The sequence below is a fragment of the Poecilia mexicana genome, unplaced genomic scaffold (genome assembly GCF_051168715.1).
Source record: "Poecilia mexicana isolate PSO_F unplaced genomic scaffold, ASM5116871v1 scaffold_12, whole genome shotgun sequence".
In the NCBI taxonomy this organism is placed as follows: domain Eukaryota; kingdom Metazoa; phylum Chordata; class Actinopteri; order Cyprinodontiformes; family Poeciliidae; genus Poecilia; species Poecilia mexicana.
Window position 1 is genome coordinate 20,913,397 of NW_028263381.1, and position 71,307 is coordinate 20,984,703.

At 40.5% G+C, this 71,307-nt stretch overlaps 3 protein-coding genes across 4 annotated transcripts; 1 reads left to right on the plus strand and 2 right to left on the minus strand.

Moving 5' to 3' along the window:
- Positions 1-2,425: 2,425 nt before the first annotated feature.
- Positions 2,426-21,506, plus strand: gsna (gelsolin a). Its single transcript, XM_015010017.2, has 16 exons — positions 2,426-2,581; positions 7,789-7,989; positions 9,433-9,587; positions 9,800-9,961; positions 10,087-10,236; positions 10,314-10,403; positions 11,646-11,778; positions 11,851-12,155; positions 12,953-13,086; positions 13,843-13,933; positions 16,810-16,980; positions 18,671-18,848; positions 19,301-19,422; positions 19,535-19,612; positions 19,698-19,758; positions 20,954-21,506. The coding sequence occupies exons 2-16, from the start codon at positions 7,794-7,796 to the stop codon at positions 21,121-21,123; spliced, it is 2,196 nt and encodes a 731-aa protein (XP_014865503.2). The 5' UTR covers positions 2,426-2,581; positions 7,789-7,793; the 3' UTR covers positions 21,124-21,506.
- A 1,110-nt stretch (positions 21,507-22,616) lies between these two features.
- On the minus strand, positions 22,617-29,746 carry LOC106931725 (stomatin-like). The gene is made up of 7 exons (XM_088011357.1): positions 29,731-29,746; positions 27,502-27,611; positions 26,762-26,834; positions 25,823-25,905; positions 25,404-25,607; positions 24,468-24,602; positions 22,617-23,425 (listed from the first exon to the last, which is right to left on the minus strand). Exons 1-7 carry the CDS (start codon positions 29,744-29,746, stop codon positions 23,237-23,239), a joined length of 810 nt encoding a protein of 269 aa, XP_087867483.1. The 3' UTR covers positions 22,617-23,236.
- An 8,035-nt stretch (positions 29,747-37,781) lies between these two features.
- On the minus strand, positions 37,782-52,168 carry LOC106931727 (stomatin-like). 2 transcript variants are annotated; one of them, XM_015010013.2, is made up of 8 exons: positions 52,024-52,168; positions 48,807-48,839; positions 48,482-48,591; positions 46,539-46,611; positions 45,785-45,867; positions 44,862-45,065; positions 43,296-43,430; positions 37,782-42,606 (listed from the first exon to the last, which is right to left on the minus strand). In XM_015010013.2, exons 1-8 carry the CDS (start codon positions 52,076-52,078, stop codon positions 42,418-42,420), a joined length of 882 nt encoding a protein of 293 aa, XP_014865499.1. In that variant the 5' UTR covers positions 52,079-52,168; the 3' UTR covers positions 37,782-42,417. The 2 variants fall into 2 exon arrangements, with proteins under 2 accessions (XP_014865499.1, XP_014865500.1); XM_015010014.2 differs by lacking the exon at positions 48,807-48,839.
- Between the last annotated feature and the right edge of the window lie 19,139 nt (positions 52,169-71,307).

Consider the following 71,307-nt stretch of genomic DNA (forward strand, 5'->3'; position numbering starts at 1 on the left):
TTCATGTTTTGTTTCTGTGGATTTGGAGAAGACGTCTGGCTGTGTCCCTCTAGGAGTCCAGTGGGTCGTACTTTGGGATTATGGGGTACCAAGCTTCTTTTGGTCCTTCTACAACCGGGGTCAGCATTACTATCATTTCTGGTCAGAGTTGTATTTAGGTTGCCCTTTGTCACTGATTCAGTTCATAACCTTCATTGGCATAGTTTCTAGGTACAGCTAAAGTGTTGAGGGGATCCGTGTTGGAGGTATCAGGATCAGGTTGCTACTTTTTGCAGATGATGTTGTCCTCTTAACTTCAACAGATTGTAATCTTCAGCTTTCATTAGAGCAGCATCTCCAAATCCTAGACAGTTGTCTCTGGAAAAGGGTATAGAGTGTCTTTTCTGGGTCGAGGATGAGATCTTGTCCCAAGAGGAGTTCAAGTATCTTTGGTACTTGAACTCCTCCTTCTTCATGAATGTCACCCTGTCTTTAAGAGTCTCACCCTTAAAGACAGGGTGAGACGCTTGGCCACTGCCCAAAAGTTGTCCAAACAGGGGTACAAATTGCATTTAGAGTCCAATACATGCAATATAAAAGAGTCACAACCAGCTGAAGAGGACAATATTACGTCTACATAACTTACATAACATAGATTAACTATCAACATATTACTGCCTTTGGTGTGACTAAAATCCCTTTTGAATGTTTTCCTTCTTGCAGTATTTTCTGTGAGTCATGTGTGCTTTAAAGGATCCACTTCTCGGCTGGAGGTATCAATGCGCTCCATAAATGTCTTATAGCACAAACACGCAGGCCTTGACTTGGGTGAGCAACAGCTCCGCCGCCCACATGGATACGTCAGACTCCGTTTCTCCTTGAAAGACTGAGCATGCCAAGTAAAGAGGACTAAAATACAGTGTTTGTACACTACTGCAAAAACAGCAATGATGAAAAAGGGAAGAAAGGACACAAATGGCAACTCTAAAAGAAAAGAAACAGAACTGTAATTATCTGATGAAACTCTCTTTTGAAGTCTTATAGCCATGTTTGTAATTATAAAGTCTAAAAATGCCTAAGAAGTTTTCATGGGTATACATTTAAAAGACAATTTAGAAGAAAAAATTGTATTTTATTCATCTTCCAAGCTACTGCCAGTCATATGCAGTTACATATTTTCGCCACCAGAGGGCGACAAAGTTCTAAAGAGCTGTGATTTAAAACCCAGTCAGATTTCTGAAGTAATTTCTAGTCGTTTTCTTCAGGCCTTATAAGGACATATGTTAAATTATCTGTAAATATATTCAAATTAATTAACGATAACATACTAACTAAAACTGCACCATAACTACTGCTATGTAAAGAAAGAAAGGAAGAAAGATAGGAATTAGAAAATAAAGAAAGAAACAAAAAATTTAAGCTAGCTAGTTATCCTCTGCTCTGACACTTTTGCCCATCCTTACTTATAAAATAGCCCAACGTCAGATTAGATGGAAAACATTTTTGAACATCAATTTTCAAGTCTTGTGTCAATGAATTTCCGTCTGGACTTTGACTAGACCATTTTAACACACAAATACACTTTGAAATAAAACATAACATTATAACTTTTGCTACAATGTTATGTAGCAAAAGCTTTATATTTTCTGTCCATCCATCTTCCAATCCCCTCTGACCTTCTCTACCCCTGGAGAATAAAGGTTTTCCCACAGGAAGATGCTGCCACCACCAAATTCCACCATTAGAATAACGTGTTTGGAAAATGTAATTTTCCACTTTCTTTCACATATATTGTAGCACTACTTCAACATACTTTTATTCCAACACATTCTAAAAGTAAAAAGAAGCTGCCAAGAAATTACTCAAAAGTATTTAGCAAAATATCTACTCGAGTACTGAGTAACTGATTAAATTATCAATCATTTATTATCTAAAAATTACATCATCAGTTGGACCAAAACATAATGTTAAATGGAAATTTTGTTATTTTAAAGATGAAAATGACAATAATTCATATAAGTAACAAAAAATAACAAAATCAGGCAAAAGAAAATGTTTCCAAATCAGTTTCTTTCGATAAAAAAACTTCAGAAACTTAAACAGAAACTGCAGGTTTGAGTCTGTTTATGGTGAATTTTTGGTTAAAACATGTTTTCTTTTCATTCAATGGGTAGAAAATCCAGGAATTTTATACTTTGAAAAATCATAAAATTACTAAAGTAAAAGTACAAATACTCAAAAAGTTACAAAGTAAATGTAACTGAGTAAATGTAACGAGTTACTACCCAACTCTGTTTAAAACCTATTTATTTAGGGGTAGCAGGGTAAAAATGAATAAAATAAGTGATTTTCAGTTTGTTTCGTTAATTTGGATGCTCGTTTTGGTGTTGGGACGCCGCAGCAGCGGGCCGGGTCAGGGAGGGGACTGTTCGGGGTGTGTCCCGTCCCGGCAGCATAAACAGCGGCTCAGCGCTCTCTGCCACGCCGACTCGACTCCTCTCCTCCCCGGCTGCAGCTCGGAAGCGCTCCCCATCGGCTCGCTCACACCCAGGCAGCACCCGATCATCCACCCATCCGTCCGTCCATCAACCTCCACATTCAGGTAATCTCCGCGTTTCTAACCATCTCTTCACTGTTTAAATCACAGGAGGGCAGATTACGGAATTATAATCTGGGTTTTACTGCAGCCTATTTATGGCCTCGATTGGAATAACGGCCTGATGTCAGTAGGAAGCGCGGTGAATAAGGATCGCGTTTGTTTAATCGGACTTTTTCTTTTGGAGAGGAGATTTAAAAACAGACTAAAAGTGTTTTTTATTTGCCTTTGTGCAACGCAGCAGGCGCCATATATGGGACTGAAACTGCAGTTCGCATGTCTGCGGTTGCACACTCACTCACTCACACGCAGTCAGTTCTTACAAGATGAGGGAAATATGGCAAGCAATTTTGTATTTATTCTGTATTCACACCTGCATGGGTACAGCTAGATATTTTCAAAGTACAAACAGTTGTTAAATACAAAAAGAAAGAAAGAAAAATCCCAAATAGAAATTTGGCGCCCCCTCTTGGGTGGCGCCCCTATTCAGTACCCACCCACTTTTTGCATCACTGGTCCTACTAATTAAATCTAATTCGATTTTCTGTATGTATAGAGCTGCAGTTGCAAACAGATGTTATTTTAGGTTCAGTTATTCAGAGTTTTCTGTGAAATGTGACTCCAATTTATTACAATTGCCTGTTCACAGATTTTTTTATAGAGCAAATCTAAGATATTCTAAATGCAGCTTTGGCAGCTGAAATAAGTCATAATACTTGTTTACAAAGCTGCCGATCTACAAAATGCATAATTTGCAGTCTAATTTATTTAAAGGTTCGCTAGTTTTTATATTCATAATAAGCTAATAGACCTTACTATAGAGCTCAGTTACACAAGTGAACTCTGCAGTTCACTTGTGCAACTGAGCTTTAGAGCTCAAAATGTTTACTTATTAATTAGTAAACCTATTGTAAAATGTGTTTTTCCTCAAAGATAAGAGTTGACTAATTCAAACTAATTTATATTCATATTGCATCATTGCAAACAATAACATGGTTAGCAAAGATTATTACAATGTTTTTCTGCCTATTGACCTCATTTTCTCAGCTAAAAATAGTTTATAGTTTACCTAAAAGTTATCTAACGTTTGAGGCTCAGATTCTCTTTAGTTTGCTAACAACACAAGGTTTGTCCTTACAAATTGACTAGTAATGTTTATTATGACTTTCCAAGTTAACCAAAGCAACTAAAAATGCAAAATTATTAATAATTAGTGTACTTCTTTTAGCATCCATATTACAATTATGACACAATTGCTTTAAATGCAACTATAAACCCCCAAAACGTTAAACTAATATTAAATATTTTTGTCTTCAGAAGAAACTAATAAAGAATAAAATGCCCAGTTTTTGCATTAATATTTCATTACAGCAACTAAAAGTTAAAAAAAGACGTTAGAATGACTCTTGGTCCTGTCATGAGTCATATTTGGTTTCTATGGAGACAAACTGTTTTGAGGAAGTTTTACCTCCACATCCTCAAAGTGTCTGACAGCAAAACCAAACTACTCAGGAAGAGGAGTTGAAAGTCAGATATGAGATTTTCCTGAACTAATCATCAGTTTTCTGTCACAGTGCATGTTTTCTGTTGGGTTGGACTCTGGGGCGTCTCCTACTGTTGACATGCGGGACATTTCCTTTCAGCTGTTGAGCCCAGATGCCCTAATTTGGCATCCTGTCCTCAAACAGCTGAAGCATGGCTGATAATGCAGGCAATAAACTACAATATAGGTTAATTAAAAACTTCCTGATGAATGATTTCATTCAGTCACACACCATCAGCCTGCAGAAGCGACATATCAATGCTAATTAGCAAACGGTGTAGAGGAGGTTGTATTGGTAGAATTAGCGCCCGTTAGCTCATTGGTTTTGGTTTTTTGTAACTCTTCCATTAAGGATATTTCTCTCATTCTCTCCACAAATATTTGAGATCATCTTTGAGGACACTTTTAACTGCTTATTAAACCGTACAAAACTGTCTTAGCTAAGCTAGCTAGTTAACTAGCTTTAGCATAGTTTCCCCTGAAGCTAACGGCTACGGCAGCTTCAGGGGAAACTCATTTTCACTTAGGGAAAAACGCCACACCCTTCACTACTTCTAGCTGCCTTGTCAGGGGGGGATAAACTCTTCAGTCATTTTTTAATGCCTGGTTAAGTTTATTTTGTGGTGTTGTCAGTTGTTGGTAAAAATAACTGTCATATCCCTTCATAACATGGAGGCCGTCCCTAACCCAGAGGGAAGCAGTGAGGATGTTGGTATGCACAGATCTGTATCTGATGCATCACAACAGAATGAGGAAGAATGGCATTCAAGGAGAAAATGAGTCATGAGAAACCCCCTCCTCTCCGCTGGAGGAAGGCTCTTATTTTTACCAGGGTGGGGGATGGAAACCCCAGACAGGCTGTCAAGGCCTTAAAATCCACTTAACTAAACCTTTGGGTTCTTTTTCAGCAGCAGACGGACCACAAAGCACAATGCAAACGTAGTTTCTCTTCAAATGAATTCCCAGTTTCTTCGCAGTTTGAGTTTCCAGTCAGACAACAGAGAGACAGGCTGGTGGACAGTGGGGGAGGGGACGAAGTATGCGAGGCCGGGTGGCCCGGCTGCCTGTCCGCACAGGAAGGGCTGGTGGGTCGAACCGGGACACGATCCGTCTGCAGAGGCGCTGAGCGACAATCATATGACCCGTTCTGTTTGACAACAGCCTGTTTTTATTCCAAAAACATCTTCATGAGTCACCAGGCGAACGCACTGCAAAAACACAACATGGTACAAATTACTTTAATCTAGTGTCCAGTGCAAATATCTTATTGTCAAATAAAATAAACTAACTGAAAAGTAACTTTTCAGCTAGAAATAGGAGCTTTTTTTAGTTAAAAAGTACTGGCATTCCCATATTATAAGTGGGAATGTTCTACCAGTGGAACTAGTGCTTTTTCATCAATATTAAGAAATTATTTACTTAAACTTGCTTAAAAGTTATTTGTAAGTTAGCTTTGTCTCATTTCAAGTGCACTAATATATTTGCACAGATTTTGCAGAGTTAAATCGACTGTGTGTCGAGTCTATTTGGTTCTTTTCCAAATTGAGTTATTAATTTAACTCTTCCAGAGTTATTTCAACAAGAGCTGGAGTCATTTTAACACTTTAAATAGTTGTAACTATGCCAGCGATTGTTGATTTAACTCTGCAAATGTTGCTGTGAAACATATGAAAACATGTTCCTGGTGCTTTTAGTGGCACTTTTTGTGGAAATTCAAGGCAAATATTGCAGGAAAACAATTAAAAAGTGGCTGAAAAGCAGCATTTGTTATTATATATGTTTTAATAAGAGCCACTGCAGACCTGTGATCTGGTGCGACAAACTGTCGTCTTAATTTAGTTTTATTAGTTTCTGATAATATATACGATAAAATATCAGTTTGTGAATAACAGGATGTGTTTCAGTTTTCAGTGTTTGAGCTTCACTGTTACATAAGAGGAAGAGGAGAAACGAGGCGAACAAAAAGAGAAGCTGGTCTCGGTTCCCTGGACTCAGAATCACTTCCCTCTGATCCCTCTGCCGGGTCGGGATCAGATTCCTGCCGTGTCTGTGGGCTCAAACTGCATTCCTGTGGAAAAACAAACTGTTAGTTCTTAAATACAAAAAAAAAAAAAATGGAGTTTAAAACAGCTGGGAATTAAATTTTAAAGATGTGAAGTTCTGGTTTGCTGCAGATTGTTTTCAGTATCTGTTGCGTTTACTGTCCAAACTGCTTCTTGAAATGTAACTAAAAATAAAATGTTCAACTCGAGGTTGCAACCATAAGGAAGGAGAAAAAAAAATCTAAATTCTGAGAAAAATGTTACAATTCTGAGATTAAAGTTAGAAGTCTGAGAAAATACCTGAATTCTGAAAAGAAAGTTTAAAAAAAATTTCAGAAAAAGTAAATATTTTGAAAAATAAGTTAAAAAAATCTGAGATTAAAGTCCAAATTCTGAAGGAAAAAAGTCCAATTTCGTAGAACAAAGTCTTAATTATGAGGAAAAAAAGTTAAAATTCTGTGAAAAGACAGAAATTTGACTGTTCTGAGAAAACAGTCAAATTTCTGAGAGAAAAATCGCAGATTTAACTGTCAGAATTTTATTTCTCGTAACGTCCCTAATGGTCTTCCATACAACCCGGTTCAGATAAACCTAATCTGTCCCTGTGGCGCCGAGCATCTTCTGGATAAGGATGAAGTGTTTGTTATTTGTGAGCGCAGGTGTTCAGGACGGACATGTTTCTGCTTGTCTGAAAACAAACAGCTGGTGGAGCTGATAGAAGAAAACCTGTTAGCGGATGACATACATCAAAAGAAATCTGTGTTAGAATGGCCTAGTCAAAGTCCAGAACTAAATCTAATTAAGGATATGGGGCGAGACTTGAAGAGTGAGGCTCTCTCCAGTAAGACTTGCATCTGGAACTGCAGTGACAGTCGGTTCAACAAAGTCGAGACTGTAGCTGATTACAAATGCAAGCCACACTTTTCAGATTTCAGAAGTTGTTAAGCAGCCGTATCTGCGACCTTGTTGTGGCTTGTGGTTGTAAAGTGACAAAATGTGACAGTTGGTGTGAAACGTTTTGGCTGAAAGTGGGAATTAATACAAAGAACACTGTAAAAACACAAAACCTTAGCAAGTATTTTAGTTTAATTTTTATGGCAAATATCTTAAAAACACTTTAAATAAGACAAAAACTAGCAAGTATTATTTAGTGAGATGTAGAGGCTTGTTTTAAGCTAGTAATTACTTACTATTGACAAAAAATTCTTAGTCCTACTGCAGATTATTTAACTTAACCTGGAAAAATTGTCATTATACGTAAAATAGTATAAAAATGGCACTAGAACTTTTTCATCAATATTATTAACTTAAAACAAGCTCTGCTGAAAAGTTACTTTAAGTTAGTTTTGTCTTATTATGTGCCATAAAAATTAGACTAAATTACTTGGCAGGGTTTTGTGTTTTTACAGTGTTCAGCAGTAAATTACGTTTTTCTCTTCCTGCTTCGGCTTTCTGCACACGCAGCGTTTCGGTTGCCACCACCAGGATTTCCTCTTGGCGGTGAATCATCCTCACGCTTGTTAATAACCACCCAGAGCCCTGATCTTTATCTGCGTAACCGTGGCGACGGCGCTCAAAGGGCGCGGCGGCCGCAGCCTGAGGCTCATCCGCAGTGTTTCCCTCTGTAGGCAGGATGGCAGCGCAGCACGCCGAGTTCCAGCGGGCCGGTCAGAACCCGGGTCTGCAGGTGTGGAGGGTGGAGAACTTCGACCTGGTGCCGGTTCCGGAGAACCTGTACGGCGGGTTCTACACCGGCGACGCCTACCTCATCCTCAACACCATCAAGCAGCGATCCGGGAACCTGCAGTACGACCTCCACTTCTGGCTGGGTGAGAATTAGAGAAAACATAAATATCTCTGTATTTATATTTAAAAACCGAGATGTTTTCAGTTTTCCCGTTGCGACTCTGTTTGACTTGCAAGGCGTGATGATGATGATGATGATGATGATGATGATGATGATGATGGCTCTGACTTTGTTCCTCTGGATTCTCAGTAAACTGTTTTGCTGCTTTGCATGTTTCCCTGAAATTCCTGTAGACATTTTATTATCCAACAGTTTCTGCACAGAACGGCTCTCCTGCTCGCAAAAACATCAGTAAACACGACGATGGATAAAATGTGAAATCACTGAATGACCAGCTTCGCCTTTTTTTTTACCACACTGTAAAAACTCAAAATCCTACCAAACGTTTTTATCCAGTTTACTGAGCAAATATCTCAAAATAAAACAAAACAAACTTACAATTAACTTTTCAGCAACATACAGGAGATTGTTTACGTAAATAATTCATTAATATTGATCAAATAAGGAGATATTATTTCACTTACAAGAAACTATTCACATTTTATAAGTGAAATAATCTGACAAATTATTTTTTATTTTTAATACTAGAAAAATGTTTTCTATTAATTTTTATAGTAAGAAAAATTTGCACATTTTTAAATATTAAACTAAAAAAATGAATATTAAAAAATAATATGTTTTTTAATCAATATTAAAATATTATTTATGTAAAACAAGCTCTTATAGCTTACTGAAAAGTTACTTTTAATTAGTTTCCTCTTATTTTAATGTATTAAGACATTTGACTAAAAACTGCACAAAAATACTTGGTAAGATTTTGTGTTTTTACAGTGCAGGAATTGGTGACACATTAAAAGCAGAATTATATTATAAAATAGTAAAAACATAAAACTTCCAGTTTCCTTTTTCTACCTACAAACATGCTAGGAGTAAAAATAAATAACATTTTATTGGTGTCTTTATTCCAGAAGCAGAATAGTTGATGAATTTGCATCACAAATGTTGGTTTAAGCCATTTTTTTCTTTTACCATATTATCTTAAGCTTACGGTTTCATTATTTGAAGTAAGCTTATCTTTATTGATTCCTTATTGGAACCGACTGTTGGTAGATGATTAAGAGAGCTGTGTTTGGGTGGCTTACGCTTTATGATTGATTTATGTTTTAAACTCACAATACTGTTTGGTGTTTTTGTTTTTAAAAGCTATAACTGAGCTCTGTACTTGGTTATGTGTCTAAAAAAAAACAGATTTCCCACTATAAGTTGTTATTCTGGTTCCTAAAGGAGTGAAAATCTGGTTCAAACTGGAATCAGATCCAAAATAATTGGAAATATGGAGAAATATAGGAAAATAAATGAAAAATGTTTTGTGTCTTTACAGATTCACCGCTAAATTTAAAGTCTTTGTATCTTTTGGACTAAGAACAAACGATACTGATAAAGTGTATTTATTTTTCCGATGTAGGTGATTTCTGCAGCCAGGATGAGAGCGGCGCGGCGGCCATCTTTACTGTCCAGATGGACGACTTCCTCGGGGGGAAACCCATCCAGTACCGCGAGGTGCAGGGACACGAGTCCAAAACGTTTCTGGGCTACTTCAAATCTGGAATCAAGTACATGGTAGGACGTCTCCAGGTTTCCTTTAGCTAACAGGATTGTTCTGCCTACCGATAAGAGAATCGTCTATTTGCCCTCCAGCGTTGTGTGGATGCACAACATTTCCAGATGAAAACTAACATCCAAAGGTCCCACATGCACATGTTTCTCTGTCTCAGTTACTCTTTTCTTTATGTTTCCTGTTTGAAATAAATAAATATAAATCTACCTTCCAGAAAGGAGGCGTGGCTTCTGGGTTCAAACACGTTGTGACCAATGAGGTGACGGTGCAGCGGGTGCTCCAGGTCAAAGGTCGGCGTGTCGTCCGGGCAACGGAGGTGCCAGTCAGCTGGGACAGCTTCAACCAGGGCGACTGCTTCATCTTGGACCTGGGGGCTGTGAGTCAGACGGAGAAAATCCTCATTAGTTATGGAACAAAATATCATCTGACCAGAAACAAATAAACCAGCTGCTTCTGCTAATTTAATTGGTTTATCTCTGGGCTCTTCCTCTCATCCCGCAGGAGATCTACCAGTGGTGTGGCTCCCAGAGCAACCGCTTCGAGAAGCTCAAGGCTACGCAGGTGGCCAAGGGTATCCGTGACAACGAGCGCAGCGGCAGGGCCCGGGTGTACGTCTGCGACGAGGGAGCGGAGAGGGAGAAGATGACGGAGGTCCGACCGGAAAACCCACTGAAGCAAACGGCCAAACAAACAGAGTCGTTTACTGAAACCGCTGCCTCTGCTCACAGGTTCTGGGGCCCAAACCAGATCTGCCTCCTGGGGCTTCGGATGACGTCAAAGCTGATGCCTCAAACAGGAAGCGGGCGAAACTGTACAAGGTCAGAGCGTGAATGTGTGAGCAGATGACAGAGGATCGAATCACACCTCCACTTCGTCTGATTACATTTAAACGGTTCTCAGGCTTAGCGTTACAAACGACTGAATGTCATCTGCATAGAGAACAATAACCCAAAACCAAACTTCTCCTTTCTGAAGGTTTTACACTTGTTTGACTTCCTCTAGTTTATGTGTGTAAACATAATAAAACAGATTGTCTGGATTGATAGGTGGCCTATTAACTGCTTTACAAACATCCCACACCATTTGCTCAACCATCCAAATCGTTAAGTTCAGGTGTGTCAGTCACTTTTACAGCTTGTAAACATCAGCTCAAAACCAGGCGATTTGAGTCAGGTGACCTGAAAAACGCAGTGAAAGTGGTCATGTCAGGAGAAACGTTTGTTAAACGTGCTTAAGCAAGGCTATAGCCAAAACAGGAAGTTAGCGGAAGTGCTGTAGCAGAACTAGCCGCTACAGGATGTTAGTTTTATTGACATCAACATCAAAATAATGGGTAACACTTTATTTGAAGGGGGGTGAATAAGACTGTCATGACACTGTCATAAACATGACATAACACCTGTCATGAACATGAACAAGCCTTCATGAATATTTATGACTGTTGTCATAAAACGTCATTCAGTAAATTATGACACTTTTAATACAAAGTTGACATTATTCGAAATCTCTTTGTTATGACAACTTGACATTAACCAAGAAATCATTACTGATGTAAATTTGTTATAAAAGTCTTACTGATTGCACTTTAAAAATTAGGTAACTTTATGTTATTAAAGGTAAAGTTTAAACAGTAATGATTTCTTGGTTAATGTCAAGTTGTCATAACAACGACATTTTGAATAATGTCAACTTTGTATTAAAAGTGTCATAATTTACCGAATGACGCTTTATGACAACAGTCATAAATATTCATGAAGGCTTATTGATGTTCATGACATGTGCTATGTCATGTTTATGAAAGTGTCATGACAGTCTTATTCAACCCCCTTCAAATAAAGTGTTACCAAATAATGTTGTCCACTTAAACTTAGCTTTAGCGCTAGAGCTCAGTTTACTGCAACAGGAAGCTGTAATCCCAGCCAGTCCAATCCCAACTCTCCAGATTCTCCTCAGTTCGGGGTGATGTGGACTTCCGGACAGATCCGTCCTCATTCTGGTTGTTTTTTTACGTCGTACTGGTTGGTACTGGGACATGACTCTTCCTGTTTCACATGTTCCAGGTTTCCAATGCCAGCGGCGGCATGACCGTTACTCTGGTGGCGGCGGAGAACCCGTTCGCTCAGAGCGCCCTGGAGTCCGGCGACTGCTTCATCCTGGACCACGGCTCCGACGGCAAGATCTTCGTCTGGAAAGGTCGGCGTAAACTTCGTCACAGGAAGTACTTCTCCCAGCAGCGGAAGCTGAACTCAGTGATTCTTTCTCCAGGCAAAGACGCCAACATGGACGAACGAAAGGCGGCGCTGAAGGCAGCCGACGAGTTCATCAAGAAGATGGGCTACCCCAAACACACGGAGGTCCAGATCCTGCCGGAGTCGGGCGAGACGCCGCTCTTCAAGCAGTTCTTCAAGAACTGGCGCGACAAAGACCAGACGGAGGGTCTGGGCGTCGCCTACATCGCCAACAGCATCGCCAAGATCGAGAAGGTGGCGTTCGACGCCGCCAGCCTGCACGAGTCGTCGGCCATGGCGGCGCAGCACGGCATGGTGGACGACGGCAGCGGAGAGAAGCAGGTGAGACGGGATTGGTCAACGCAGCAGCTCTCAGTTAGCTACGGAGCCCCCTGCTGGACATCGGGGGGATTTCTTTTCTTCTGCGTTGAATCGCAAAAGTACGATGGAGTATTAGAGCCATACTACAAAAAATAAACCAAAAGGATAAAGTCAGAATATTACAACGATATTTATTTTTATGACAATAAACTTGTTTGAGAGCAAAGTCGTACAAGACTAAAGTTAAAATAATATGAAGTCAAGATTACAAGAATGTCATATTATGAGAACAACCATACAAGAGTTGAAATGATGTCAGAATAAAGTCATAATATTACCAGAATATTCTTAACCTGTGAGAGAATAAAGTCGTAAAATTTCGAGAATAAAGTTAAAATACGACAATAAAGATTAAATAATTTGATAATAAAGTAATTAAATTTCAAGAATAAAGTCAAAATAATATGAGAATAAAATCAAAGTAATACAAGAAAAAAGCCTTGATATTATGACTTTATTTTCAGAATTTCATTTATTTTTTTCTTGTTGTACTTTTGCAATTTAACACAAAAGAAAATAAAATCCCCCCATGTCCACTAGGGGGCTCCATAATTCTCTCTGCTAACTTTCTGAGTTAAAAGTAACTCAGAATGAGCAGCAAATGTAAAAGCATTACAGTAACACAACACTTATTAATCTGCAGCATTAAATCATAGTTTCTATTGATCTTATTATTGTGAGTTTAGCAGAATATTTCAGGTGGAAATATTTAAGACAATTAAGACAAATACTGATCTATTTGTTCGTCACCATGTCAGATCTGGCGTATTGAGGGATCCGATAAGGTGGCGGTGGATCCGTCCACATATGGACAGTTCTTCGGAGGAGACAGCTACATCATCCTGTACAACTACCGCCATGGAGGACGGCAGGGACACATCATCTACATGTGGTGAGAAGACGCCGCACTTCAGCACCTTTCCTTCGTCTAACACGTCTGCTTCAGCGAAGTTTATTAAGCCTCACAGCGGTCGCCCAAATTGGCTTTGATTTTAAATCTTAAGGTTGTGTTTATCCCTGTTTGTACCATATGTTTTCCTTCCACTAAACTTTTATTAGTATTATTAGGTACAGCAGTGACCTCAGTTTCTAATACAAATATTTTAGTGCATGTTATATTTCACATCTTGATATAAAGGTAAGCAAGTATTTGGTTTGTTAAAAATGTAAATAAAATCTTTCCACTGTAAAAATCTTAATGTTTTAGTTTCTGGCACTTGAAATTAGACAAAATTAACTTACAAGTAACTTTTTAGCAAAATACAGGAGCTTGTTTTTAGCAAAATATTCCTTAATATTGTTGGAAAAGTTCTAGTTCCACTTGTAGATTATTTAATTTACAACCAAACATTTTCCCATCTTATAAATTAAATAATCTGCCAATGGAACTAGAAGTTTTCATAAATATTAAGGAATTATTTACTTAAAACAAGCTGCTTTATCTTCTTGAAAACATACCTGTAAGTTAATCTAAAAACTAGACCAAAAGTATTTTTTCTTTGCTTTTGCAGTGAATTTTTTAAAATTTTCTACCACAGATTTTCCTTCCACTAAACTTTAAGTTAATACAGCCCCTTTGTGGCTTTTCACCGTCTGAAAACTTCCTCATAACTTTTCTGTTTCCAAAATGTTTGGTTTTGTTTTCCAGGCAGGGATCGGACTCCAGTCAGGATGAAATCGGCGCCTGTGCGATCCTCGGCTCCCAGCTGGACGACGAGCTCGGCGGCGGTCCTGTCCAGGTGCGACTCGTTGTTGTCATGGCGACTTCCTCTTTCCTTACGCTCATGAACTCTCGGCTCCGTTTCCTCCTGACCTTTCCATCCTTTCATTCCCCGTTCTGTTTTTATTTTTCTTCTGCTGCTGCTTTGCTCGTTGGTTTCTGCCCCGAATCCTCAGGTTGTTGGTGCTCCTATAACCACACAGGTATTTCCCTCCCTGCCTGCTTCTCCTCCGCTGATGTTGAACTAACCGTATGACCTTTACCTCTGACCTCACCTCGCAAGGAAAACATTTTGTGTTTATGTTGCTGCAAGAAAACAATCCATTCATGCAGAATCAGACAGCAACGGCGTACTGGGGCCATTGTAGATGAAAGAAATAAAAAGGATGAGTACATTTCTGTCAAAAGTTCAGAAATTTTGTCATAAATTTCAGAAATTTTCTAGGAAGAAAAAGGACATTTCTGAACTCCAAAAGTAAAAAAAATTTGAGGAAAGATTCAGAAATTTCAAAAGTAAAAAAGTTAAACTTTTGAAACAATTAGAAATAGAAAATTTTCTGAGATTAATCTCAAAATTTCTGAGTTTCTAGCAAATTTGTAATTTTTCCAACACTGAAATTTCCATGTATCATCTCAAAATATATAATACTCCCCTTTCTATCTACAATTGCTTTTATATGCCATTGTAGAAATTGTCCTTCTGCCACATCATCTCCAAACTAACCCCTTTCCTCTATTGCAACGCTCAAAATTGTTTTAATTTAAATAAATCCTATTGCAAAATTTAAGTTTGTGCACCTACAGTTATTTTGAAACGAAAGTACACCCTCCTTCTGTTCTATGGAGATCTAAATTTGTTTTAAAACTGAACCTGAAGTGAGCAAGACAAACTAATTTTGCACATTTCCAGTCATTCAATGACTTTAATGTTTATAAAATCACAAGAGAAATCTGTTTAAAACTAAGTACACCCCTGCTGCTTCCTTAATACGGGGAAATAGTAACTAAAGCATTTGCTGTCTTAGCCATGAAAGTGGAGATATTTGTCCGTAACGAACAAACCCTGAATGGAGAAAATTGCTCACACTCATCATGTAGGCACGGTGGTGGCGGTGTGGTGATGTGGGCACGTTGGGGTCACTGAGTCGACCTTGAAGGTGAGGCCACCAGTCTGGAAGTTGAAGTTTATCTAAAAACCGCACAGACTAAACAAGAAAAAAGGCACAGTGTTGCAATGTCCTAGTCAAAGGTTGGACCTCAGTCTGTTTAATCGCTGTGGTGGGAGTTGTACAAAAACAGTGAAGCAACACTGGAAGGAAGAATTAGATGGAAAATGACTGAGTTGTTTCTGCTGAAAGGTGTACTTACTTTCTCACTCAATCAGCTGTTTGTTTTTGTGCAGGGTGTACTTTCTTTTAAAACCACATAAATAATAAACATTCTAGACTTTTACATGAACTAGACCGTTTTCTGCTTTCCTGTTCGCTCCGTTCCCTGCTGACTACGGCGATTCATCCAACAGGAAGTGACATCACCAGCCGTTACAAAGCTTTATGGATATTTGGTCAAACTGCGCTGCAGACGTGATGAACGTGCTGTTTCACACGTTCATCACGTCTGTTGATCTGATCCGGAGCTCGTCTGTAAATATTTATCTCTCCTGGCTCTTCGGGATTAGCATGATCTGGATTGTTGACTGACGGCGCCGCGTCACAGCTAAAAATAAAGATGGCGGACATGACTTCGAGTCTCCTAACTGCCACAGTTTAACTCTCTGCTGCCATCTGGTGTTCATTATAAAAACTACAGCATAGAACAATTTATTACAGAACGTATTTAAAACGTTCAGTTCTTTTAATTTCAATGATTTTCAGCTCAGAGTTAATAAAAAAAATTAAAGGGACCTAAAAAAAATCTAAAAGGGAATTTTAACATAAAAATGTGGCATTGTGGCTTGCAGGTTGATAGAGAAGGTCACAATTAACGATTCCTAAATAAACTGTCTGTTCACACTGTGAAAGCATATTGATTGAAAGTTGAGTGGAAGGAAAAAGTGTGGTAGAAATATGTTTGTAGGCAAGATTCAACTGTGAGTTGTCAATAAAACACTACAAGAAGGTTAAGTCACTAAATAAGCTGGCTGTTCACCAACATGGATACATAGTCATGAAAAGTTTAGTGGAAGGAAAATCATTTTTCAAAAACTTGAAATGAATGCATTCCATTTCCATTGCATGGAAATGGAATGCATGGAGTACTAGAAATTAGGTTTTTGTGGCTTACTCTCCATATGGAAGGTGTCAATGGCCATCCAGTCAGAAGTTGTAGATTTTTAAAAAACAGTTTTCCTTCCACTAAACTTTACATTAATATGCTTGCACTATGGTTACCAGCCAGCTTCTTTAGTGATGATCCTTGAGTCTTAGCCTGTTTGTGGAGCATTTTAATGACAACTCAGAGTGGTTAAGCCACAGTTGTAGCTTGCCTACATATACTTTTTCCTTCCACTAAGCTTTCCATCAATATGTTTGTATATTAGTGAACAGCCAGTTTGTTTAGAGACTGTCTATCATGGCTTACCCTACATGTAGAGAGTGCTAGTAAGCAGTTGCATTAATTTAATCAGTTTATCCTTCCCATAAACTTTCCATCAAAATGTTTGCACATGGATTAACAGTGATTGAGTCTCAACCTGCTTGTAGAGTTTTAATGACAACTCACATTTCCAGTCATATATTTGCACTCAGCAGTGATTGTGTAGACTATAACATGATTGTATTCATTGATCGTTTTGATGACGTTGATCTTAATCAGCATTTGATGATGTGGATAACACACAGCTCTGAGCTCTGAGCGTCCCGTCTGAACCGGCTAACGCTGCTGTCTGTGCGCCAGGTGAGGGTGGTCCAGGGCAAGGAGCCGGCCCACCTCATGAGCCTGTTCGGCGGCCAGCCCATGGTGGTCTACAGGGGCGGGACGTCCAGGGACGGAGGCCAGTCGGCTCCGGCAGAGACCCGGCTCTTCCAGGTGCGCTCCAACTCTGCGGGGCACACCAGAGCCGTGGAGGTGAGTGGTGATCGTCACGTCGTTCTGTCTGCTTCTTGTTTATCTATTTGGAGTCGATTTATCCCGTGAAGAGGCCCGGCGCCAGCCTTAACAAGTGTCGCCTGCTTAGCCGGAGCAGAGCTGATTCCTCTGCGCCTCAGAGCAGATTAAACGCCGTGCAGCGCCGCAGAGAGAGGTCTGCTCGGTTATTAACAGACACACTGTAGTTTATTTTCAGGCGCCGTCCTGCTGGCACCATAAACCTTCTAGATCTGTATTAATCCGCTGCTGAAAATAGTCCCCAAACACCATTTGCTCTTGTTTGACTACGAATTGATGTGCTGTAAAAAAACTGAAAGTATTTTTAGTCCAGTTTCTACTGCAAATATCTAATTGAAATAAGGGAAAACTAACTTACAAGTAACTTTTTAACAACATTAATGTTGTTAAAAAGTTAATTAACATGATTAAAAACTCAGTTTCACTGGCAGATTATTTCACTGTTCATATGGTAAAAATGTCTTGTTATAACTTAAATATTGTTCCAGTCAAACTAAAACTTTTAAATCAACATGAAGAGGGAGGATCTGGGTGTTTTAACTCCCTCACTTTTCATTGCTTTGCTCTAAAACCTGCATTTCTGTGGCGCTGTTTTAATTCTATCTATCTAATTCTGCAGTGAAACTGATGTGACCGCAGATATCTATGGAAGCAAACAATGACAAAACAGTTTGTGGTGTGATTTTATCTCAGATATGCGTCTGACTCATGTTCCACCGATGTACCTTATTTACACTTTAAATAGGACAAAACTAACTTACAAGTAACTTGTCAGCAATAAATACAAACTTGACTTAAGCCAATAGTTTCTTAATATTAATGAAAGGTTCTAATTCCATAGTCGGATTATTTCAATTATACCTAGTACTTATTCATTAATATTAAGGATTTACTGACTTAAAGCGGACCTATTATGTAAAATTCACATTTTGCACGTTTTTAATAAACCCTTTGGGTTTCTACTGCTTCTAAAAACAGTTTAAACGTTTAAAAAAAAATTTCACTCTGGTGGTTATTGTTTCATGTTTTTTGGTGTCTGGAAAATGAGCCGTTTCACAAACTTCCTGATAGTTAAGTCACAACCAAGGGAACTCAGCTGTTACCTAGGAACCCCAGAAGAGTTCCGCCCGTCACCTAGCAACCCACGCTGAGCTTCAGCAAGTTTGGTCAGCTAGTTTTAACCACTGTACAACGGCTGCTGGAAAAGACAAGTGTTTTGGTGTCGACTTGCCATACAGGAACTTGCATTCTTGTTGTAGCGCAGGAGGCTCCACTTCTGCTTTTCAATTACACAATTGTATAATTACACATTTGTTTGCAGTCATTTTTACGTGCGAGTGTAAACGTTTAGAATAGCAGCAGCTTATCTGGATTTAAAGTGACAAGATGTCCGAAAACAGCTCAAAATAAGCAGAACTAATTAGACTAAAATCTGATTATCTAAGAATTATTTGTGCAAAAATTGTAATGAACATTTTTCATTACAATTTTACATCCTAACCTGTTCAAGGAATCATAATGGGTCACCTTTAAAACAAGCACCTATATTTCCCTGAAAAGCTCCCTGTTGGTTTTGCATTAGAAACTAAAGCAAAAGTAGATTTTGTGTTGTTTTAGCCCGTTAGCCTTCAGCCTCTCTGTGTTCCTGCAGCTCGACGCCGTGGCCTCCAACCTGAACTCCAATGATGCTTTCGTTCTTGTGAGCCCCGACGGCGCCTCCCTGTGGGTGGGAGTGGGCGCCAGCGACACGGAGAAGCAGGGAGCTCAGCAGCTGTGCGGCATCCTGGGAGTGTCGGCGTCCGACGAGCTTTCAGAGGGAGGAGAAACTGGTGAGCACACTGCAAAACACAAAACCTTACCAAGAAATCATCATCTAGTGCAAATATTTAGTGAAATAAAACAAAACTACCTTAGAAGTTACTTTTCAGCAAGATATAGGGGCTTGTTTTAGGTAAATAATTCCTTAATATGATTAAATATGGACAGATTATTTCACTTATTCCAGAAATAATTCCAATTTTAAAGGTGACATAATCTACCAGTGGAACTAGAACTTTATCATCAAATTAAGGAATTATTCACTTAAATCAAGCTCCTGTTTCATGCTGAAAAGTTACTTGTAAGTTAGTTCTGTCTTACTTCAAGTGAACTACGATATTTGTATTATAAAGTACTTGGTAAGATTTTGTGTTTTTGCAGCGTAAGGCGGTCATTAGCTACAGTAAACCTGGTTTACTAGAAGACAAAGGGTTCTTAAAGTGACGGCGTGTTATTTTTCCAGATCAGTTCTGGGCCGCTCTGGGTGGGAAGGCAGAGTACCGCACATCCACCAGACTCAAGGACAAGATGGACGCTCACCCGCCGCGACTCTTTGCCTGCTCCAATAAAACCGGGAACTTCATCGTAAGTTTTTCCCAACAAATTTTAAAACTCCTGACAATGTCCAGAGAAAAAAAAGAACTAATTAAGACGGGATTCCAGCTTCGGTTCACCCAACAACCGTTCTCCCTCACAGATCGAGGAGGTTCCCGGGGAGATGACCCAGGATGACCTCGCCACTGATGATGTCATGATCCTCGACACCTGGGAGCAGGTAAACGTCACAACTTCCTGTCTGCTATCAGTTCTGTGCTAATAAGGACGATGATATAACCTGAACCAAACCTTTTTCACTTCAGGTGTTTGTTTGGATCGGGAATGAAGCTCAGGAGGAAGAAAAAACTGAAGCAATGGCGTCTGGTGAGAATAAACAGAAAATATTCACACCTTACAAACAGAAACTAAAGAAACTTTCGTAAAAACACAAAATCTTAACTATTTTCAGTCTAGTTTCTACTCAGTACTCTTGAAATAAGAAAATCTAGCTTTCAAGTAACTTTTCAGCAAGAAACATGAGCTTGTTTTAAATAAATAATTCCTTAATATTGGTTTTAAAAAGTTCTTGTTCCATTGGTAGAATATTCCGCTGTTACCTAGCAACGCCCAGCCCGTCACCTAGCAACCAAGTTCTAGTTGCACTGGCCGATTAATTCACTTATTACAAGACATTTTTCCCATGTTATAAATAAACTAGAACTATTCATCAATATTAAGGAATTATTGATTGAAAACAAGCTCCTATATCCTGCTGAAAAGTTATTTGTAACTCGTAACTAAAGTTTTGTCTAATTTAGTGAACTAAGATGTACTGCTGTTCTAGAATAGTGGTGTCCAAACTTTTTGCCAAAACTGGCTAATTTGAAATACTGGTGGGTCACAAAATTAGTTAAATCAAATTAATTTTTAGTTTTACCTGCTCAAAAATAAGAAATTTTAAAAATCTGTATATCATTAATGATTCAAAGCCATAAAAAGGGATTCAAACTGTTGCCTTATTAAAATAAAAAACATTTTTAAATTTGTTTGATCATTATTGTTTCAGATCAAAAAGGGCTAAATACCGGATTTCCATTTTATGTTGGGAAGTCACAGGTGTCAAACTCGAGGCCCAGGGGCCAAATCTGGCCCACTCTAGCTTTATATGTGGCCCTCTGGACTCCAAATTACATCAATAAGTCCCTCCAGTTTTTCACTAATCTGCAAAATTCACAAAATCAAAATTTTTTCTGATTTTTACTGCACTTTTTTTCTCAAAATTGGCCAAAAAAAGTGACAGCTGCCTGAGCCTCAGGTTATAGTCCATGATCGATATGGCGATTATTAAAAAGCCACATATAACGCAAGTATTGTAAAAAAATCTTTACTAAATTAGCACCACAAAATGTGTCATTTTGATTGAAAGGACGTTTGATTTAATTTTAAGAAACACTTACTGAATGCTGGTATTTTACCAGTTTAATTGGTTTTATCAGTATATTCTGGCTGAACCGGCCCTTTAAGAACATTCAGTTAAGACCCTGATGAAAACAGTAAAGATGGCTTCCTGCTCCCTCAGCGGTGCGCTACATCGAGACGGACCCGGCCAACAGAGACGCCCGGACCCCCATCGTCAAGATCAAGCAGGGCTTCGAGCCGCCCACGTTCACCGGCTGGTTCCTGGGCTGGGACCACGACTACTGGACCAGCGACCCGCTGGAGCGGGCCATGGCAGAACTGGCTCTGTGAGCGATTCACCGCCATCGTCACTCTTCCTCTTCAAGCATCATGCAACGAACGCCAGGAAAGGCTTTGTTTCTTAGCTTCCAGCTCACTTTGTTTTAGTTTTTAGCCATTAGTGCCACATCAGTGCCTTCGTTTGTATTAGAACCAACAGGAGAAATTTTGTTTTGCACTTTTAAACTTTTATCGTAGCCTGTTCTAATTTTATATTGAATCCGCAGCTCAGATGGAAAACAAGCGATGCCTTAATCTCATTTTGTTTTAAAGGTACAGGACCTGTTTGCTGATTTCTTTCATTTCTGTATTTATTTTTTAATTATCGCCAGAAACCAGACTCCTTTAAAAAGAAATGCAGCTGCCTCCGTTTCAAATAAACCAAATTCAACACATTTCTGTCGTCTTTCATTCACAAACCAGCTCACAAATGTGTCTGTGGGTCGAGTCTTTATTTAAAGTCCTCATAAATATTAAATATTGAATTTAAAAATCACAGAAAACAAGCTGGTAAAAAATAAGATGCATAAACTTTGAACATCCTCAGCTCTGGTGTTGTGTATGGAGTTTTTGACAAAAGCTTTAAATTTATGGTTTTTGTTTTTCAAAAGTAAACATGTAAAAATTACAACATATTAGGGCAATTGTAGATAAAAATTCTAAGAAATTTTTGAGAAAAAAAACAGTAGAAATTTCTGAGTTTCAAAACTCAAAAACTTAAAACTTTTGAAACTCAGATCATTTCTGAAAGTCAAAAATCTTCTAGTAAATTTCCTGTAAAAAATTAGTAAAAATAATTTCTGAATCTTTTTTTTATTCAGAAATTTCCTTTTTTTTTGTCTCAAATATTTTCAGGATTTTTGGCAGAAATTTTCTTAAATTAATTTCAAAATTTCAAGTTTTTTTGTTGTAAATTTGCTCCAACCACAGAGTGTAAAGTGTAGTTGGAGGGTTTTCCTTCTTCCTGTGATAAAAATGTGATTCCACTCACTTTCTGCAGAAAACTACTAAACTGCTGCAGCAGCACAAACTGATCAGTCAAAACATTATGACCACTGACTGGTGGGAGTGAAAAAAAAATAAAATGTTGGAATTCAGGGTTTCTTTTTCAGATTTCACACTTTTCCAGAAAAAAATACACATTTTTCAAGCATTTATTCATGACATTTTGGATACTTAACTATAAGATTCACTAAATGTGTTTTTTAATTTAAAATATCAACAGTTAATTTCTAAGACGGCGCAGGAAAGTTGGATCAACCAGGGAGAAAGTTAACATCCTATGAGTCAGGAAGGAATGGATCAGATTAAAGAACATGGATCCAGAACCAGCAGCGGGATGAACAGTGAGTGAAAGGAAAAACATTTTAGTCGGATCTTTCATTGATTCAATGAAGAATCCAGATGATGCGTCGAAGTCGCTACTTTTGATCCCGATCTTTAGTGAAGTGGTCATAACGTAATGCCTGATCACAACATGCTACAAACAGTTCAGCTAACATGTTGTACGTTATATTTAATAGATTAACAGAAAGTATTCGGTTTGCTAAAAATGTTAATAAAATCTCCCTACACTGTAAAAACACAAAATCTTACCAAATTCATTTGGTCTAATTTCTACTGCAAATAACTTCACACATCAGAAATAAGACAAAACTAACAAGTAACTTTCCAGCAAAAAACAAAAACAAAAAAACTTGTAAGTAATTTTTCAAGCAGATTGTTTCAATAATATCAGTGGAACTACAACTTTTTTGATCAATATTAATAAATTATTTACTTAAAACAAGCTCCTATTTCTTGCTGAAATGCTACTTTTGAGTTTTGTCTTACTTCAAGTGTACTACGATCTTTGCAGTAGAAACTAGAATGGAGGTAAATATTTTGTGTTTTTGCAGTGAGTGGCTGAAATGTGGTGAAATGCTGTCAGTGTTATAGCATCAGGACAGGTTAGGTGTGGATGTGTGTTTATCTTTGATTTAACAGCAGGAGATTTGGTTTGAGGTTTCTTGGATCGTTCAGTTAAAACAATTTAAGGAGTTTTAAAATCCAAACGGCTGCTTTCAGAGGCAGAAGGCCGACCTGACCTGTCTCTGAGTGTCTGTGTGTGTGTGGGGGTTCTCCCTCAGTGTCTCTTCAGGCTGTGCAAAATGTCCATTGGCAGCGGGAAGATGATGGTGGAGTTCTTCTCGGCAGCGATGGTGTTGAGGGTCTGCAGGTAGCGCAGCTGCAGAGCCGATGGGGACTCAGAGATCACCAGGGACGCCTCCTTCAGGGCCCGCGACGCGTTCATCTCACCCTCAGCCGCGATCACCTGCAGGAGGAAGAGGAGGAGAGCCTTCATCTCCACATAAAACCTAAGATTCAAACAACTACTACCAGATTTTCCAGAGATAAAACACTAAAGCTAAGTCCACACTGCAGCCTAATGTGGCCTGTATCTAATATTTTCACGTCAGTCTGAACATCGTTGTTTTTTTCCAAATGAGGCCCAGGATATTTGGATACGTGTTCTTAAATCCGATACGTATCTGATCGTTTTAAATGTGACCGAGTCTATTCGGTCGGCTTGCATTCATCCGACCTGAACCTGTCAGGTCTCCCGTTTTGGTCGGGAAACGACCGTATTTTATCCTCTTTCCCGCCGTGCTCCCATTTTAGTATTATCCTGTAAATTGCCCGTATTTGGTCACCAACTCTCTCCTCCCTGCTCCATAGACATAATATAATGCTTATATTATGTCTATGCCCCGCTCTACCGGGTATGCCTGAACGTCATGGATACTCGACAAACGTCACTAATCTGAGTCCGGGACAAAAACAATAAACATGGCGGACGGCTATGAGGATTAAGTTGTTAATATGCTGACTTCGGTCGGACAACAACTTTAAAATCTGAAGATCTGCTCCACCGTTAGCATCCATGTTTACTCACGTAAACACCGAACACGGCTTCTTCTTCTTCTTTTTATTTTATTATGGCAGATTGGAAGCAGCTCCCAGGAGCACACCGCCACCTACTGTACATGAGCGTGTAGCACTAAGCACTTCTTTTTTTCGTTACGTCAGACGTTACTGCGCCCTCTACTGCGCATGCGGGACACTTACAGGTCGTTTATAGTTCACATACAAGTGGGACATATTTGGAAGTGTGAACGACCACAGCAAGAAAAAAAAAGGATTTGGGTCATTTCAGGCTGAAATGTGAACGTAGCCTAAATTAAGCCTTTATGTTGAGCTTCTCAGCACGACATTATTAAATGCCACATGAAGGGATCATGGGCCTTTATCGTATTGTTTAACATTCATGGTGATAAATCAGTCATCCTGGCTGACGGCGCTGCGCTCCGCCTCACCTTGGCTCTGGCCTCGCGGCTCGCCTCCGCCTCGGCCGCCATGGCTCTCTGCAGCTGCAGAGGCAGCTTCACGTCCTTGATCTCCACGCGCTCCACCTTGATCCCCCAGTCGTGTGTGGCTTCGTCCAGAGTGGCCTACAACATTCACAACTAACTTCCTGGCTCGACTCTTCACTGTGTAGCTAATCTTCTTTAAATGCTTTAACTTTTCAAAATGATGTTTGGCACAGTGCTATTAAATTATACTTTCAGATTTTTCTTGGTGCCAATTATGTTGCTCTTTTTGCTCTGTTTCCTAAATGTAATCTTGAAAATGGCCAGTTAAATGTGTAAATGCTGCCTTTCCATGTTTAAAAATTTAGTTAATTCATTCATAGTTCCCACAAGTCTGAACCAGACGTTGTCTGCACCATCTTGGTAGGCAATGGCATCATGAGGCACATAAAGAAAATATGTGGACACTGAACCACCGTACAAGAGAAAGATACATGAACAAAATGGCTGCTGCCGGAATCGATAACTCTTCTTGTGAAAACAAGTTTCTGGTGACTGGCAGGGTAAGTACATGTCCGTGTTAGCTAGCAGATAAAAGCCACATTAGCTAAGCTAATTTTGCTAGCTCGGCCGCAAGTACTACAGTACTCAAGCAGTTGTAATGTACTTATATTGTTTATAAGGTAGATAGGAACAAAGCAAGAACTAGTTCTAATTGTTGTCACAGCAACTCAATAGCAACTGCCTACCAAGATGGCTGTCAGTTACAAAGTTCATGGAAGTGTGACGTCACATTGAAACGAAGCTTCATTTCCATACTGTAGATTATTTTAGAGGACGATACTTTGAGAAGGAGGTTAAGCACAAGGAAAGAGAATCATAGCCGAGCTAAATCAACAAACCTTCATTTTTGATGAATGGTGGAGGGGTTGTGTGTTCTACCTGCATGTTGTGAGCGATCTCCTCGCGGTCGGACAGGATCTCCGCCAGGTTCTTGGTGCCCAGGGCGTTCCTCAGGGTGGTCTGGGCCAGCAGCCGCGTGGCGGCGTCCGCGTTGGTGATGTTGGCCACGGCCAGGGTGGCGTTCTGGACCCGGTAGTACACCACGCCGTCAACGCACACCGTCACCGAGTCTTTGGTCAGAACCTGACAGAACGGGAACGTTTTCATGTTGGAGCTCAACAAATTCATCTGAAGGTTAGATATCACAGCATTTTTACACTAAAATCAGTTTTTATTTGCTTTGTGCTGTTTTAACTTTCTTAGACATTGAATTTAGTTTCTTTATTAACTCTAAGCCATAATCACTAAAATAATAAATGCTTGAAATATACCATAAGTGTACAAAAAGCAAGTCGCACCTCTTGTGGCGGGATGTCGAAGATGATAGTTCGCATGTCCACATTGATAAAGACGTCGGTGCACGGTACGATGAAGAACAACCCTGTTGTGTCACAAGAACGTAAATAAGATTTACCAGTGTAAACACAATAATGAGAAAAGCTGTCAAGTCAGACTCTGCTGATGAAACTGCAGCTGTGCACAGGGATGGATGTTTGCATGCTTCGGTCTCCGTGACTGGCAACACATCAGCAATGGACTTAGAGAAACGACTGTTGCTCTTCATATGTCTGGGTTATGAGGCAATTTCTAAAGAATTTGGAAAATTGCTAAATAAAAAAGTTTCTGAAGAAAATACCAATCAACGAACACAAGTGAATGCTTTCTACATGTTCTTGTTTCTTCACAAGAACTCCAAAGCTCAAAGAATGACCCAGTGTTATAATGTCACTTTTAAGACTTTTTAAGACCTTTTAATGCTAGCTTGAATTAAATTTAAGACCAAAAAACTATAGATATAGGGATCCTACTGGCTCATATGGGTTGGCAACAGAAGTGAGCCAGTGGCAGAAATGATCGTCGTCCACCATGATAGACAAATAAAAAGCTACCTAGCCAGCTAGCAAATTCATATTAGCAGCTAGTTAGCGGTAGCCTCAACCATCTCAAGTTGCAGAACAAATGAAGACATCCGCCTGCGATTCAAAATTTTTCCGCACAGAAAAGTCCGGCAAGCAAAAAAAAATCTAAATACAATAGCTTACTTGAGGATGCCCTGTTATGTACTCCTGTTATGTGCCCTGTTATGTTGTCATCACATCCAATTTATCTTCCAAGCTCTCAACCAAACAGTCCCCTCTGGTATATATAACATAAATATATTTTTATCTTTGTTGCTAAAAATAAGTTAAAGAAAATGAGGCGATGTGAAAACCGGAGCCGTTTAAGCCCAGACGTACCCGGTCCCTTGGCTCCTCCTTTCAGGATGCGCCCAAGGCGAAAGATAATGGCTCGCTCGTACTCCTTCACTATCTGAACAGAGAAAACACAAGGATACGTTCTGTATTTTTAATATGTAAAATAAATAAAAACAAAATAAATATAGTCATGGTAAAAACGAGACACTTATAGAGTTCCACCATGTTCAACGTACAGCTCTGGATAAAAAATGAGAGGTCCATTGTGAAAAGTGAAAAGCAATTGAACTCTGCTGCAGTTCGAAGGCATAAGATGCAAGCAGACCGGAGACCGCTCCATAAGCAGGAAGTGAATAGGAAGTTTAGGGAATTCTGGGTAAAAACAAAACAAATGTGTGAGTCTAGCGCTAGCGGGAGAAATAGAGAAATAACTTGTGGGCTTTTACTAAACACAAAAGAGAAATCCTACATTTCTGTTTCTATTCTGTGAAAAAGGATGCTGCGCTCTGTGTCTACCTCATAGGTTTTTGTGTTGTTTGCTTGGTGCAGCGCCACCACAGGCGATTGGGGGAACAGGTTTCCTAATGGTTTGATTCATTTGACTCAGTGTAGTGTGAAAGCGAACCGCACCAGCTGAAAATGTAACAAAAGTTTCAATTTTGGTTCCCAATCAAACTGAGTCTACCGGACTAGTCAAATATATGCTAACACAAAAAATGTAATTAAATTAGTTTGTGTTTGCTTTTAAACCAGGTCTAACTTAGATTTGATAACCAGCTGACCTTATAGCACATCCAGATGGAGAGAGGGAACGTGACCAGCACCAGCAGGAGAGAAAGTCCAACCAGCAGCCAGCCGAACATGCCAAGGCCAGAGTCTGTGTGGTCCAGAGCTAGGAGAATAAACAACAGTGTTAAGATTATTTCTTACACTTCCACCTAATATTAGACCAAACTGTTCTTCCTTCCTTTCATTTTCTTACATTGTTGTAAATTCAGCCAACAGTGGCAGGAAAACAGTGATCTCTCATTTCCCTATTAACCAGAATATTTACAAGTCTCCTTTCATGCACAGACATAACTTACCAACACTTTTTCAACCAGTTTCCTTTATTTAAATTATCTCTATAATATCTTTAGTTTATCCTTCTCCCTCTTTCATTTTCTTTCACCAAGTCTTCTTTTCTGAGGTGAAGGAGCAGAGAGGCATCTGGCCAAATCAGTGCCATGAGGGAGATGTTAAACAGGCACGTGTTATTGGAAATCTCACATCTTCAACAAATAATTATGGTCTGTATTTTGTTGCTAAGAAACAAAGTAAAGTTGTTCAAGTTACGATGAAAGTGAAGCGGAACGGCGTTTTTATCATAAACCCTACCGGTTACATTATGTGGAAAAAGGAACCATGAATTCACCTTAATTTAGACAAAAACTTGTTTTTAATAACTTTTTCCAAGAAGAAAACTAAACAAAACAGGCATTGTGCAAATTGTACTGCTATTGGTAATAATACTACCTTTAACAGACTGATAACATATGAAGGCTCTGAAGAGGCTAAATAATGCAAAGAGCCAAAATAAAACCTCTCAACATTGCCAAAAAAATTCAAGTATAAAACTTAACATTCAAAGGCAAAAACAGGTTCCATTACAATAAACAATCCAGATTTACTGAATGAAAACTTCCTGTTAGCATGGCGGCTAGCTGATTACTGCTAGTTCTGAGTGGCTGTTTCTGACTGAGCGGAGTAATTATGCAGAACAGGGAGGAGATCGATTATTTTTTTAGAGATTATCTGTCTCATGTTAGGACAGCGAAAGTTTTAATACGTATGTCAAATTTATTTTTTTAGGTTAGATGCTGCAGCTTTAAGCAGGTTCGGTGTGAGAGTCACTACCAGGTGGAGCAGAAGCGGCGCTCCGTCTGTCAAATATTATTACCTGTAGCGTAGCAGCGGTTCAACAGGAGAGCAGAACCAGCGTCTGACATCGCAGCTCGAAGACTTAAATAATTTTCCAGGTTATTTGTTTAGCTTTCTGACCGTCATGCTAATCCGGGTGAGTGTTTGTAGCTGTGCGCTGCTTTACCTGCTGTCTGATCCTCCGTATGTCTTTTTTACTGCAGTGAGCCTCGATGTAGACAAACTCCGTCAAGTATGGCATTGTTTATATGTCGTATTAGCTTCGTTGTGTTGATGCATTTTGACCTGCTTTTATTTTCCGCCGCAACACGCAAACTTCCCCATTCACTCAGTGCGTTATAGTTCCACATCGCTTAGGATTTGTTGCTGCGCGTTTGCGCAGAGTGAAGGAAAGAGGAGACCAGCTGCACAGGCAGGCTGCGAAATGAGATGATCGGTATCGGTAAAAGAGACAATGATCGCCGATCACCGATCATGCACTTTTTCACGGAAATCGGCCCGATTATGATCGGTGACCGATCGATCGGCACACCTCTAGTTTCTGTTCTGTATATGAAGGATTATGTGAAGAATGAACGCGCAGCAGGCAGCTCTGCTTTGAGCCGGAAGACGAAAAGGAGTCTGCGGGTTTCATTTTTCACTTTTCGGGCTCATTCAGTGAATGTTTTGTGACCAGGAAATGCTTGAATGCAATATGACGTCCATTTTTTTCGATTTCCTCAAATGTACCACATTTCTAAAACACCCAATGAAAAGGTGTCGGTATGTTGCTGTGGAGAGAGGAGACCTGCGGTGCGAGACGGGAAGAGACCGGAGCGCAGTGACGCTTTGGATTTTATTAGGCGTGTTTCGGATGAGTTCTTTAGACGATAAGTGTGTTAGTTGGAGTTTGAGTGTGTGTGCAGTGTTTGTAGTAGTTTTGTTAGTCTGTGTGTCAAAATAAGCCATCGTTACATGGCTGCAGAGCGAGCTCTGATGCACGGAAGAGGAGCAGACAGCCAGGCCCCTGTGTGCCAGTAAAATGGTCCCACAAGGCATCAAATACAGAACACACTCCCACACACAACAGGCTTCTAGTGGCTTTGATGTACCAGTGATGTCACTCATGCTCTATGACATCACTGATGACTGTGATCCATCTCCCTTTGATGCCAACTCAGTTGCTGTACATGCCAAAGGAAGAACACTTGTGAAGAGTCCAACAGCATTGCTTAGGAAAACGTTGCCAACAGGATGGAGAGAAGCCTTGAGAAGGAAAACCTGGAGCTCAAACAGACTGTCGAAAACCTCCGGCGTAAAATCGAGGACGTCAAGTCTCGGTCTTGCAGGCCCAGTCGCAAGCAAGCACAATATGATGTACTGGAATGCCAGAACAACGCTCTCCGTGGGCAGCTGGTGTCGCTTTGTGAAGAGCTGTATAAGAAAGAGCGCCAATATCAGGATGATAGAGAAGAAGCAGAGGCGTTAAAACACGACCAAGGATTTCTGAGAGGAGAAGTCCAGGAGCTTCGGACGGAGCTAAAAACGACAGAGGAGAAGGTGGGTCAGCAGGCCACAGAGCTGGACGATCTTTGGGGACAGCTTAACACTCTGCGCAGCATACAATGCAGCAATAGGAAAAAAATCAAGAACCTGTGCAAGCAGAATGCAAAGCTGATGAACGAAAATGCTCTGCTTGAGGAAAGGCTGGCAGAACAGGAGAACCAGGAGCCAGGATCAGTTCTCAGAGAAGTGGGTACATGGGCAGGTACAGTTTTACGGACCATGTACCAGTCGGGAACTCTGAGATATTTTCTCCCATTATGGATGTTCTAGTTCCACTGGGTTGGTCTAAAAAACTGATGCTTGCTCCAACTGCTGGCTCTCGAGTCGCTGCTGGTTTCTGGTTTCTCGAGTCGCTGCTGGCTCCCGAGTCGCTGCTGGCTCTCGAGTCGCTGCTGGTTTCTCGACTCGTTGCTGGCTCTCGACTCGTTGCTGGCTCTCGACTCGTTGCTGGCTCTGGACTCGCTGCTGGCTCTGGACTCGCTGCTGGCTCTCGACTCGTTGCTGGCTCTGGACTCGCTGCTGGCTCTGGACTCGCTGCTGGTTCTCGACTTGTTGCTGGCTCTGGACTCGCTGCTGGCTCTGGACTCGCTGCTGGCTCTCGACTCGTTGCTGGCTCTCGACTCGTTGCTGGCTCTGGACTCGTTGCTGGCTCTGGACTCGCTGCTGGCTCTGGACTCGCTGCTGGCTCTCGACTCGTTGCTGGCTCTGGACTCGCTGCTGGCTCTGGACTCGCTGCTGGTTCTCGACTCGTTGCTGGTTCTCGACTCGTGCTGGCTCTCGACTCGTTGCTGGCTCTCGACTCGCTGCTGGCTCTGGACTCGGTGCTGGCTCTGGACTCGGTGCTGGCTCCCGAGTTGCTGCTGGCTCCCGAGTCCCTGCTGGCTCTCGAGTCGCTGCTGGCTCTCGAGTCGCTGCTGGCTCTCGAGTTGGTGCTGGCTCTCGAGTCGGTGCTGGCTCTGGACTCGGTGCTGGCTCCCGAGTCGCTGCTGGCTCCCGAGTCGCTGCTGGCTCCCGAGTCGCTGCTGGCTCCCGAGTCGCTGCTGGCTCTCGAGTCGCTGCTGGCTCTCGAGTCGCTACTGGCTCTCGAGTCGCTGCTGGTTTCTTGACTCGTTGCTGGCTCTCGACTCGTTGCTGACTCTGGACTCACTGCTGGCTCTGGACTCTCTGGTGGTTCTAGACTCTCTGGTGGCCCTCGACTCTGTGGTGGCCCTCGACTCTGGTGGTTTTCGACTCTGGTGGCCCTCGACTCTCTGGTGGCCCTCGACTCTGTGGTGGCCCTTGACTCTGGTGGTTTTCGACTCTGGTGGCCCTCGACTCTCTGGTGGCCCTCGACTTGCTGCTGGTTCCCGACTTGCTGCTGGCTCTCGACTCTGGTGGTTATTAACTTTCTGCTGGCCCTCGACTCTCTGGTGGCCCTCGACTCTCTGGTGGCCATCGACTCTGAGGTGGCCATCGACTCTCAGGTGGCCATCGACTCTGTGGTGGTTCTCGACTCTCAGGTGGCCCTCAACTTTGTGGTGGTTCTCGACTCTGTGGTGGTTCTCGACTCTGTGGTGGTTCTCGACTCTGTGGTGGTTCTCGACTCTGTGGTGGTTCTCGACTCTGTGGTGGTTCTCGACTCTGTGGTGGTTCTCGACTCTCTGGTGGTTTTCGACTCGCTGCTGGCCCTCGACTCGCTGCTGGCCCTCGACTCGCTGCTGGCCCTCGACTCGCTGCTGGCCCTCGACTCGCTGCTGGCCCTCGACTCGCTGCTGGCCCTCGACTCGCTGCTGGCTCTCGAGTCGCTGCTGGCTCTCGAGTCGCTGCTGGTTCTCGACTCGCTGCTGGTTCTCGACTCTGGTGGTTATTGACTTTCTGGTGGCCCTCGACCCTCTGGTGGCCCTGGACTCTCTGGTGGTTCCCGACTTTCTGGTGGTTCCCGACTCGCTGCTGGCGCTCGACTCGCTGCTGGTGCTCGACTCGCTGCTTGCTCTCGACTCGCTGCTGGTGCTCGACTCGCTGCTGGCGCTCGACTCGCTGCTTGCTCTCGACTCGCTGCTGGTGCTCGACTTGCTGCTGGCGCTCGACTCGCTGCTTGCTCTCGACTCGCTACTGGCGCTCGACTCGCTGCTTGCTCTCGAGTCGCTGCTGGCTATTGAGTCGCTGCTGGCTCCTGACTTCCTGCTGGTTCCCGACTCGGTGCTGGGTCCCGACTCACTGCTGGCGCTCAACTCGCTGCTTGCTCTCGAGTCGCTGCTGGCTATTGATTCGCTGCTGGCTATTGAGTCGCTGCTGGTTCCCTACTCGGTGCTGGTTCCCTACTCGGTGCTGGTTCCCGACTCGCTGCTGGTTGCCGACTCGCTGCTTGCTCTCGACTCGCTGCTGGCTATTGAATCGCTGTTGGTTCTCGAGTCGCTGCTGGCTATTGAGTCGCTGCTGGCTCCTGACTTCCTGCTGGTTCCCTACTCGGTGCTGGCGCTCGACTCGCTGCTTGCTCTCGACTCGCTGCTGGCACTCGACTCGCTGCTGGCGCTCGACTCGCTGCTTGCTCTCGAGTCGCTGCTGGCTATTGAGTCACTGCTTGCTCTCGAGTCGCTGCTGGCTATTGAGTCGCTGCTGGCTCCTGACTTCCTGCTGGTTCCCGACTCGCTGCTGGCTCTCGACTTGCTGTTGGTTCTCGAGTCGCTGCTGGCTATTGAGTTGTTGCTGGCTCCTGACTTCCTGCTGGTTCCCTACTCGGTGCTGGTTCCCGACTCGCTGCTGGCGCTCGACTCGCTGCTGGCGTTCGACTCGCTGCTGGCGCTCGACTCGCTGCTTGCTCTCGAGTCGCTGCTGGCTATTGAGTCGCTGCTGGCTCTCGAGTCGCAGCTGGCTATTGAGTGGCTGCTGGCTCCTGACTTCCTGCTGGTACCCGACTCGCTGCTGGTTCCCGACTCGCTGCTTGCTCTCGACTCGCTGCTGGCGCTCGACTCGCTGCTGGCGCTCGACTCGCTGCTGGCGCTCGACTCGCTGCTTGCTCTCGAGTCGCTGCTGGCTATTGAGTCGCTGCTTGCTGCGACTCAATAGCCAGCAAATACAGCCGAGCAAATAGAGTCGCTGCTGGCTATTGAGTCGCTGCTGGCTACTCGGTGCTGGTTCCGGACTCGCTGCTGGCGCTCGACTCGCTGCTGGCGCTCGACTCGCTGCTGGCTCTCGACTCGCTGCTTGCTCTCGACTCGCTGCTGGCTCTCGACTCGCTGCTTGCTCTGACTCGCTGCTGGCGCTCGACTCGCTGCTTGCTCTCGACTCGCTACTGGCGCTCGACTCGCTGCTTGCTCTCGAGTCGCTGCTGGCTATTGAGTCGCTGCTGGCTCCTGACTTCCTGCTGGTTCCCGACTCGCTGCTGACTATTGAGTCGCTGTTGGTTCTCGAGTCGCTGCTGGCTATTGAGTCGCTGCTGGCTCCTGACTTCCTGCTGGTTCCCGACTCGCTGCTGACTATTGAGTCGCTGTTGGTTCTCGAGTCGCTGCTGGCTATTGAGTCGCTGCTGGCTCCTGACTTCCTGCTGGTTCCCTACTCGGTGCTGGCGCTCGACTCGCTGCTGGCGCTCGACTCGCTGCTGGCGCTCGACTCGCTGCTGGCTATTGAGTCGCTGTTGGTTCTCGAGTCGCTGCTGGTTCCCTACTCGGTGCTGGCGCTCGACTCGCTGCTTGCTCTCGACTCGCTGCTGGCGCTCGACTCGCTGCTGGCGCTCGACTCGCTGCTGGCGCTCGACTCGCTGCTGGCGCTCGACTCGCTGCTTGCTCTCGACTCGCTGCTTGCTCTCGACTCGCTGCTGGCTATTGAGTCGCTGCTGGCTCCTTACTTCCTGCTGGTTCCCGACTCACTGCTGGCTCTCGACTTGCTGTTGGTTCTCGAGTCGCTGCTGGCTATTGAGTCGTTGCTGGCTCCTGACTTCCTGCTGGTTCCCTACTCGGTGCTGGCGCTCGACTCGCTGCTTGCTCTCGACTCGCTGCTGGCACTCGACTCGCTGCTGGCGCTCGACTCGCTGCTTGCTCTCGAGTCGCTGCTGGCTATTGAGTCACTGCTTGCTCTCGAGTCGCTGCTGGCTATTGAGTCGCTGCTGGCTCCTGACTTCCTGCTGGTTCCCGACTCGCTGCTGGCTCTTGACTTGCTGTTGGTTCTCGAGTCGCTGCTGGCTATTGAGTCGTTGCTGGCTCCTGACTTCCTGCTGGTTCCCTACTCGGTGCTGGTTCCCGATTCGCTGCTGGCGCTCGACTCGCTGCTGGCGCTCGACTCGCTGCTTTCTCTCGAGTCGCTGCTGGCTATTGAGTCGCTGCTTGCTCTCGAGTCGCTGCTGGCTATTGAGTCGCTGCTGGTTCCCGACTTCCTGCTGGCTCCCGACCACCTGCTTGTTCCTGACTCACTGCTGGTTCTCGAGTCGCTGCTGGCTTTCGAGTCGCTGCTTGCTCTCGACTTCCTGCTGGTTCTCGACTCGCTGCTGGCTCTCGAGTCGCTGCTGGTTCTCGAGTCGCTGCTGGCTCTCTAGTCGCTGCTGGCTTTCGACTCGCTGCTGGCTCTCAACTTCCTCCTGGCTCCCGACTTTCTGGTGGTTCTTGACTTGCTGGTACTCAATAAAACACGAGGACAGAACCGGGCTCGGGCCGCTCTTATTAAAAAGATCTCATCAGTTGTCATGTATCAGAAAGATAGAGGCCTTGGTGGTTTCCGTCTGTTTCTCCCTCCATCAAATTAAATCTTTTTTCATATTAAGCTAAATTGTATCGGCGAGTCGGAAGAAAATTATATCTGGAGAAATATTAAAATGTGAATGAAAACAAAATAAAAATCCTAAGAATAACTAATTTATTTTATTGAAACATTGAAGCAGCATATCTAATGTTTTCAGCTTGTTGCCACAGCATGACGCGCCCTCCACCGTACCTGATTGAAGGCTTGATCTGCTTTAGCATAAATCATTTGTGTTTTAAGAAGGGATGAAAGTTATCGATTGAGTTAATCTAAAGTTGATTGATTGACAGGCCCGTCACAATAAATCAGTTAATTGGATAATAAATTAAAACAAACCCAATATTTTCAGTTTGCATGATTTGTTTTTCCAAAACCTGCATAATTCTTCAGTTTGACGTTTAAGACAATTTTGTTTCCAGAGATTTCATAATTCATTTTATTCGCTTCATTTATGTAGGAAATTTAAAATGTTTTCCACTTCCAGCGTTTAAAGTTTATTGATCTTTGAGAATGTTTTTGTATTATGCCAACACCATTATATTAATTAAAAATGGTTCCAAAACAACAATATTATTGTTAATCGCAATACCTTCTGGGACAAATTATTTTTCAGCAAAATTTATGGTGAAGGGCTACATTTTTCATTGTTTTTTCCCCAATTATTCAATGAAAAAAAAAAAAACCTCAGTTAAGGAAAATAAAATTGTAATCAAAACTTTTGGAATTGTAATGATTTTTTTTTAAACAAAATGTTTTGTTTAAATAACTTTTTTTTTCTAAATTAAATAAATTTTTGTCTCGTGAACTTAAAAAGTTATTTGCCAAATAAACTTTTATTTGCACACATCAGAAATATTTTGTTGCGATTTTGGGCCCTGTCCACGACTTCATGTGAGACAAAGTTTTTTTAACCAAAACTCAGTAGGCTTTTCTCATGGTGACATGCATTAACAATTACATTTTTGCTTTTCTTTTTCTCTTTTTTTCTGTAGTTTCACATTAAAGTTTGATGCAGCTCTGCTTTCCTGAATGGACCATCTTCATCTCCACTGCAGTAGGAAACAGGCAGCTCTTTTTTATAGATTACAGTCCACTAAAAGGTTACATTGTGCCCTTGTTTATATTTTAATAGTGTAATTCTGTAAAGACAAAATATGTCTGGTGGTCTAGCTCTGATTTACATATCTTGCTAAATTGCCGGTTTGAATATTGCAGTACTTTCCTATAACAAAATAGACCTGAGGAAAGAAATTACGAATAAAATATCTTACATATGCATAGTTGTTTGCTCTATATAGAGATTTTCCTTAGTTTTGATCGACACACAGCTGTGTTCTGTCCTAGAATGCGGTTAGATGAGCCCCTTTTTTTGAGCACCTGCCCCTTTAGTGGTCTCTGCACGGCCCTGCTGTTAAATATAACAACAAATGATTTTTTTTCACCATTGCTTCTGGCGCCCCCTTTAGCCCAGCGCCCATATGACTTTCATAATGCAAACCCACATTTGCGCCAGTTGGAATGTTGTTCCTATGTATCTAACTGCATCGGTTTATTTCTTAGTTGGTAGTATTTTTTTCCCCATAAATTACATAGCTAATCATAGAGACAGGGAAACGAATTTTGCATTGACTCTACAGTATGTTATTCTTAATTTTGTTGTATATTTATATTTGTTCTTTTTGTGAATCTACATAAATCGATTTGCTGCTGTTAGACCTGAATTAATCCCCACTTTGGGACAATAAAGGATTTTTAATTTTAATACGATCAAAATTGATTACTAGAAATAGCAACCGCCATTAATCATAATCCCATTTACTTTTACTCTATATTAATATCTACATATTGCAACAGAATATTTTCTGCTTTGTTGGCTTTTTTAAAAAAAATCTGGCGGCCATCCGTCATTTTGACAGATAACACGCACAGACTGTTTCAACTTTATGCACAGAGCATTCCGAAGATCAATAAATCAATCAATATAAGAAAATATTCACTCAGAGTATCATTTTTGGTCACTTTAAATGTTTACTGCTATAAAACACTTAATTTGTATAGCAAAAAAAACAACAACTTCGCTTTTCTGTTTGGGAAAACGACAGGAAGGTTGCTAACGGCTGCTACCGTTAGCTTTCCGTTGTTTAGCATCGAGCTAACAAGTGAAACCACTGCTTTAATTTGACCAAATTTCACAATTTTTAACTGTGACGGTGAAACTTTAAAATAAACAGTTTATGTTTCCGAAGTAAGAAAACGTAGTAGCGTAGAGCGCACGGTGCGGCTCAGGCTACTTCCCGGAAACCGCTGAAACTCCGTTAATGGGGCGGTGATATAGCAGCTCAGAAAATGGACCTACCCTCACCGGCCGGGGGCTCTTCTTTTTCAGAGGAGAGCTCCTCTTTTTCGGAGGTGGGCTCTTCTTTTTCAGAGGGGGGCTCTTCTTTTTCAGAGGGGGGCTCTTCTTTTTCAGAGGTGGGCTCTTCTTTTCTGAAGTAGTTCATCGAAACACTTCGGTAGTCCATAACTCAGAAAGCTGGAGAAATCCTGGGATACACGGTTCAATGTGTGCGCCGGGAGAAGCAGCTTCAACGGAAACACCGACTTCACCCGAGATGTTTCAGTTCAGATCGCGGTGCACCGCCAACCTTCACAATTAAGTTTTTACAATATTTTAAAAAATGAAAAAACATATCGTGTTTCATGATCTTCCACACTTGGATGCAAGAAAACAACAAAACGTTCTGATAATGTTGTTTGTACCTTTGCCCTCTGTATTTATTATTATCCCCAGAATCAGCCTTCTTTAAAAAGCAGCTGCTTATGTCGCAAATAAACTAAATAAATCATGTTTCTGTCTTTGATCTGAAACAAACCAATCACAAACGTGTCTGTTGATTACATCTTTATTTAAAGTAGTCATGTATATGTTTTATATTTAAAATTATAGCAAACATAAAGGTAAAAAAATAAAATGCAAGCATAAACCTTGAACACAACCTCAAATCTGGTATTGTGTAAAGGCGTTTTGGCAAATGCTTTAAATTTATGTTGTTGTTTTTCCAACAGTAGACATGTAAAAACTGATAAACAAGCATGAAAATATAAACTGAAAGTATACTACGACAGAGAACAGTGCGGGGTTGACCAGCAGGGGGCAGAAGAGCCCAGGTTGAAGGCTTTCCTTCTTGACTCAGTAAAAAAAGAAACAATCCTCCAGTTGTCAACAGTAACATGCAGCAGTAAAATGTAACAGACACTTTCCACAGTGCTACAACAGCACACACTGATCAGGCAGAACATTATGACCACTGACGGTTGCAAGTGAAAAAAACTCCGTACTCAAATTTTTGAAAGTGGCGTGAAGGCCTGTTGTAATTCAGATTTTTCTTATTACGATTCTCGACACAAAAAAAGAACTTAGAGGCCTAAACATAATAAATTTTACCCAAATTTGTCACTGACTGAAATTGTAGTACTTTAATGGAGTTTAAAATGGGCATGACCAAACGACTACAGCGCCCCCCAACCTTAGATTGGCCAACTGGTAAACCATAGAGAGATGATACTTGGTTTATAGGTAGAATCACCCAAAAGGCATGTCCTACACCAAACAGGAAGTTGGCCATTTTGGATCAAAGGGTCATTTCTGACATTCCATACATGTTAAACTTTAACAAACTCCTCCTAGGGATTTGGAGGTATTGGCTTCCTGCTTGGTCCTGAAGGATTTGGGGATTAAAGTTATCAAAAGTTTGGGTTTTTGTGAGCGTCAGAGGGGCAGAACGATTTGTCTCTGTTGTCCAATAATCTGCTGTGGTCAAACGCTGCATCATCTAAGCCCCGCCCCCTCACAACAGGAAGTCACCGTTTTTCTGGGAAAGCTTCATCTCTGACCCTCTTGCTCTAATCAACATGATCTTGTGTCAGAGGACAGATAACAAGTTGGTCTCCCTGGCTTTAAAGCTCAAATAGTTTTCACTGGAGGGCGTTGCCATGGCAGCAAGGCGAAGTCAGACATCACGCTGTTGCCATACGTTTGGCACCAAACTTGCAATGATCAATTCTGATCCACCAACATTTGGTGGCCTAACTTCCCCCAGGATTCACACCCAATGAAAGGAAAACCACTTCAGTTCAGATGGATGTTTTATCAATCCACTAAAGCACATGTGTCAAACTCAAGGCCCGCGGGCCACATGTGGCCCGCCATGTCATTTTATGTGGCCCCCCAGTGTTTTATAGGTCCATGATTGACTTAAAATAGGTTTTGAGCACGAATTGACGACAAACTACATCTCCCATAATGCATTCCGATTGTTACCAGCCAACATTACGGCTTCTCGCCACTAGAGAGCAGCAGAGTCACCTCAAGCTGCTTATTGATTTTACCAGCGAATAAAACTGAGACTTCGGCAAGCTAACATCAAAACGTCCAAGAAAAGAAAAATCGATTTACAAGTAAGACTGTGAATGAAGATGTGTGAGTTGGTGTCAGGGCGGCAGGTCGCGCTAGACTTTTTTTGTTATCCGTTATCTTGAACGACAACATAAAAAAAAAAAATTGGCCCTGTACTATTTTTATCCGTGAAATTATAATCATATTAACATCGGCTATTTAGCCGCATTTTATGCGGTTTAGTTAATATTCACCGTGAATCCTGATCCCATCACAAATTAAGCAGATAAATGCATCTAAATTTTTCTCCGTAGTGACAAAAAACCACTGACTGAGGCCCCAATAACTTTTAATAAATTAAATTAAGCGACTTCACTTAAATTAACATCACTTCACCCGCTGGGGTCTGAACGCACTTCCTCCTGGTTCAAATCTGCAGAAAAATCTGCACTAATTCATCAGTCAGTTGGATCTGTCTGATCCAAACAGATCAACTGAACTCTGAGTGTTTTACCCTGCGGGGTCCGGTGTGAGCTTTAAGGATTTTATTTTATTTTTTTCGCTTCTCCGAAACGGACAGATGTTACGTCTGCAGCTCCTCCAGAGCGCCGCTCTCCTGGGTAACGTGAACCCAGAAGGCTCCATTTGTTAAATCCGCTGGATGAGTTACTTCCAGCGGTTTTTAATTCTTCACAGTGACGTAACGTAACCGCCTCCGCAGTGGTTGAGCAGCGGACTGCGCATGTTACAATCTAATTAACTTTTGCATCGTCATTTATTTCCTCAAGATAAACTGCCGGCTCCTCAGATGGATTAACACAAAGTTGCATTCTCTTTAGTTTTCTCTGGTCTGTAATGGAGACTTGAATTTAACGCTCCATTTCAAATAAAAGTTTCGAATGGGCTTCTTAACCAGACGCTCCAAAGAGTTGTTTAACAATATGAGGTGTTTAATTTATTTTTAACATTGTATTTTCATACATTTTATGCTAGGGGTGCCCAAGTCTAGTTTTCCAGAGCTACCATCTGCAACTTTAGATGCGTTCCTTCTCTAACACACCTGGATCATTTACTCATTATAAGGCTCTACAGAACTGAGTTGCTGCTAATGAGGGAAGTCAACCTTTTGTCTGGGGTATATTTTAGCAGGGATGCATCTAAGAGTTGCAGTCTGAAGGACTGCAGCTGGGCACTCCTGATTTGTACCGTCAATGTGGCCCTTTGAGGGTGGCCAATATGCTGAAGTGGAACTCGGTGAAATTGAGTTTGACACCCCTGCACTAAAGCATCCTGGTGAAAAATGGAAGCTGCTACTTTAGGAAGGCGGTCATAATGCAAGGACTGATCTGTGTATTAAATTACAGCTAAACCTACGGGATGCATAAACTACCAACAGTCGAGCAAACAGGGATGCATATTATATTTCACAGGTTAATATAAAAGTTAAACATGTGTTTACATTGAAAATGTAAATAAATTCCCCCCAGCAGACAAAAACAACAGGTGAGGTTGGCAGTGAGTTAAGGCTTTTGGCTGAAAGGTTTGTAGCCCCTGATTTTGTAAAAAGTAAGAAAACTGAAGGTTAGATCTAATGAAAGGCACCAGTAACCTATGAACGGTTATACTCTGGGTTTTAATGGCTTTTATGGGTCTCTAGTCTACCAGTGAGTGTAAATATTTCAGGTACTCTGGGTTGATAGAAAGCTTTTAGTATCTATGTACAAGCGTCCGAACCCAGCCTGAAGACTGGAAACGATTCACTGATAAATGGATGATAATAAAGTTAAGTGTGGCATTTATCTCCCCTAAATTGAATCCATTCCCAAATCCGTTAGCTACGTTTTCCAGTAGTCAGTTAGCTTATGAAGTAATCTGTAAGCAGACGGTGGTGGCAGCATCATGCTGTGGGGTCATTTTCTACAGCTGGTCAGAGTTAATGGCCAAAGCTAAACAACCCTGGAAGAGGGTGAAGACAGATGCATGCCACACTTTTCAGATCTTCCGCTTCATTAAACACCAGCTTACACTGCAAATACTCTAAATCAGACCAAGTATTTTAGTTTCTACAGCAAATATCTCAGTTTTGTCTTCTTTTAAGTGCACTAACTTACAAGTTGGATATATGATCTTGTTTTAAGTCAATAATTCCTTAATATGTTTAAAAACTTCTACTTCCACTGGTAGATTATTTCACTTATAACATGGGAATAACATTTTGTTATAAGTAAAATAATCTGCTGATGGAACGGGACAATGTTTTTATTAATATTGAGAAATTATTGACTTAAAAAACAAGCTCTTATTTCTTTTTGAAAAGTTACCTGAAAGTTGGTTTTGTCTTATTTCAAGTGTAATAAAATACTTACTGCAGAAACTAAACCAAAGATACTTGGTAATATTTAGTTTTTACAGTGTGTTTAATTAAATCCTAATGAAACACTGAGGTTTGTGGATGTGAGGAACAGATGAGGATCAGGAGGTGTGAATAGTTTTGCAAGGCACTGAAAGCGGCGAATCAAAGAATCACCAGTTTGTTTTTGAACACCAGTTAATGTGGCGCTTTCTCTACTGGGAACTCTGGTTTTGACCTTTTAAAGTCACAGTACTGGATTCAATAGTCATGTGACTCGTGTGGTGAAGCCCTGTCATGTCCTTCAAATTCAGGAATACTTTGTTGATCCCAAAGGGAAATTAAATGTTGCTGTAACTCACATTAATTCAGATTCTTCAGAGAGTTACTGTAGATGTTGGCAGGGGAGACAATGTCAGGACAGACAGGGAGTGTGTGTGTGTGTGTGTGTGTGTGTGTGTGTGCATGCGTGTGTGTGTGTGTGTGTGCGCGTGCGTTTGTTTGTAATACCTTGTGGGGACGATTTTCCTGACATATACTACAGGAAAATGTAGTATATGTCATTTTCCTGTAGGCTCCGGTCCCCACAAGGGGAAACCCTGTTTTTGGGTCAGGGGTCAGATTTAGGGCTAAGGTATGAATTGAGTTTTGGTTAGGGTTAGGAAAAGGGTAAAGGTCAGGTTTAGGCTGTAGAAATGAATGGAAGTCAATGGAAAGTCCCCACAAAGATAGCAAAACAAACGTGTGTGTGTGTGTGTGTGTGGGCGGCGTTCTTCCTCAGCGATTCATCAGGCTCTGCATCATTTCCAGCGGCAGCGGGAAGATGATGGTGGAGTTCTTCTCGGCAGCGATGGTGTTGAGGGTCTGCAGGTAGCGCAGCTGCAGAGCCGATGGGGACTCAGAGATCACCAGGGACGCCTCCTTCAGGGCCCGCGACGCGTTCATCTCACCCTCAGCCGCGATCACCTGCAGGAGGAAGAGGAGGAGGAGGAGAGCCTTCATCTCACAGGAACTAAAGAACCAAAGCTTTCTGAAGAACAGATAACAAAAGTCCCGGTTTTATCGTGAACTCCACAGGAGCAGTTTTGGGAAAACCAGTTTAGTTTGGAGCGTTTTCAGACCATCATACTGCCACCGCCGTGTCTGACTGCAGGATAAGGTCATGAAGATGATTCTTAGTAAATGATGTGAGACGGTCACTTTGTTCTTTTGGGTCACAGTTTCTCTCCTTACATTGATCATAATAATAACTTTAATAAACACTAAATATATCTCTGAGTAATTAATCAATCTTTAACATTTCATTCTAATGTATTTTATCTTATATAAAAAGACAATTAGTTTAACCACTTATGGATTGATTTAAAGTCTTACTTGAATATTTTCTGTCGTTGGTCTGATTATAACACCTGGTTTATTATTTATAGAGAATATTTTTTACAAAAATTAAATGGATTTCCTGAATCTTATATTAAATCCCAAGCCGTTCTTTCCTCAGTCAGGATCTAATTATTGCTTGGTAGGATTAGGGTTGATGACGTAACCATGTTGTGAGGACAGATTAAGAACCATTAGAGCTCTGAGAGGAAGTGGGCCTGGTTCTGGATCAGACATTAAACACGGCGCCCGGCTGACGGCGCTGCGCTCCGCCTCACCTTGGCTCTGGCCTCGCGGCTCGCCTCCGCCTCGGCCGCCATGGCTCTCTGCAGCTGCAGAGGCAGCTTCACGTCCTTGATCTCCACGCGCTCCACCTTGATCCCCCAGTCGTCTGTGGCGTCGTCCAGAGTCGACTGGAAGCAGAGAGACGGACACACCCTGTAGTTTCAAACATCGTCCAGCAGGTGGAGCCCTTCAGGGAAGCCACCTGCTGCATGTTGGGAACAAATCTCTGGGCTCCTTCCTGGGAAAACTTTGACTGGTCCATCTCACAGCTAATCAAACCTAATTTATAAAGCAGTTTTCATACAAACTGAGGTTAAAGGTTAAAACATCCAAACAGGCATAAAACCCCCAGAGACGTGCACACTAGGAAGCATCAAACATAATTACAAAAAACTGTTAATAACAAGAAAGGCCTTTTACAGAACAGAAGGACACATACTGAGACTCATTTACACAGTAAGAATAAATTCACTGATCAGGTTTTAAGCATTAAACTTCTATAATGCTCCCAGTTAGACGACGCAGTTTGGAACCAAACTACAGATAGTATTAAGCTTTTATCATTTTTTGTATAATTTTGACAGTTCTATGGCTTTAATGTTATATTTGTGAGAACTGAGTTGTACTGTAACGCTGCCCTAAGAGTTCTGATAAAACCGGTCCAGGAATGACGTCGACAGGCTGGACGGTTCTGGAGACGTTCCACAGAACTTAAGCTAACATTAGCATTTCAGCTCATTTTGACTTAAAACTCAAGCTAATTAAATGAGTGGACTGAGATAATGTTAGCCATGATGCTAGTGTAAGGCAACATGCCAATGATAGCATTTAAGCTAACAGTAGCTTTCTAGCTAATTTGGACTAAAATAGCTCAAGCTAAGTGAATGGTCTGAGTAAAAGTTAGCCATCGTTACAGAGTAAAACAACTTAATAATGATACATTTAAGCTAATGTTAGCTTTCTAGCTAACGTCGACTCAAAAGTTAAAGTAGGAAGAATGCAGAAGTGAGTTCAGGAGAAAGATGTGGAGCTGCAGAGGTTGCAGACTCTTGAGTTTTCCTGTAGTTTCAACTTCAATGTAACGTAAAGTATTGCTAATAAAGATGGCATGAGGTCATATTTGTATATGTAGCTATGAGACTCTTGTCCACCATGCTTAAAGTCCAGTATGAAACGTAGCTGCCTTTGGGGTTACAGCTAACTGGGCTGACCTCGCTGGTTTGGTTCTGACAGGATGTAGGTGACGGCCTGTTTCTGCAGCCGGCAGGTTGGTCCTCTATCAGTCTGATCTCAGATCAGATCAACAAGGTTTCGGGAAGCTGAGAGCAAAACCTCAACAAACAATCAAGCAAAACCACAAGCAGCATAAAGAGCAGAGCGCCCACACAGAGAGGGGCCGACGTTCTGCTAATGCTCAGAGCTGGAGGAGGAGAAACTTTCACTTTTATGCTGCAGCTTATTGATAGGGAGCTACTTTAAGTTTAACAAATGTGTAAATGCTAAACCAATAAACCTCATTTAGAACATTTGATGAATGGTGGAGGGGTTGTGTGTTCTACCTGCATGTTGTGAGCGATCTCCTCGCGGTCGGACAGGATCTCCGCCAGGTTCTTGGTGCCCAGGACGTTCCTCAGGGTGGTCTGGGCCAGCAGCCGCGTGGCGGAGTCCGCGTTGGTGATGTTGGCCACGGCCAGGGTGGCGTTCTGGACCCGGTAGTACACCACGCCATCAACGCTCACCGTCACCGAGTCTTTGGTCAGAACCTGACAGAACGGGAATGTTTTCAGATAAATTTACCTGAAATGCTACAACATTTCAGTAACTCAACTCAGAAACAGATTCTCATGTTTTTAACCGTGAATTACTTCTGTTTCTCATTTCTGATTATAACCTGAGACCAATAATGACTTTTAATAAAGAAACATTTTGTTTCGGGGGAAGAACTGACATTTATCTGTCAGTGACTCTACACAAAAGCTATAGGAATATTGATAAAGGATATTAATGGAAAGTTTAGTGGAAGGAAAAGTGGACTAGGAAGGGAAGGCAGGTAATCACCACTGTGCTGCTCTGATGGTGGGCTGTAGATTGAGTCAGAGCTTGAAGAACCGCCACACCCAAACATATAGTGCTTCACTATCAAACCTGTAACTCTCCCTGTGTCTCCTGCACCTTTGCCTACAACATGTCTTCCTTCCACTAAACCTTCCATTAATAAATCATTTTGTAACCAGCATGTTTCTTTCAAAATGACCCTCGGTGTGTTTTCCTCCTCACTGAGGGCATCAATGCCAGACTGGGGCAGCTGTTACTGTGTTGGTCAAAGCAACATTTTTACACTAAAAATAATTTTTGTTTGCTTTGTGTTGCAATTTAATTCACAATAAAGAAAGTAAAACTAATTTTCTAAGCCATAGTCACATAAAAACACCAGTAATAAATGACTGAAATGTATCAGGAGTGTATAAAAAGCGAGTTGTACCTCTTGCGGCGGGATGTCGAAGGTGATGGTTCGCATGTCGACGTTGATGAAGTTGTCAGTACACGGCAAGATGAAGAACAAACCTGTGGTGTTAGAAGAAGGTAAATAAGTTTTACCAAACCATGAAGGCGTTGTTGTGTAAACACAGTAAATGTTTGGGAACAGAACGAGCGTCAAGTGGAAGCCTGCTGGCTGAACTGCAGCACAGGGACAGACGGACGTTTGCAGCTTTTATTACAACGTGACTGAAACACGACATCGAGCTGCACACGTGTGAGGCGCCTGGGCATCGTGGTGCGTTCACAACAAACCACGCATTTTGAACGCAGATGCTTGACGGTTTAGCGTTTCGTCTGCGTGGTGGAGGAGCATCAGGCGCGTCAGATCTAGGCGTCGTTTTCCGTTGGATGCTCTTGATGCGTCAAATGCTCAAAACGCTCCAAACGGTTCAACTCACGCCGCGCCTGACGCTCAAAACGCGCTCGGTGTGAACGCACCATTAAGAACATCATGATCATATAAAATTATAACGAAAAACGTCCATTAATGAAGGACTGGATGTATCCGTCCGTATGATTCACCAGAAACACGCAGCTGTTTGTCCCAACTTATCAGGCTCTCAACCAAATGGTCCCTTTGGATGTTTTAATAAATCTTTGGTGCTACAAACAGGTTTAAAGCATTTAATCAACCGAACTGAATCGATGTGAGAACCAGAGGTGTTTATGTGAGGTAAAGTTTAGCCCAGACGTACCCGGTCCCTTGGCTCCTCCTTTCAGGATGCGCCCAAGGCGGAAGATGATGGCTCGCTCGTACTCCTTCACTATCTGAACAGAGCAAACACAACGGCACTTTCTGTAGTTTTAACATGAAAAACTAATCAAACACAACAAATACAGTCATGGTAAAAAAGAGAGACGCTTATTTCATATATGGTGCTCTTTTTTTAATCAATGTGTAAATAATAATGAATCTTAGACAGAAAACAACCAGGAGCTTCCAGTTCAGATCATCATCAGTGAGCGTCTCTACAGAGCCCTTTGTTTTTCCACAAAGCAGGAGATCCTGATTAAGTCTATTGATTAATTGGTCATCAGCCGGTGTGCCAGAGATCAATTGCTGCTGCGCATCAGTCCAGGAGGGTTAGACGGCCATTTTGAAACAACATCAACTCAAATATAGAGATTACAGGAAGGTGGGAAAGTTTCAATGACTCCAGGAGTGAAAATCAACAGATTCATCAGTTTAAAGGAACTTCAACTCAGACGCTGCACTGCAAAAACTATAAAACTCACCAAGTAGTTTTTGTCTAGTTTCTGGTGCAAATATCTTATTACACTTGAATTAAACTTTAAAGTAACTTATCAGCAAGATATAGAGGCTTGTTTTAAGTAAGCAATTCCTTGATATTGATAAAGTTCTAGATCCATTGCCAGATTGTTTCACTTATGAAACGGTGAAATTGTCTTGTCATAAGTAAATTTATCTGACACCAGTGCTAAGTTAAAACTAATTATTCTGGCAGATTATTTCACTTATAACATGACAAATATGTCATGTTATAAGTGAAATAATCTGCCAATGGAACTAGAACTGGGTTGCTAGGCGACGGGCTGGGCTTGGCTGGGGTTGCTAGGCGACGGGCTGGGCTTGGCTGGGGTTGCTAGGTAACGGTGCAGTGGAATATTCCACCAATGGAGCTAGAACTTTCTCAAGCTCCGATAAATTGCTGATAAGTTACTTGTAAGTTAGTTTTGTTTTATTTAAAGTGTTTTAAGACATTCACACTAGAAATGAGACTAAAATACTTAGTTAGCGTGTTAAAGGTTAAAGTTCATGACAGGGTGATTAGAAACCAGATGAACACGTAGAGTTTGGAACGGCTGGAGGAGAAACGTCTCTTCTCCTTAAAAAACTAAATAGCAGCACAGCTTCTGGACAAAACATCTGGATCAGAACCCTATGGATGATGAGACTAAAGAAACTCCTTAGTTCGGTCCAAACTGGCTCATCAGCGGAGCAACAGCCTGGAAACATTGTGTGAATCAAGATGTTCAAGCATCTCGATCAAAGTTCAGACCTCAACCTGACTGAAACGTTGCCGTATGACTCCGACTGAACCACAAACCACGCAGAACAGCAGCATGTTTAAAGTAAACCAGTCACTGAGCAGCAGCACTAAAACGTCCCGTATTTCAGACGCAGGAGGGGAAAGGTGGTGGTGGCCATGTTGTTCATCTGATAAAACTTTACTGAAAATGTAAAACTGGTGGCTCCAATTACAAGAAACTTTGACAAAACCATGAGCTGAGTCAGAATGACTTCCTCCATTACATTACTGCGGAGGGCTTTTATCATTTAACGGATTCGATTTCTTGTCATGATAAGAATTAGATTTAGCCTCGTCCCAATAAGTTCAAATTAAAACTCCCCCAAAATATCCATATTTTCTGTTAGTTTATTTTCTCCACTGTTTGTTCCATGACAATATGGAAAGAAAAGATGGTTAAATGCAGGTCAGTGACACAAATCACACTTCTTTACATGATGACCTGAAAAAGTGGAGCTAAAGGGTGTGTTTTTGGGAGCGATAATTACTGTGGCACGCAGTTCGCCTGTAGTTATCATAATGTGGTGATAAAGTCCATTTCACCCAGCTCTGTTTGCTTTAAAAGCAGGAACTGATGAGCAGCTGACCTTAATGCACATCCATATGGAGATGGGGAGGGTGACCAGCATCAGCAGGAGGGAGAATCCAACCAGCAGCCAGCCGCACAGGCCGATGCCTGAGTCCGCGTCCTCCAGAGCTGGGAGGAAGACGGCGCACACACACAGAGTGAAAAAAGTCTTTCATTTATCAGCTTTTCATCAAACATTCTCTGTAATCACTCCATCCATTCTGCATATTTCTACATCATTAGTTTGTTCAGGTTAGTTGGGTTTCCTGTCGCAGCACAGCCAAACCCAGACACTCATGGTTACTGACGACGACATTCACCCAGACGGCGGATCAGATCCGTACCTTCAACATCGTGTGAATTGTAACGGCCCGGACCTACAGGCAAAGTAAACCAAACACAAATCAAAACGCAGTCCTGCCAGGAGCAGCAAGCCAGGAGGTCTTAAGGGTGCCAGTGCAGAAACCAACAGAGACCAGCGGGTTTCGTTTTACTGGAGGTGGACGGAAACAAACTGGAATTTAGAAAAATGTAAAAAGTCGATGTAATTTCTGGAAGCGAACATTAATTATTTAAAGCATCTACCATGAAGTACGACTGGAATCACTTCTGCTTCCAGCTTTGATTAAAACATTAGAACAGAAATCCTGATACGCCTTCATTTTTAACTGAAATGTGGAAAAGCAGTTTGAAAGTCTGAATATGCCACAATGGCGACATCTGAAAACACCGATGGTTAACTTCAGAAATCCACATCCATCTCCTCAACTTTTAAACTGCAGGATTTGAGTGGGACAGTTTGGGTTTCCTCAAACTGGTAGTGTGACCCAGTCGGTGTAACAGAACCAGGTTTGTTCTCACACATCCTCAGCGCTCTGTCTGTGAAGTGCAACACTTCGTCACGTAGGAAAACACCCACCAACCCCAAAGCTCCCACCCCGACCTCCACAGGTCGGACTGCAGTTCCCTCTAACAGCAACGACGGTCAGTAAGGCCACAGATTTCTGTTTCACTTTCATCACATGAAATGTCTAAAATATGAGGGTTTTTCTGTTGCTTCAGTGTAATGACTGCTTCCTGTCTGAGTGGCCTTTCAGGCCATGTTGTGGAGAATAAACTCAAACGCCAACCAGCGTCTTCACCACGTGCTGGTTTGGTTTTCTCTCTAGTTTCGCTCAACACTAATCATGTTTTTTAAGGGATTTCTTTGAAAATTTTATTTGTGTTCAGTTTTTATTCAATTTTATTCATTTTCCAATTTATTCATTTCTGAATTTTTAGGCTCACCTGTGACGTTATATGAAGTTATTCCACAATCAGCTAGGTGATTTAAAGTGTATGTAAAAGACTTTTATTTATCTCATGTTACTATGGGTGATCAGCTCCATCTAAAACAAACATTGTGTGATAAATTAATAAAATCTAACAGTAGCTCTATATATTTTCTGCTGAGTCAGATGGTCAAACAATGATAGATTTAAACTAATTTCAGACTGTGCTAATGGACCTTTTAAAAATAATATTTTATAAATTATTCACTTGCTGTTCCTACACCAAGGCCTAGTTTTAGACCAACCTGTTGCCTCCTCCTATCTGTCCTGATTCTTCTTCCTCTCTTCTTTTTCTCCATCCTCCTCACAGCTGGATGACATTAACTTTATGTTAAGTAGGTTTAAAACATACAGCAGTCACCCACATATAAAAACATAAGTAAATATCTGTTTTTGAATAACAGTGAGTCTGATCAGATTTACTATACATCTACACCGATCTAGCATTATATTCAGTGAAGATATTTAAAACACAAGTTCATCACTGCCAAGCTCCAAGGTTTCCCCCAGAAAACTTTCTAAGCCTGGTGGTTGGGCGCTGAGGCAGTCATTCATCCAGCGGCCATTGTGTGTGTGTGTATTTTTTTTTTAAATGTTTAAAGCTGACAGGAAATTTGAAAATATCACTTGATAAATATGTTTTATTGAAAGATTAACACCTGATCATCAAAGTCTTAAAAATGCAAACATTTTAAAAAGACTTAAATAAATAAGTAATGCTAAGCCTGGTGGGGCACAAGTAAAGCCTGGTGGCCCGCCAGGCTTATAATACACTGGGGGAAACCCTGAATTTTCTTATTTATAATTAATTCTCCATGTAGTCTAAACCAAATCACTACAAACAAGTTAGTTTACTGTTCTTGCCATAACAAGAACAGTATATTGTCATATTGCACACAGCACAACAGTGACCTGTCACTTTACTAGACGCTTAAGCTAACCTGAATATTTACAATATTTACACGCCTCTTCTTCATGCAATGACATAATTTGCCTTCTGTCTGTCAACCTGTTTGCATAACCTTTTTTTAATCCCTAAAACATCTTTATCCTTCTCCCTCTGACATTTTCCATGAGTTTTCTTTTCTACCCAGGAGGGACGTCTACCCTAATCAGTGCTGTGCCTCTATTATTGATCAGAATACTAATACATGCACAGATGGCTGTTAAATGCAGAAAATGCTGACTATATTTTTTCACCATTGTTGTAAAGAGTGTGCCATTGTTTCTGGCGCCCGCTTCAGAGCAGCGCCCCTTCCTCCGGCAGCCATCACCGCCAGCTAATGGGCGTTTACATTCCTGTTGGTGTTTTATTTTCACTTTTTTGTAAATAGTTTGTTCTTCAATACAAAAATATGCATGCATATACTTTTTAAAAATATATTCTACTCGGTTGCACAATAATTTGATGTTATTTCTGTACAATATATTAATCTTATTTTTTGTTATATTTTATAGTTTTGTCTTTGTGTGAACCTACATGCATCGATTGCCTGTCACTTTGCTGCTGCTACACCTGAATTAATCCCCACTGAGGGACAATAAAAATAAATGTCTGTTACTCCACATAAACGCTAACATCTGCTGTCCAAGCAGGTACGAAACGACCTTTCACAGGCGGGTTGATGATGGGGAAATAACCAGGAAACATAGAAAATAAAAAATGTAAACATGTTGAAACTGGTGCCGCTTTGCATTGGCACTCTTAAGTGACTCTGGGTTTAAATGACCTCCGTTACTAATGCGATGAATATTGATTACTAGAAACAACACAAACTGACCCCACCCGTCATTACAGCTAATCCCATTTACTTTTAATTATAGTCTGCTACATATAAATAAACGATATGCAATCACACGTATTTCCTTCACACAATAAGTCCAAACAATCGTATGTCGTTCTTATTATAGCACATTTAGTTCCTAGTACAAAACAACTTCGCTTTTCCATTTGGGAAACGACAGGAAGGTTACGGCTGCTACCGAGAGATTTCCGTCGTTTAGCATTGAGCTAACAATTAAATCCACTGCTTAAATCGTTAAAGTATCAACATTTTTAACATCATGTAAAAGGGGGGGCTCTAAAAATGAAAATATTATTTGAGACGGAAGATAACATAGTGGCGCACGTAGTGCACTGCACACGGCTGAGGCTACATCCTGAAAACCGCAAAAACGCCGTTAAAACGGATCCATATACAGCAGGTCGGGAAAACGGACCGAGCCTCACCGGACTGGCGCTCTCTTCTTTTGGACTCTGTCATCGAAACTCCTTCGCTGTTCATAACAATTCAGAGCGACGGAGCAGAAGCGCTGGGATAAACGGTTCAATGAGTGGCGGGCGCTGGGAGATAAACACTGACTTCGCCCTGGAATTTGTCTTACAGGCGTAATGACGTAAGCACGCATGTTTCATGGGCAGTGGCGTTTACAAGCCAGGTAATTAAAAAACTAAAGCTCATAGTTATAAAGCACACTTATATATATATATATATATATATATATATATATATATATATATATATATATATATATATAATAATGAAACAAAAAGTAGTCTTGTTTCTGTTGAACATGGATTTGTAAATCACTTTATTAACTTTTGTTTTATTTAGCAACTTATTTGAGTGAAATTGACTGGATTGTTGTAGTTTTATTGACAAATGAAACTGAAAGCAACAAACTGAGCTTAATGAAAGATGGCCTCCATTTTGGGACGATTTTGCTTCGTCTGCATCTGTTTGGATGGGCTGGCCTCAGTGAAAATTACACCCAAATCTTTTTTTTAAGTGTATCTGTGCTGGTACAGCAAAGTTGTGCCATTATCAATCTGGTATTACTGCATATTAGGGTATATTTGGTGTTTCAACTATTAAAATAGGCAGTTGTAGAAGGAAACTGAAGTATTTAGTTATTCATGTACAGTTGTGAGGAGAGCCTTAAAGCTGTTAATCAACCTCCTGCACACGCTGATAAATGTGCTAATGGCAGAAAAACAACTTACAGTTACAGGAAAACTTTATCTGCCATCATGGGTGGTTATGCTAACTAGCATTAGCATTTTCACACTATATTGTGGTGAACCAGCTGTAGATTAGCAGAGAGTTTCTGACTGAACTGCAACAACCAGCGCCAATTTTAACAGATATGTAAAAACCTTTTTTTTTTCTTTTTTTTTTATAAAAGTTACATCCTGCAGCTTTAAGATTAATGATTGCATGTAAGATATGTACGAAGGATTTCTCTCATCTGCAGCCTAAAACCCACAGGACTGTTATTTTTAGACAGTTTGTAAAAACACACCATGTTTATTTTTAGAGCTTCTCCACATGCCAGAGGTGCAGAGAGAGCAAATAAAGTCCTTCAAACGCAGCAGCTGATTTCTGAATATACCAGCTCTGTAGTTTAACTAATCTATTTATACCAGAGACTGGCAGCGAGCCTGACATGGTCCCAGAGGAAGCGCCCATCCATTGTTAACAAGTTTAAACTGGTTGTGCTACACATTTGTGTATTATCAGCAAAATGGAAATTAACATTGTTTTAAACAATTAGAAGAAAAATAACATTAGTGGCAAAGTAAGGAAAACAATTGTAGCTCGAAAAACAGACTGTACACTTCATGATGCTTCAGTTGTTATTTATCAAAGGCAGCTTTAAACAAATGGGTATTATCCCTGATTTAAAGGAACTCAATGTTTCAGCAGTTTCGCAGTTTTCTAGAAGTTTGTGCAAGGAAGTTGTTTGTGCAACAGCCTATTCTAATATAAGAAAACATTTGGAACTGATTTTGCTACAAAGTATTCAACTAGAAGAAAGAGAAAGAAGAAACAAGAACAAGGAAAAAGAACAACCTCAGTCCTCCAGGGGGAAAAATTGACATTTCAGTTTTTTGTCCAAAGAACAAAAAACAAACAGCATAAGACATGTAGACAGGTGACTGATGCTGCAGCCATCTTGGGAGGTGAAAAAACAAATGGAGGGGAACAAAACTATGTCTCACACTGCATCTCCGACAGGACAAAACACCACATGGTACCAAACAATTTTCAAAAACATTAGCTTCTGCTACGTTTCATTTTGATAATTTCAAATATTAAAGAATCTGTGCACCTTATTCCTGTTTTCAAACTGTTTCACAGGTGCATTGTATGTCTGAAGAGTTCAAATAAACCACTAAAGTTAGTGTGGGTGCACCGATTGCAGTTTTTTGTCTGATCGCCGATTACCAATCTTTTAAAAAAACCTGTTCTGATTCCGATTTTAGCCGATACCAATTTGTTTTTGTTTTAAATGTTGCTCAATATAGCAAGAAACTTGCAGAACTTGCAATAGTTGGGTGATGATTGTTAATGGCAAACATGAAGGCATGACCTGGTGGGCCGGTCTGCCAGAAAAACCTCTCATGACTGAACAGAGGACATTTCTAGACTTTGCAGAGGTAGATCAGATTGGTGGATAAGGTCGGCTCCTCATGTAAAAATGAGTAGATCTTGAAAAATTAAGGAAATCGGAACAGATAAATCGGTGCATCCATAAAAATTAGGTCTAAAATGACTTGAAATTCATCCCCATGATGATTGTTTGTCAACTTCTGTCTGGAACTGAATATCCTCCAACAGGAAACGGACTCAAACCAGGTGGTTTATGTTTTCAGACAGACATCTTGAACATTATGGTTTATTATTAGGAAGCTAAATATTGTTCAAAAAATCTGGTTGACTTATAAACTCAGTTTATGATTGGACAGAAGACAAGCGATCATAGTGTGAGGGTTAATATTTCCTGGAAGGCAGCCATCTTCCAGTTGCTTACACATCCACTGGTTGAAGCTGCATTATAAATGTTTAATCCCTTACAGTTCAGCATAAGCTGGAGGTAAAAGTTTAATGAATAAATAAATAATTAAGCTGAAAGCTGTGCTCTGCACTGAGCCACATGATTAACAGAAGTTTTCCTCTTTTACAGCCGACTTCGACATCTGGCAGATTCAGGCTGAGAACATTATGAGCCAGGTTGTGTTAGTGAGTCTGGATGAGAGCTGATGGAGGCTGAGAAACAAATAAACAATATTAGAAAAACACAACAAACATAAAGAGGAGAGCGAGGCACTAAAACCTCATTTCTAGTTCAGATAGAGAACTTGAAACTGAGAATAAAGAGCTTATTTTGAGATTCAGTGAAACTTGAACATTAATAAGACACAGTCACACTGTTTCTGTATTTCCATGTAAGCTGGAATACAAAGAAAATATATTACACATGTAGTAAATATAAGGAAATGTAGCACATTTGAACAGTGCATGTATGCTGGAATAAAAGTTGTGGGATTCACAGAGTTCAACTGGGTGAGTTACTTTCTCACATAAATAAGAATCATCCGATCAACTGAGAATTAAAATCTGATGTTTTATGAGTTTCACTGAGTGGTTAAATAATCATCAGACAAATTACAGAATATTTCAGGCTCCCCACGCTGAAATCTACTAAAGTTTTCTGATGAATCGGCCTGCAAGGTTAAGAAATTTATACAAAAATAGACCAACGTTCAGATGTTTATTTGTAAAAAATATTGGAAGCTAAGATTTTTTAAAATCTCTTTCTTAGAAAATTGTTCACTTAAAATAAAACAAATTGAAAATATGAGCATTTTCAGAGTTAATAATTCTTTAATTTTGGTGAAAAAGTATTAGCTCCATTGGCAGATTATTTAGTTTATAAAATACATTTCTCCCATGTTATAAGTGAAATAATCTGCCACTGGACCAGTAATTTTTATCAATATTGAAGAATTATTGACTTAAAACTCTTAAATGTTGCTAAAAAGTTCCTTGTAGTTTAGTTTTGTTTTATGACAAGTGTGCTAACATATTTGCATTAGATATGGTGTAAATACTTGGAAAGGTTTTGTGTTTGCCTCTCTAGGAGTTACTCCAGTGCAGTAATGACTCCTTTCAGCTGCAGTGTGGAATTACATCAATCACCAGCTGCATTTATAGCACATAATGGCTAAAAGCTTCATTAAGGCCTCCAGTCTCTCAAGTTATCTCTCGCTCTGTTTGTAAAGACTTCCTTACGTCTCTAAATTGGCTTTGAGCTGAAACTATAACATCTAAAATGTGAATACGCTCATTTTGTGGTGGGCATGAAGAAATCTGTTTTTATTGAAGGAAAAAAGTTAAAAATTTTCACTTTAAATCCAAATAAGCTGCTGCTGGCCCCAGAACTATACATGTTTGAAAAGCAGAAGTAGAGCCTCATGCACAACCAACTATTGTTGGTTGAACAACAGTCATTTTAGACAAGGTTACCTTGCAACCTTGTGGGTTGCAAGGTAACAGCACAGTGTGACTTTAAGGTAATGTAAGGTAAGGTAATTTTATTTATATAGAACATTTTCAGCAACAAGGCAATTCAAAGTGTTTTACATGAATTAAAAGGAAATACAAACAAAATAAACCAAAGGAAAGAAAAATAAGAAAAATAAGCTCAAGAGTGACTAATCTAAATCCTCTTCTGGGGCAAAGTGAGTAGTTACAGTTTCTAAAATGTAGTAATTAAAAGTATTGTTCCTGCTAAGTATTTCTGGATTCCAACTTCGTAATTATTCTAATTCTGATTCCATTTCTGGGCTTTATAATATTGATCTAAATAGTGCGTACTGCACAATTTCTACTATTACTAATAAACTAAAATAATCCTTTTCTGGGTTAAATAGAGAGTACTCCACCGTTTCTAACAAAATAAAACAAAAAAGAAGAATGGACACATTAGGGCAAATGGCAACATTCAGACAAAACAAAGGGAAAAACAGAGACATGAGTGAAGGCGGTGACGTCAAAAGGCCATGAAACCACGTTGCTGAGCCTCCATTCAGTACCCTACCATTCAGCTGTGCAAAACGCCTGGGTGGACCTAGCCCCGCCTTCTAGGACGAAGCTCCTCCTCAGAGCTGCAGCTTCTAAGCTTCTGAGCTCCCCCACCACTCAGCTCCTTCAGACTAGCCAGAAGAGATTAGCAAACACCTGTTGGAAGTGCTGAGCTTATTATAGAAGCTACTTCTCAGCTCCTCCATTTGAGAGTTAATGGAGGAGCCATGCTGTGATGACTTCCTGAAGGTGGAGTTTTAGAAAGAGCAGGAGCTTCTTAAAGAGACAGAGGCCCAATATCAAATTACCAAGTCAAATTAGCATTTATACAACTGAAGGTAACATGGTTACTTGACTGTGCAATAAAATGGCACTATGTGGCTGGAAAACACACAATACTGCCCCATTAACAATAGGGAGGTGTTTGAAGTGGCTCGTTTTCCAGACACCAAAAAACATTAACTTACTGCCAAAAAATGCCCTGGTGGTTTTCTAAGCTCTTGAACTGTTTTAGATCCAAAAGGAAGTATAAAAAAGTGAAAAATAAGTATTTTTTGACTACAGGTTCCCTTTAAGTCTGAGGCCATCCCACTGGGAGGAGACCCCGGCTCAGACCCAACTCTTGTTGAAGGGACTATATGTCTCTGAAAGCCTGGGAACATTTGGACCCTCCAGAAATAGCTGGAGAGTTGCTGGCCAAAGATATGCCTGCATTTCCCTAATGAACCCATTACGCCCTCCGTCCACAGATACAGAATGTAAAAAAAGAATTGTAAAAACATATATCCTATTGTAAAAACTGGGTTTGATTGAAAAATCTCCATGGTAACCCACATTAATGAAGCTGTCAGTGCAACCCTGTGGAAATACAAGCATGCAAATACTTTCAACAAAGACTAAAGCCACTGTAAACACAATAATGAGGAAGCCTATTGGCAAATGTTTGGAAACACCGGGATGAATGAACGCCTGGCAGGAATCCAAGTCAAACTGTCTGCGTGGAGCTGCAGCTGCGCCGACAGCCAGGCAAAGCTGTGCATCTTTGCAGCTTTCATTAGCTCTCTTCAAGCCACTCTGGTTGAATCAGTGCATTCGACACGGCGAGGCTGATAGAAACAGACGTGTACTAGGTGTAAAATCATTTAGCAAACATTAATACAGTAGCAGCTAAACAGTGGCTGGCTGCATTCTGCGTCAGGTCAGATCCCAGCCATGTGTTCGGAGCAGCGAGCGGAGATAACGTCGTTTCCTCCCTACCATTTTCACAGATCTCAATAATTTCATTTCTTGTAAGTCAGTCGGAAGAATCTGGTCCGGAGCAGCTTCTGCAGCGCATTAAGGGATGAACAGGAAGTTCTGGAGGGGAGCGGCTTGCACATAAACAGAAATGTATTCATTCATTAACAGAAAAATATTCAGGAATCTGTTTGAATCTAATAACCTTTTGCTTTTAATCAATTAACAAAAATATACATTTTTTTTATCTTACAGCAGCATTTAGTTTTCTTTTATCAGTTGTATTGGTTTAAATTAAAGGAACAACAAAAAGTATCCCAAGATCCAAAGTGGGAACACTTCAAGTCCAATAATGTTTGTCCACTGGTTTCCTGATGTCATTTTTATCCAGCTGCTAGTGAATAAAACACACCAGTGCTAAAATATAAAGCTCCACAGCAGGAAAACTTCCTGTTTACATATCTCATGTTGGTGGTTTTCTTCATTTAATTAAGAAAAGCAGGTTTTCTATTGAAACTGATTAAGACTCTACCTGTTTTCATACCTACCCATGTGAATGTAACAGTAATGAAACAATGTAGAACAGAAGAATAATGTCTGAAGACGTAGTGAGTAAAAAAAAAAACAAAAAAACACTACATTGGTGTGTTTTAAATTAATTATATTGTTTATTTAAATCTTTTTGAATCTGGGGAGCCTGCACCAATAAAACCCAAACTGATGAACTTAACAGCAGCAGGTTTACGGACGAAACTCTGCTCTGAATTTCCAACATCACATTTTGTTGCGACTATTCAGACCATTCTACACTGCAAAAACACAAACTCTTACCAAGTATTTTTGTCTACATTCTAGTGGAAATATATTAGTACACATGAAATAATATAAAACCATCTTATAAGTAACTTATAAGAGTTTGTTTTAAGTAAATCATTTCTTAATATTGATTTTCAAACAGTACTAGTTCCATGGGCAGATTATTTCACTTTTAACATGAGAAAAATGTCTTGTTATAAGTGAAATAATCTGCCCATGGAACTAGTACTTTGTTGCTAGGTAGCAGGCTGGGCGTGGCTAGGGTTGCTAGGTAACGGCGCAGTGCAATATTCCACCAATGGAACTAGAACGTTTTCAAGCTCATATATTTTGCTGAGAAGTTACTTGTAGGTTAATTTGTCTTATTTAAAGAGTATTAAGATATTTGCACGAGAAATCAGACCAAAAATACTTGGTAACATTTTGTGTTTTTCTAGTGTACAATCATAGTTTGTTATTGTCGAATGTGTTGCGCTAAAGCAATCCTCTACATTGTGTGTGTTGGTACAGATAAACATCTAAGACATGGGCATTGGGGGGAAAAATAAATAAAAACCTCTGGCCTAGTCAAAGTCCAGGCCTAAATCCAGTTAATAATCAATAGCAATGCTTGAAAACTGATGTTCACAGAAGCTTTTTTTGGAAAATGTTGCTGGTATTGATGGAATTGCACCAAATATTTACACAAATCACCACAAAATTACCCGAAAAATTATCCAATAGTACAGCTGGATTTTTCAGAGAAATGTAAAAGAGCTTCTGGTATTTATTGTGGGTCAGTTGAGTTATTTATGTCTCTGTTTTGTCTCTAAGCAGCAGGAAGTGGTAGGTGGACGGGTTTTCCTCAGGTTCCTCCGTTCTGCTCCATCTTGTGGTCGGTTCTTGGTAAAGCGACCACAACATGGACTGCGGATCTATTCCATATTTTCCCCGAGTTTTCAGGGCCTTTAAAATTTAAAAAACTAAGATTAATTTCAGCAAAATCTCAGAAAATTTTCAACTTTTGAAACTCAAAAATTTTCGGGTATATTTATTTATTTTTTAAATAAAATTATCTGAAATATTTTAATCTGATATCTTAATCTAAAAATCCGGGATTTTTTTCTCTTGCTCATTTTTGAGTTTTGCATTTGCAGAAAATGTCAGATTAACCTGAAAATTTGGTGGAAATTTACTCTTTGTTTTACATACCAAACTATCACAACTGTGGCTGTTTTAATAAATATGGAAAAAACAGACGATTGTGAAAGTTACACACTGGAACTTTAATAAAAGAAAATAATTTTAAATTAGAATCAAATTGACTAAAACACTTTAAAATACTTTTGAGTTGCGTCATTCCATTGATAAATAGGACATATCTGTGTAGAAACGGCTCCAGTTCCTCCATGTTCAGCTGATGTGGACACAAACAAGACTTTAATCTACAGCTGAGCGAATCCCAGTTTCCTTCCTAACCAACTGCAGAACAGCAAACTATCCCAAACTGTCTAAACACAGACTGCTGTGTGTGCTTTCTCTCCCTCTCTCTGCTGCTGGAGCCTCAGAGCTGTCATAGCAACCCAGGGAACCAGGCTAGCATGTTAGCATAAAGGACGACAAATAACGGTGGAGGCCATGACAGTTTCACTTTTCAACCAGTTTCTGACCAGAAAAGCCAACAATGCCTCTTTGGACTTTCTAAAATGGTCCTTATTAGATTTGATTAAGAATCATAATGAATTAAATTATGTTTTTAAATATAAATACAATTAAAAATAGTGTGTTTCAGCAGATTTCCATGGAATAACTACATTACTAAACACTAACAGAACCATTAATATTTCTTCTGCTTTTTTTGTCATTTGGCTTTTTAAAAAATCACTTTTAACAAAAGACATTTTAGAGGAAAAATTGTCATTCTATATTTCTTTATCTTAAAAACTAAATATTTAAAGACGTTTCCTTCGGTCTAGTTGTGTCCATGAGGGCAAAAGTTATTAAGTTAAAAGCATTTGGGGCCACAAATTTTCATTATTTTTGAAAAGAACTTTTGTGCCTTTTCTTTATTTTATCTTGTCAATAATAAACAAAAAAATCTGATTTTTGAAAAAAACAAAAAAACTAATCAGTAAATTATTTTCATATGTATCTAGTATAAGACAAGTTTACAGTTTCTAAATTTTTGGGTTGATTGTTTTTTTATTTGGCTGCAAAATTTAATTTTGAGTAATAGGAGGTCAGTGTTTGTGGCTCTAGTTACCCCAAAATTAAGATAAAAATGCAAAATCTACTTCTGCATCTAATACTTTTTGGCAAAGATATTATTTTTCTGTAAAAAAAAGAAAAGAAAAAGAAAGTTCGCAAAAAGAATAAAGTGTCGATCTGTTTCAACCAAGTATGCTTGGCCCGCCCAAAATCCTTCAGACGACCACAAATGGCCCCCGGGCCTCACTTTGGACTCCCCTGTTTCAGTCAGTATTTATCAGAAATTATAAGTCATCATTTTTATTGAAACACTGCAGCTCCAAATTAGTTTTATTTAGCTTTCTTAAAGACAAAAATATTTTTTATGTTCGTTAATTCACGTTTTATGTAATTTCAACATAAAAACGGGCAACATGAAGATTTTAAAACTGAAAGTTTAGGAACTTTATTTCAAATTCTCCATGTTCATTTGAATTTATTGAACTGAATCTATGAACAATATCAAAAACTAACAGTAAACAGAAGTTAAATTTAGTATTTAATTGCTGTTTTTGCTAAATATCAGCGTCTTTTGCGGTTGATGACTTTAAACTGCGGTGGGTTTTGACAGGGACGCTGCAGCTCAATGGGGAAAGGGCGCCCCCTTGTGTTGAGCACAGAGTAAACACTGCACAAAGTTTTAATTTGTAACGTTAGTAAATTTTCTAAGATATTAACATATTATTGGCTTTAATTGAAAGACTATGGACGCAAACAGAAAACTGGTAATTAATATAACTTTATATTTGGCAAATTTCATATTCACAAATGTAAATTTTAATAATTTTCATCCTTTTGGTTAAAAGATCAAATTATAGTTATCCACCATTTCCAAAAGTAAACATAAAAAATCTGTAAACACATATGAATGTTGTAGATCATTAAATGTTTTTAATTTATCGTAATATCTGCTTTCTGTTTGCTTTAGTACCAATTTTACTGCACTGTATTTATTGTCAATACAAATTTCATACTTTATTTCACATTCTTTGTTTCTTTTTTGTATTTGTAGAGATCTTTTTGCAAAATTAAGGAGATGTTTCATATATCTTATTTTTTCTTTTGCGTTCAATCATCTCGGGTTGAAAAACTTGAGGACGACGATCAGCTAGAATGATCAAAAAATGCAGCAAAAATAGGACAATATTTACCAATATTGAATAAAACCACAAATGCTTTCAGAGATTAAGTTATCAATTACCGTTATCTATTATTATTCAAGAATTACTCATTGAATGCAAAACAGTGTATATTTTAACAGGTTAATGGGTAGTTTTATCAGTATACTTAAAAATAAAAATGAGTTTAACACCCTGGGTTCTGGAAGGTAAAATGATTCCCATCAGATTGATAGATGAGATTAATGAACAACAAACTTTGCTGAACGATAAATTGTCCCCGAAGTTATCGCGATAAACGCTAATATTGTTGAGACCATTTTCAAGTAAAACAATGCTTAAACAATGCTTGAAGTGTGTTCTTTAAAGTTTAGAACACATTCTAAACTTTAAATTCTAGTGAACATTTAAAACTGGAACTGAAAGACATTTCAAATATCAAAAATAAGTAAACAGAAGAACTAATAAAATGAATCATTAAGTCTCTGTTAACAAAACTGTCCTTCAATACATGGCTGGTTGAGACCAAATCCCCAGACTGAAGACGTTTGTCATCCAGTTTTTGGTAGAAAGAAAAAATAAATCATGCAAATGGGAACCATTGAGCTTTTTTGTATTTTTCATGCGATTAATTGATTTATTGCTCACTGCGACAGGCCTAACAAAAGTATCATTTTGGAAATCCAGAAAAGTCCATTAAACATGCGTAAGAAATCAAAGGAGCAGAAATGGCTGGAGCTGCTTCCCGTCTAATCCTCTTTTAATTAGGGGGAGAAAAAATGTGGGACCTCTGCTGGATTAGTCACAGCACACTGACAGAGCACCATGCTGGGAACCAGTGGACGGCACTGGTGACCACTGCAGCCAGTTAGGTGCAGGAACAAATCCTCCAGAGTGTGAAGCGATACACCCGCCTCCCTGCAGCTACCTGGAGGTTCGGCCGCCCCGCGTCTCAAATCAAAGCCCGTTTTGGTCTCTGGTGAGCTGGGAGGGATAAGTTACAGCATATGATTTGCTCATTTTCAATCTTTTCACTCCTGCTTGATGGGGGCGACTGTGTCTGCTGTCGCACTTGCTCCCTATTATCCACCCTCTTTGCTAATCCTGCAGGGTAGTTTGTCCTCCTCGTTATCTTTCCTCATCCCTAACTATCTGTCTTCATGCTCCGCCTGCTTCGTCCGCCCTTTTCTAGCCCGATAATGGAGGTTCGGCCTCATGGCGATGGGGATCCGGGCGAACAAAAGAATCAATTAACAGCTGGAGCTTCTGCACACGTCTTCACAGAGAGCCTACTCAGGTCAGTTTAGTGGTTAGAGAAGAAAGTAGCAGGCAGTCATTTTGACTGCTGCTTTATCTGGATCCAACATGGAGATCACAGGAATGTTACTTTGATCTAAAGTTAAAGAAGGTAACCAATCTGTAGTTTCCTTACGTAAATGTTTTTCCAAAGACTCCAACTACATCCTACTGCCGTGTAATACCATGTTTTGAAGTAAATGTTGACCTAATTCCTGACTGGACGATGTTAAGTGGGATCAAGGTGACACCTACAGCTTAACTAAGAGGAAATATGACATCTACTTTCATATCTGAATCTCTAAGAAAACCATATAAAGTTGATAGATTTATTGTTTTTGAGAAAAAGAGTCACTACACTTAAAAACAACAAACTCTCACTTTTCTAGTAGACGTGAAATAAGACAAAACTAACTTATAACCATTCAACAAGATAGAAGAGCTTGATTAAAGTCCACAATTCCTTAATATTGATGAAAAAGCTTAGCTCCACTGGCAGATTATTTCATTTATAACAAGATATTTTACCCACACACTCCAAAAAACAAAATCTTACCAATTATTTTTTGTCTACTTTCTAGAGCAAATAGTTTAGTAAACTTGAAATAAGGCAAAACTAACTTACAAGTCATTTTTGAGCAAGAGAGATGCTGAAAAATGACTTGTTTTATCTAAATAATTCCTTAATATTGATGAAAAAGTTGGTAGAATGTTCCGCTGCGCCGTTACCTAGCAACCCCAACCAAGCCCAGCCCGTTGCCAAGCAACCCAGTTCTAGTTCTGTTGGCAGATTATTTCACTTATAATATGAAATTTTTCCCATATTATAAGTGGAACAATTTTCCAGTGGAACTAGAACTTTTTCATCAATATTAAGGATCAGAGCAGAGTTTCCACTGCATATCCATGAACCTGCTGCTGCTGTTGGGTTTTATTGGTGCAGGCTCCCAAGATTATGAAAACTAATCCTAAAAGTTTTAAAGAAGCAATAAAATCCATTAAAAACACACCGATATGGTGTTTTACCCCCTACGTCTTTGGACATTATTCTTCTTCCCTACATTGTTTTGGTGGACGGACATGACTGGACCTGAAGTGTTCCCGCTGTGGGGCTGGGGACACTGGGTGGCAGTGTGTCCCCCCGTACAGCAGCAGCCATGTTCACCATCTGCTCCTTCAGTCTGTGTGAACTCAGATCTGCTGGGTTTGACAAGCGCAGAGATTAAGAGAAGGTAAAACATCCTGGTCACATGGAGGGAAGTTTGTTCCTTACATGGAGGAAAATCTTTACGGCCAGACCGGATGCTGAAAATAAAAATATACTTTAATAAACAAACTCATGCAACTACTTTATTCCAACGTTTTTTTTTTTAATTGTTTTACTTTAAAACACTTTTTTGTTTTTCTTTTCTTACAAAATAATAAACATGTCAATTGTATAAACACTTTAAAAAGGATGTTCAGAGCTTTAGGAGCCACAATTTTCACATTTTATTGATGAGAACATTTGATATTTAGTCATGTAGTGCAATTTATTTAAATTTCAATATTTAGATTATACACTCAAATTATTTTATTCTATAAATGTGCTTATAATTAATCTGTGAACATGTGCAGTAGTATAAATTTTAATATTATGGAAAAGTTAATTTATTTCTGTAACCTGAGTGAAAGATTAATTACATTTTATTCTGCTAATTATGCTGATTTTCCTCTTACAGCTACTGAAAACACAACTTTTAATTTTAGAATATTACAAATTAATAAATTAAATTTGTATAATACAGAATAATGAATGTCTAATACCTGCTTAAAGGTTGTTTTTTTGTTTATTAATAAAACTGATTAAATGGGTAAGTTATCTAGAATTTATTCTTGAAATAATATTGTAAATGTATTTTTTGTTATTAAAAAACACCTGTATAGTTTATAGTTTAATACAAAGTGGAATTTTGGAGTTTTGAAAATAAATTACTTGCTTATTGTTCAATAAAATGATTTTCTGAAATGGAAAAAAATAATTCATAAATAAGCTACTTGTTGTGTTTGCACAGAGAGCTGCATCCGTCACTTTTCTGACAGTCAACAGAAAAAATGAAGCAGGATTAACACAGAGTTACATCCTGATTGTAAATTTTGTGGAGACGGCATAAAACTAATTTAATCTGGTTCAATCTCTGCAGGGATTACAGACATGGCGGAGCAAGTGGGGTCAATTATAAAACCCGCTCCGTACTTTGCTGACTTCCTCTTGCTCCCGTTTTGTTTTTGGTCCATTTCAACAAACTCAAATGCAACTTGACAGAAAATCAATTCGCATTGTACCCGTAATACGGGATTATCCCGCCAATAAGCCTCCAAAAATCGGGATTTCACTCTGAAAATTTAACGGAGGGGAAGACGCGGGGGGTCAGGGAGGTCACAGCGCCGATAAGCCGAGAACTTGTAAATCCTGTCGATCTGTTTTCAAATTACGGCAGCAACAGCGTGCGAGGTGTTGTTTCCGTGTATTATGGTAATGTAATAGCTGAAGCAGGGCCTCGGTCTGCAGCTTCCCCCCGTTTGTTCGCAGGTATCCGCGCTCCCTGCCGTGTTAGCATTCCGCTCCACTTCTCCCGTTAAAAAAAAAAACTCTCCTTCTACCTCTAAACTTAGAGGATGCAGCAGCGCCCACACAGCTGTTCTCCCCTGAGCTGGCGTACATAAAACATAAAAGGTGAGCCTATATGAAAAATGCACAGAGTGCTGGAATATAATGTGGTTGAAACCCCGCTGCTGTCGGGCAGGAGAGGGATAAAGAGAGAGGCCAACCCTGGATGGATTCCTTTTTCTGCAGGATTCGTTTGACTGGATGCCTGTGCAAACATTTACTCACCGTGCTCAATCCGTGGATCACATTACAAAGATTGATTGTTCACTCGCCTCTCACCCTCCACTGTTTCATTGGCCAATATGAAATCAAATGGGATTTTCCTTTCCTTTTTTTTTTGAACCAGGAGTAGAGTTGTTATGCACAGAATCAGCGACAGCGCTCCGGCAGCCAGAGCAAACTCCCCCCTCATTGTTCTCATGCATCCCAGCGCCGAGGCGAGTGGAAAACAACTCCATGTGATTGTTACAGTTGAAACGGCGGCGCGGCGCTCCCTCGTGTTGCAGCCGCGTAAATTAGAAGAGCTGCCGTGTAAACTTGTAAGGCAAATAATTGGTGCCTCGCCACCTACCGCGGAGTAATTGCAAAGTTCACAAAAAGAAAGTGAAATTAAACAAGAGGGGGAAACATGGGATCTTTCTACGGGAGCGTGCAGACCAATTAGAGCTTGTAGATTTCAAATCAAATGAAATCCAGTCAGGTTTTTCAAAAAAGAAAATGGCATACAGCTGGGGGTTCTCAGGGTAATATCACCTTGAGTAAAACAACAAAAACATTAAAATTAAGAGCATTTATCCATCGATCACCTGTACCTGCTCATTTTCAACCACATCTTAGGACAATATGAGGCCAGTTAGCCTAACAGTGGCTGCGTTAGCGTTACAAATGTCCACAAAACTTTGTCAATATTCCGCTTATGTCAAAAAAACTCCACAATTTCGCACTAAATATTAGACCTAGTCACTGCAGGAAGTTAGCATTTCTGCTGATACATAATTAGCCAAAACAGGAAGTTAGCATTTGTGCTAAGACATAGTTAGCCATAGCATTGTGTTTTTTTTTAGCCATACCAGGGACTTTGCATTAGTGCTGAAGCATGGTTAGCCACTCTGAAGTTAGCATTAGTGCTGAAGCATGGTTAGCCACTCTGAAGTTAGCATTAGACCTGAAGCATGGTTAGCCACTCTAAAGTTAGCATTAGTGCTGAAGCATGGTTAGCCACTCTGAAGTTAGCATTAGTGCCGAAGCATGGTTAGCCACTCTGAAGTTAGCATTAGTGCTGAAGCATGGTTAGCCACTCTGAAGTTAGCATTAGTGCTGAAGCATGGTTAGCCACTCTGAAGTTAGCATTAGTGCCGAAGCATGGTTAGCCACTCTGAAGTTAGCATTAGTGCTGAAGCATGGTTAGCCACTCTGAAGTTAGCATTAGACCTGAAGCATGGTTAGCCACTCTGAAGTTAGCATTAGTGCTGAAGCATGGTTAGCCACTCTGAAGTTAGCATTAGTGCTGAAGCATGGTTAGCCACTCTGAAGTTAGCATTAGTGCTGAAGCATGGTTAGCCACTCTGAAGTTAGCATTAGTGCCGAAGCATGGTTAGCCACTCTGAAGTTAGCATTAGTCCTAAAGCATGGTTCGTCAGTCTAAAGTTAGCATTAGTGCTGAAGCATGGTTAGTCAGTCTAAAGTTAGCATCAGTGCCGAAGCATGGTTAGCCACTCTGAAGTTAGCATTAGTCCTAAAGCATGGTTCGTCAGTCTAAAGTTAGCATCAGTGCTAAATCGTAGTTAGCTGCTAAGGTTAAGGTGCTGATTAAGGATTAATTGGACGATTGAATTAAAATGAACTTGTTTTGTAACGTGCCCTGAGACAACATTATTGTTGTACAGTTTATTGATGCAACATCAATAAACTGTACTTACTTTAATTTATGTGAATTGCACATTTTCTGTATTAAGGTAGTAGAAATAGGTGGGGCAGAGGTAGTACAGCATCACTTTATGCTCCACGCAAATAAAAAAATGTAGCTATACTGAAAGACTCGGGTCCAGTACAAAGATTTTCAGTTCCCCTCACTATCCTCTGCAGGGCAAATCTTAACCAGCTGATTCTGGACATTATGTGGGTGCAAAATCAAAATCAACATTAAAGAGTTCAAGCTTTTACCCCTTTTCTTTTCCAACCAGTCAAACTGAACCGGATCCATAACATCTAGTCCCCTCTGTGGTTTTTATCAATAAAATCAGCTGGTAAAACAAATTAACGCTGTCGGTAGACAGCAGAAGATGTGGCTCTGGGTGTCTGAAGCGCTGAAGTGAAAGTAAGGAGCAAAGCTCAGCCGCTGTGACCTGAGGGATGGAAGGTCAGCACACTTTCTCCTCCTCTGTAACCTGCTTTCAGAATTACCAAACTGCTCCTGGAGATTAGCCCCCCTTCCTGCCAACACGTTCTCCTCTCCATTTCCCCTCTACGTCTTCCTTGCCGCGTCACTTTCTCTCCCCCTCTCCCGCTCGCCCCCTCACGTCGTTAGCATTTAGATAGTTGAGAGCAGAGGAGCTTGGGTAATAGGCTTTCCCCTCCTCTCCCCTCCATCCCTCTTTTCTCAAATCAGCTGAAGTGAGAGGGATTAAATCAAAAGAACAACAATGATGATGAGAGCAACTGCAAGGCTGAGAAATGCGGAATCAGGGGGTGGCGCAACGCCTGATCGGCTCTGAGCTCATTAACCCGGGCCTTGACAGAACCGATGTTAGAGGTGATTGGAGATTATCACATTTAGGGGATACTTCATCCCCTTATCTCGCCCAGCGTCGCCTCCCCTTCCCCGCTTCCCCTCGTGCTTCTGTTTCTCTCGATTTCATCCAGGTCAGCTGTCCGCGGTTCGATCCTCCTGGGGAGGGGCGCGCAGACGCCATCAACACCGGCTCCGTGTCCGCTTGATCTCCTAATTCTGCTTCATTTAAACTTCATCAACTGTTCCACTGGACCGGAAGCGGAGAAGAATGAAAACAGCTTGTGTGGAAACAGCTTTTTCTCCCTCGCTCCCTTTTTTGTTGTTCGATCTGGTATGATACCCCCAAAGCTGCCGCCACCCCCCTCCCACTCTCGTAGCGACCAAATTTACCTCAGAACCTGCAATAAAGGCAGGTGTTCATGCACAAACGCCTGAAAAAGCAGCAATATGTACCGTCTCTGCAGGGACGGCCCAAGCCTTTTCGGGGCCCTAAGCTGATTTTCATTTGGGGCCCCCTCATGCTATCGCTAACGTCAATTTTTTATTAACATACATCATGCTGGCATTATTATGGCTATTGATTTTAGCCTCTCAGGAGTGAAAAGATACACATTTGTATTTTGAAATCCAGAGGTTTTTACATGTGCCATATTATTTTAACTGTTTGAAAGTAACATTAGCTGATAAATACTAAATTTGTAGTAAAAAAGCTAACAAGTTTGATATCTTACATTTTCCCAGCAGCCAACCTGAGGAGCACATTTACCAATTATTTTTGTAAGAACCATAAAAATAAAAAAGTTTTTCCATGTGCAACAGCATCAAATTTTCCATTATTAATGGTTCATTTAATTCCATTAAATAAATATTTTGTTCTTTTTTCCACTTTTAATTTTTTCCCTTCTTTCTTCCTTTTTTCCCCTTTTTGTTTTTCCTTTTTTCCTTGTTTTAAATGCAATTTTTAATTAGCTTACATCATACCGGTGTTATTATCATTATTAATTTTAACTTTACAAAAGTAGCAAACAAGCAAAGATGCTTTAATTAATTTGTATTTGGAAATACAGAGGTATTTAAATATGCCATACTTAAATTATTTGAAAGTAACATCCGCTGACAAATACTAAACTTTAAGTCAACAAGCTTTAATTTCTTACATTTCCTTGTAGTGGCAGCAGGAAATTAATGAATTATTTATGTAAAAAAGTGTGAAAATAATAAAGAAATTGTTTTTCATGTGAAATAACATTTAGTTTTTATTATTAATGACATATTTAATGCATCTAGCATAAATATAAAATAAGCTTGTGCTCTTGAGGGCCCCCTGGTGGTGTGAGGATCCCACACAGCTTCATAACTTGCATATTCATTGGGCTGGCTCCGTGTCTTTCTACTGGTTTTTGATTGTGTGTCCATTTCTCCTCTTCTTTGCTGATTTGTTCACGTTTTGGATCATTTTCTTCCTGTAAAACCCAGTATAGACCCAGTTTTCAGTCTTGCGGTAAATTATTTATTCAATTCTGTTGTTTCAAAGAGTTTACCAACATTTCGCCCCATATTTAGGGTAATATTTAATTAGCTTACATCATAACGGTGTTATTATGGTTATTGATTTTAAGGAGTAGAAAAGGGGCAAAGATGCTCTACTTGTTTGAAATGCAGAGAGGAAATCTAAACATCTTGGACAGTTTCTGACGTCAAACACAAAATAATATTTCTATTTTATTTAAATATTCAGCTCCAACTGTTGGGCTGTTACCAGTGAAGAACGTTGTTTTTCCAGTTTGCAGGGCAGTGTGGTGAAAAAAGCCTTGTATATGTTCCTCTTTTTAAACTAAAAACATCCAGAGTTCAGTTTTCAGCCGACCGTTGCTTATTAATTTGGTGGTTCTGGACTGTGTCCAGATCCAAGCTAAACTGAACCGTCAATATTTTATGTCTGCTCTGGGGTCTCTCATTTTTCAGAAATAATCAATATACAACACTGGTGAAAAGCTGAGCCGTCTGTAAAAAAATTAAAGAAGAAAAGCGAAGTAGAACTGGACCCTGCAACACAAACGACCCAAAACATGCATGTAAAGCCACGATGGACTGAAGGAAAGAGTCCAGAACAGCTTGAAAACACATTCCTGTTGAAATCATTTGTTTAATTAGTAAAACTAACGGTGAAAATATTTTCATTTTTAGATCCATTTATGTTCTGGAAAATATTGCCAATTAACTCTGTGTGCTCAGGGTTTTCTGTATCTTAAAGTTGTACCGACTCTGGTTCTGCTGGAGGTTTTTTCTTGTTAGAACAGGGTTGTTCTTCTCCACTGTCGCCACATGCTTGATCATTAGTGCAGCCCATTACTGTAAAAATCTTTAAAGTGTGGACACAGGAATAAAAATGTGTGTTTTTCATATTTCCCATTAGCCACTTGACTTTCAGGATGACCACCATTTTTTCAAGATGGTCGCCATGTTAGAGCCTTTTAAACCAAATACTGACATAAGCATTGGATGTTTCTGACTTTGGTTATCCTGTTCGTACAGCTTTAAAGTAATAATATGTAGTAAAATCAGAAACTAT

What these genes read in the sequence shown, in the direction of transcription:
- gsna (XM_015010017.2), top strand. Translation starts at nt 7,794, where the DNA reads ATGGCAGCGCAGCACGCCGAGTTCCAGCGGGCCGGTCAGAACCCGGGT. An exon ending in AATCTGGAATCAAGTACATG is followed by an intron (nt 9,588 to 9,799) that starts GTAGGACGTCTC and finishes TCTACCTTCCAG; the next exon opens with AAAGGAGGCGTGGCTTCTGG. An exon ending in GGACACATCATCTACATGTG is followed by an intron (nt 13,087 to 13,842) that starts GTGAGAAGACGC and finishes TTTGTTTTCCAG; the next exon opens with GCAGGGATCGGACTCCAGTC.
- LOC106931725 (XM_088011357.1), bottom strand. An exon ending in AGGAGGAGCCAAGGGACCGG is followed by an intron (nt 25,906 to 26,761) that starts GTACGTCTGGGC and finishes GTGACACAACAG; the next exon opens with GGTTGTTCTTCATCGTACCG. An exon ending in GCCGCGAGGCCAGAGCCAAG is followed by an intron (nt 23,426 to 24,467) that starts GTGAGGCGGAGC and finishes TTCCTCCTGCAG; the next exon opens with GTGATCGCGGCTGAGGGTGA.
- LOC106931727 (XM_015010013.2), bottom strand. Translation starts at nt 52,078, where the DNA reads ATGAACAGCGAAGGAGTTTCGATGACAGAGTCCAAAAGAAGAGAGCGC. An exon ending in TCGACATCCCGCCGCAAGAG is followed by an intron (nt 45,066 to 45,784) that starts GTACAACTCGCT and finishes CCGTTCTGTCAG; the next exon opens with GTTCTGACCAAAGACTCGGT. An exon ending in AGATCGCTCACAACATGCAG is followed by an intron (nt 43,431 to 44,861) that starts GTAGAACACACA and finishes CTCTGCTTCCAG; the next exon opens with TCGACTCTGGACGACGCCAC.